At 42.1% G+C, this 71593-nt stretch overlaps 3 protein-coding genes across 5 annotated transcripts in view; 1 reads left to right on the top strand and 2 right to left on the bottom strand.

Annotated features, from left to right (window-relative positions):
* The window catches only part of smim22 (small integral membrane protein 22), a 13910-nt gene extending 2391 nt beyond the window's left edge, over positions 1-11519 (bottom strand). The window contains exons 1-3 of one of the 2 annotated variants that reach the window (XM_021325035.2): positions 11369-11519; positions 7565-7705; positions 1-25 (exon numbers count right to left, since the gene is read on the bottom strand). The exon at positions 1-25 is cut by the window's left edge and continues 46 nt beyond it. In XM_021325035.2, the coding sequence (XP_021180710.2) occupies positions 1-25; positions 7565-7694 (155 nt within the window). In that variant the 5' untranslated portion in view covers positions 7695-7705; positions 11369-11519. The remainder of the gene's footprint in view (positions 26-7564; positions 7706-11368) is intronic. The other variant, XM_012879544.3, reaches the window with a different exon arrangement.
* A 7693-nt stretch (positions 11520-19212) lies between these two features.
* On the top strand, positions 19213-33187 carry cog1 (component of oligomeric golgi complex 1). 2 transcript variants are annotated; one of them, XM_012879533.3, is made up of 16 exons: positions 19213-19591; positions 19765-20018; positions 20596-20777; positions 23985-24161; positions 24873-25029; positions 26767-26977; positions 27108-27480; positions 28146-28579; positions 28702-28848; positions 28935-29096; positions 30003-30127; positions 30520-30628; positions 30744-30853; positions 31964-32045; positions 32184-32205; positions 32976-33053. In XM_012879533.3, exons 1-15 carry the CDS (start codon positions 19283-19285, stop codon positions 32190-32192), a joined length of 2841 nt encoding a protein of 946 aa, XP_012734987.2. In that variant the 5' UTR covers positions 19213-19282; the 3' UTR covers positions 32193-32205; positions 32976-33053. The 2 variants fall into 2 exon arrangements, with proteins under 2 accessions (XP_012734987.2, XP_012734986.2); XM_012879532.3 differs by lacking the exon at positions 32184-32205 and having other exon boundaries at positions 32976-33187.
* Positions 33188-36531: 3344 nt separating this feature from the next.
* Positions 36532-69865, bottom strand: rgs9a (regulator of G protein signaling 9a). The gene is made up of 17 exons (XM_012879538.3): positions 69685-69865; positions 65771-65867; positions 63459-63509; positions 62814-62920; positions 61354-61405; positions 59566-59624; positions 59031-59107; positions 57807-57888; positions 54396-54458; positions 52521-52550; positions 52291-52352; positions 50141-50254; positions 49697-49812; positions 48651-48738; positions 45258-45396; positions 38754-38836; positions 36532-36726 (listed from the first exon to the last, which is right to left on the bottom strand). Exons 1-17 carry the CDS (start codon positions 69751-69753, stop codon positions 36570-36572), a joined length of 1446 nt encoding a protein of 481 aa, XP_012734992.2. The 5' UTR covers positions 69754-69865; the 3' UTR covers positions 36532-36569.
* Between the last annotated feature and the right edge of the window lie 1728 nt (positions 69866-71593).

Here is a 71593-nt window from a genome sequence, read left to right as displayed (position 1 = left end):
AGGATGACGAGAGTGAGAACCACACCTGAGAAGAAGCAGAAAAGATTTTGGTTATTGGTGTTGGTGGGCAGAATCTGCAGGCTGAGACCACAATAAATTCTAATGTGCTTAGCACCTAAAAGCTATAGGAAGAAAATAAGTCCAAAGCTGACAGGTTGACTATCAAAGAGTGAGGAGTCAATTTAGGTATGGATGGATCAAGGTTAGACAAATATTTAGAATTTCTCTTCAGTAAAAAAATGAATATGAAACTTGAATATGGAGTCAAATTTCTGCCAAAACGGAATATGCACAATAAATACTCATTCAAGCATTTTTATTTAATTCACACCTACATAAATTATCCTCCATAAGCATTTTAAACATTTAGGCGTGCAGATTCAGTGCCACAAGAAAGTAATATAACACATGGATGAGTGCATGCTCCTTCTCTGTGTGCTCGTAGCCTCTTTCATGCTCATGTGTGACCACACACTGTTCCTGCTTGCCTGCCAAACAGATCACAGTGAGCGGAGCGGGCAGTGAGCGGGCGGAGCGGGCAGTGAGCGGGCGGAGCGGGCAGTGAGCGGGCGGAGCGGGCAGTGAGCAGAGGTATAATCGCACAGTACAGTTTCCAGAGGCGGGATTTCTTGAAAAGTTACCAATCAAAGGCGGTTTAGTTTCTCCATTGGGTAGCACACTCAAACTGACAAAAGTTCACACGAGCGAGTAAAACAGTAGTTGAACAGACTGTTATCTGGGGTCTGTTTGCTATGATCCTAAAGCAGAAAGTCATTAACACTTTAATTTGTCCTGCGTTCATTCTAAGCTATATAATTATCGCAACATTTACTAATATTGTGCAGCCCTATTCAACGGTTGTCCAAAGCAAAGACAGCGCAGAGCACTGCTGCACCAGAGAATCAGCATAGCTTTCCCCAGAGTGCCTGGAGCCAAAACAAGCACCTTTCCTCAGCTACGGCCAAAAGCAGCCTTCATTGGCTTGATCCAAGGTGTGAGCGTCTCTGTCCAGGTTTGCTAAGTTCCCTGAAATCGCTCATCCAAGCACCACCAAAAACTCAATGCCACTGGATGTCACCCTGTGACCAAATCTCACAGTAGAGACATTATGTTTGGCAGAGAAAACAGGGATAATGTTAGTTTGGATGAAACAGTTTGGGTATTCTTTATCTCTAATGTGTTTCCATCGTGTTCTAAAGGGAAGCTGACACCAACAGGTCACACATCTAGTGACCTAAGCTACCAGCTAGTGATCTGTGTGTTTTGGATTGTTGTGAAGGTTGTGACAAACTTTATTTCAATGAGGGTTCTAAATACTGAAATGTTGTGCCAGAAGGTTCAGCTATGCACAGGGAGTGAAATGAATGTATAATATATATATCAAAAAAATACAGGGAACACTTAAACAGCACAATTTAGCTCCAAGTCAATCCCACTTCTGTGAAATCAAACTGTCCACATTCTGCAGGTGGAGACCACAGACCACTCCTCAGTTCCTCTGCTTTCCGGCTGAGGTTTCGCTTACTTTTGAATGTTAGTGGTCCTTCCACTCTGGTGGTAGCATGAGACAGAGTCTACGACCAACACAAGTGGCTCAGGTAGTGCAGCTCAACCAGGATGGTACATCAATGTAAGCTGTGGCAAGAAGGTTTGCTGTGTCTGTCAGCGTAGAGTCCAAAGCATGGAAGCGCTACCAGGAGACAGGCCAGTACATCAGGAGATGTGGAGGAGGCCGTAGGAGGGCAAAAATCCTGCAGCAGGACCGCTACCTCTGCCTTTGTGCAAGGAGGAACAGGCGGAGCACTGCCAGAGCCCTGCAGAATGACCTCCAGCAGGCCACAAATGTGCATGTGTCTGCTCAAATGATCAGAAACAGGTGGTATCAGGGCCCAACGTCCACAGGTGGAGCTTATGCTTCCAGCCCAACAACATGCAGATTCACCACTGGCACCCTGTGCTCTTCACAGATGAAAGCAGGTTCACACTGAGCACATGTGACAGTCTGGAGACGCCGTGGCGAACATTCTGCTGCCTGCAACATTCTCCAGCATGACCAGGTTGGCAGTGGGTCAGTAATGGTGTGGTGGGGCATTTCTTTGAGGGGCCGCAGAGCCCCCCCCCCCCCCCCCCCCCATGTGCTCACCAGAGGTAGCCTGACTGCTATTAGGTACAGAGATGAGATCCTCAGATCCATTGAGAGACCATATGCTGGTGCAGTTGGCTCTGGGTTCCTCCTACTTCAAGACAACGTTAGACCTCATGAGGCTGGAGTGTGTCAGCAGTTCCTGCAAGACGAAGGCATTGATGCTATGGACCGACCTGTTCCCCAGACCTGAATCCAACTGAGCACATCGGGGACATCATGTCTCGCTCCAATACCACATTGCACCAGAGACTGTCCAGGAGGTGGCAGACGCGTAAGTCCAGGTTTGGGAGGAGATCCCTCAGGAGACCATCAACCACCTCATCAGGAGAATGCCCAGGCATTGTAGGGAGGTCATATAGGCACTTGGAGGCCACACATGCTACTGAGCCTCCTTTTGACTTATTTTTTAAGGACATTACATTGTTATGCCATTGTGCCATGGCTAAATTCAGAGTGAATTTTGAACAACTTGTGACGTGAGGAAGGAATCAAAATGGATTGTGACCAAGGAATTACACCACCCATGAGCCGAGACCACTCCCCACAGACAACAGGTCAGATCACTTCTGGCCAGACCCTCAGTCTTCACTTCTTCTTCCTGGGTCCGCTCTAGAGGACAGGACCCGCGCTGGCAGAGACAGGCCCAGCCATGCATGGAGCCACATGGGCCTCGAATGCTCACAAGCCGGACAGAACAGGTCTCCTGTGAAACTCATTTCCCCGTGCTTCAATGGAGTGACAAAAGGTGGTGGGGGTGGGTGGGGGGGGGGGATTATCGTCCTCGGTGGAGCACCCGATTAAGTTTGGAGATTCACCGACCAGAATCAGAAGCCAAGTTGCGGTCTAACTTCTGTGCAACCAGCCGCTGAAGTAAAGAATGCCGAAACAGCTTTGTTATCTTCCCAAGGGTTTCATACATTGATGGAATATTAATGTTTATGTTATCGGGTCCACTCATTATGACAAAAATAAAGCCGAAGCTCTTGAAGTTAGCGCCGAAAATCCGCTAGCCAAAATGATATTTAGCCTCTGGTAACTTCTGGTTCTGGATATTCAAAAATGGCTTGTTTCAAACATAAAGCTTGCTTGTTTCGCTCCTCCTTCATTCGATAGTGCTATGAGCATTATTACCGCATTAATATGGAATATTAATGTCAATTTAAAGCCGTTTTGTTTAACTTTAGGATTAGCCAATTTTAGCGACCAATCGCTACAACGACCCCAGCTCCCGGAGGAATAATCGCATTAATAAAATCGAGCGTTCCTAAAGTAAATGATTTTACTTAGCAAATCATTCTTTAAAATGTTATTTCCTCAAATAATGTTTTGTGTAACTCATTGTGAATGGGTTGAAACACATACCAAATGTTGTTCTGAATTAGTAAGGCTAATTTGAGCTCATTCCATGTTCCTTACGGTGAACTTTGGTTCTTTAACTCAAACAAAATGTTATTTCATCAAATAATGTTTTGTTTAACTCAGGATTTGCATTGTGAATGGGTTTACACCCATGCCAAATGTCTTAAATTAGTTAAGCTACTATAACTAATTTAAGCTAACTCCATTCTATGTTCTTTAAATCAGATCTGCAGTGAACCAGGATTCACTGAATTATTCTGATGATCACCACTTTTATGTTGTCTTTTGTATTTTTGCATGTACATAGTTCCTTAGCTTAGCTTCTTTTTATCTTAATTTTGCTAAGTAGTTTTAGTTGTCACTCCTTTATTCTATGTGTGTGGTCAGAGTTTGCTGTTCAAAGATCGCCAGTGCTCGAATCATCCCTTTCAATATTGTCCTGATATCAGCTGATATCCACTGGACAATACCTAAACAATAAATAACTTTTAAACAGTGTATAATTGCACAACAACATTAAAATTGGATCCACCTGTAGTGTTTTTTCACTTTAATTTTGAGTGTGGCTCCAAATCCAGACCTCCATGGGTTAATACATTTGATTTCCTTTTATCTTTGTTGTGTGATTTTTATTGTCAGTACATTCAACTATGTAACGAATAGAGTTACAAGAATTTTTCATTCATTCAGATCAACGATGTGTTATTTTAGTGTTCCTTTTTTTCTTGAGCAGTGTATAGAAAATTTTAACAGAGCTTTCCCTTTGGTACCAATAGATACACAGTAAAGACCTTGTTTCATGATCATAATGGTTACCTTCACACACCTCTAACCTGGGTGCAACCTTCTAATCATACAAATCAGGTTTCAGTCCAAAATAAAATACAGTTTTAATGGAAAAATATGTTTAACACTGCATGGACTTCATCAGCTGTTTGCAACACGAAATTAATCAGTAGGCACGGCTCCAACCTGCACACACCAAATCTACTTCCTGCATGTGAGGACATTTGGAGCCCGTAAAAGCCCTTAAAAGGTCCAAGTGGAATTTCCAAAAGTCCAGGGGAATGTGTGTATGTGTGTAAGGGAACAGCAAGTGCAAAGTGGTGTAGATGGAACCTTTGTTGCAGCTGGCCTACCACACTGTGCTGTGCAGCAAGGGAAAAAGTCAATTGGTTCGTCTGAGGGATTGGCTCGCTATCAATAACTGATCCATAAGGGGAACAAGAGGACAGCGCAGGAGCATAAAATGGTGTTTTCTCTAAGCCCTGACTCTTTACAGCTTTTTTCTGTGAACCTGTGTCTCTTTTTTCCTGCTAGTGAGTTCAGAACTTATGCTGCAGCAGAAAGGAAGAGGGAGGCCTACACTCGCTCAGATGGAGATGGTGGGTGGGACAATGCATTGTTTTACAGCGGCTCATTGGCTAAGAGCGGTGAAGCAGTCTTACAAAAGAGTTAACCCGTTGTTATGTACCATAAACCACATATAACAGACAGGTTTTTCACATTTTGGAGAATTTATTGCAGATATTAAAACCATGTTTAATTGTGGGATGCTCACCACTCCACTTAGACGGTATGCACATCCCTGTTAGGGGCGACATGGCACAGAGGTAAGGGAGTTCGTCTTGCAGTTGGCAGGTTGCCAGTTCGATCCCCTGCACTGACTGTCTCTGTTGTTGTGTCCTTGGGCAAGACTCTTCACCCGCATTGCCTGCTGGCGGTGGTCAGAGGGCCTGGTGGCGTCAGTGTATGGCAGCCTCACCTCTGTCAGTCTGCCCCAGGCAGCTGTAGCTACTAACATAGCTCACCACCATCAGGGTGTGAATGTGTGTGTGAATGACTAAAACTGTAGTGTGAAACGCTTTGGAGGTCGTCAAGACTAGTTAAAGCGCTATACAAGTATTTACCATGGGTACCTTTTACATTTGAACCAATACGGTATGGATGCCTGGGAGTCGATGCTGTACTTAACGGGATCTTTTTTCGGTACTTTTGTGTGTTTATGTAGTGATAAATGTTAGTTTAACAAAATCTCAATTTTTTTCAATTTAACATATGTAAACTTGTTTGGACATAGAATGGAACATTATTAAATAATTTATGAATTTTAATACAATCCCTGAATCCACAGCAGATAAAATATATTTTTACCAAAACAACAATTGCACAGAGTGAACGAGGTGAATAAGGGACTGAAGATCTGTGTGAATAAAATTCAGAGACTTGTTTTAGTGCAGCAGTTTCAGAGAAGAAAATGAAACTATATTAAAATATTATGTTTTATCCAGCTTTGTAAATCATTGGGATACATTTGCATTGAGGGAATAAGAGGCTCTCCTCTCTACCTTTGCTCTGACTGCAGCCGTGTTTCAAGACAAGGCCTCAGCAGCTGTCTGTCTGTGAGACAGGGCTCAGAGAAGTTAGGACTGGGATCACAGCAGCACTCGCCGCTCTCTTAAAACAATAAACTCCAGAACGGTTGATGCTTTCGCGAGAAATGAACAGAACAGAAGAAAGTCACTAGATTAAAAAAAAAAAAAAAAAAAAGTGTTGCTGGATAGGTCTGAAAAGTTATTAAATATAGTGAAAATTTAGCTAAATTTGCAGCAGTGACCAGGTTCTTCCTCAGATTAGTATTCCTGCCGCTTGCCTTGTACTTCACATCACAAATATTGCAGCGGGTGTTATCTGCAGCGCATTTTGAAAAGTGGAGACATACTTACGACCGTTTTCTATCTATGCCTGCTCGTTTGATTGTATGCAAATCCGCACCCGGAAGTACCAAAGGGATTTGGTCGGTGCCTATAAAAGTACCAAATTCGGTACCCATTCCTAGTCCCTGTTCATACCAGTGGCTAAATTGTTGCATAGAACTTGTAATAGCTTCGTTTAGGCTATTAATACTGCATTAACAACATACAGTAGGGGATTACCAAATTTAGAGCACTGCAACCCTTCTGGTCGCCGATGTGATCTTTGAGATCGACGAAGGACATTCATTTTCTCTGTTTGTCTGGCTCTGTCAGTAGGATAGTCACAATCAGTAGGATTGTCTCGTTCGGTTTCAATACAGGTTGAAAACTGTATTTGCACACTTTTAGTACTAGGCACAGCTAGAGTTGGCTGCTTTTCAGATGGTTTAGCAAAGTTGAAATAGGACACTGGTAACCAGGTATATATTGGCAAATACTTTGACCCTGAGTAATAGTCACCCTCATGAACAACAGTCTTGCCTTTCATTTATTCTGTGGTTTTTGGGAGCTCTTTTGAGTTCGATCTATGGTAGGTATGAAATTACAAGCGAGGAGCAAGTCTCGGTGTAATGTTTGAACTGGTATATTCCTTCCAATGCAACTTGTCATTGTCACTCAGAGTACCAAGCATTTTCTTTCATGAGCACCAGATCTCTAAAAACCGGACATTCTGATATTTTACTTCATCTGTTGTTCACAAGCACTGTTAATCCACCTTCTTTGCTTTTGTTGCTCTTTTTAAAGTCTGTTGAGTTGTATAATAACCAAGCTCGTCAGAGATGTTCTTGTGACCACGTCATAGTAAAACACATAATACCACATCCTCTAAAATACATAATACTGCATTACTGATAGTCTAGCTGAGTCCTTCTTAGGGCTAGGAGTTCCTCGAATGTGTTTGCCAAAGATCTCACATTTTCCATTATAATTGATGGAAGAGATGGTTGAGCTTCCTCGTTTTCTCTTTACTCATGCCCTGCATCCACCACACCTCCCTTTCAGCTTATCTGGGTTTTGAGGCTGTAGTTGAGATTTTATTTGAGCTTTTGAGATGTTAATCAGCTGCTCCCAATTGTTAAAAGGAGATGTTGTGGCTATGGATACACATCCTGACAACTGCCAAAAAGTAAAATATTATCATCAAAAATCCTTCCAGTATCACCTCATCATAAACCAGAGGGCATAATCATCCAAAGATATAATGTCTCAGCTAAAAAAGAAGCAATTTAAGCTTTTAATAAATCAGAATTAAAGTAACAGAGCTACTTCAATATGCTGCCCCCTTGAGCAACGCACTTCTTACCAATGAAAATGAAGAAGACAGCAAAAGAAGCAATGTCCCAGTCAGACTGGAACAACTGCTTGGACTGCAGTCTGGAGACCACGTCATTGACCTGGTCGTTGAAATCTTGCTGGAGGTCTCGCTGCTCCATCTTCCAATCTGCTGTCAGAAAAAACCCAGATGTTACGCACTTTAGAGCAAAATCTGCTTATTGTAGTTGGATCAACTATTTAGAACTAGGCATGGACTTGCTTGAGATTCTGACTAATAACCTTGAGCAAAAACTACCAGGGTAAGATGTACCAAATACAAACAAAAATTTTTACATGTTCTAATTGTTTCTATTTAAAAAGAGAAAAATAAAGTATTGCATTTAATCATAATTGTAAAATACAATTTAATTATTTGAAATATATATATTTTTTTACATTTTATAACATTTTATGAGAGATAAGATGTGATAAAGACTTTTTATTTCGTAATTTATTGTATTGTCTACACCTTTTTCCTACAATTTGGACAGTGGCATCGCCCCAGCCATGGCGCCAAACTCTCGACTGCAGCATTGTGGCATTGCGCTTGAGTGAATTGGGTCTGTCTGGCATGAGTTTGTCGGTCACCCTTGCAGAATCTTTTTCTTCTTCAGTCCCCCTTATGTGTGGAGTTCCCCAGGGATCTACTCTGGGGCCAACTGCATTTCTAAGGGGCAGTGACAGACTTCAAAGTTTGACTTCCCACCATATTATTAGAGCTCCTAAAGAGAAAGTTACAGAAAGATATAATATCCTGTGATTTAGCTACATCTGCTCCCCAATAAGTCTATGGGAAAATGCTGGTATCACCCTGAGAACAGGAAGTCTAGTGTTTTACTTTGGAAGATCAGTATTTGAACCCCTTGACCTAATCAACATTAATCAACATCACTGTGTCCAGTCAAACTAGATAAGCTGTTGTACCTTGGTTTCCAGTACTGAGACTTTTGACCAGAGTGTGAGACTTTGGTGGCATGGCAAAGTCCAGTGTGGTTCGTACTGAACCTGGCATGGCAGTCCTGGGCCAGCAGGCCTAGGGGGAGCCGGTGCTGAGGAAGATGACGTTGGAAGTGTTTTTGCCAATCCAATCAGACTGGGGTCTATCTGTGTGGAAATCCAGCAGCCAGTTACACAGGGGGTGTTGGTTCCAAGGGGCCAGTGTGCTGGGGGATGACTGTTTAGAATGCTGAGCTGATGTCAGGAAACAGCATATGCATGTGGGTGTTGTTCTTCTTCAGGACTTCCGGGCTCAGATGGAGCGCACAGGAGATGGCGTCCTCTGTGAAGCAGTTGAAGTGGAAAGCAAACTAGACCAGATCAAAGGGTGTGGGGGGAGTTCGGAGACAAGGTAGTGCTTCACCAGCCTCTCGAAGCCCTTCATGATCAGAGTATGACAGGACGTTAATCATTCAGTGATGAAACTTTGGGGGTTTTTGGGTACTTGTGTGATGGTTCCAGTCTTGAAACAGGATGGGACAACAGTATGGGTCAGTGACGTATTAAATGTCCATAGGGACTTGTCAGCACAGTTTTTGAGCATCCGTATGTTGTCAGTATGAGTGCCTGTTCATCTGGGTGAGGTGTGGATTTCCTCACAGTAGTCTTTATATGCACATCTATGTCTAAATACAATAGTCTGTACTGTATGCAAGCTAAAAACCTTGAAAAAGAATGGTCTTGCACAGCTTTTTTCTAGTGTTGCCACTCTGCAGCTTTAGTGTGTCCAGTTTTGCAACATGGTGCAGCCTTGGTTTATAGAAGGCAGATACAAGTAGTGAAATCATCCTCAATACATTTCCATGCAGCACAGGAATGAGGCATCTTCTCTGATCCACGTTCAGAACAGAACTTAACTTTTTTCTGCCACATACAATATGGCGGTGACGTTGACGTGCGAACCTGCGGCCAATGACGCGTCTACGTATATGATGTCTATGCTGTTTACTGGGACCTAGTTAATAAGTAACGTGTGTGGGCATCTTCTCGGTATCCAACTTTTATGAGTCTGACCACTTAATGACCTCTTGACTCATGCGCTATAGTCACTTCCTTTAAAAAACCATTAAGACAAAGAAGACAAGATTTAAACCAAGACCTAGGATGACCTGAATTTTTACAAGAACCCACCGATTCCCAGCGTAGTAAGTTATATTATTTTTATTATCAATAGTTGCACATTTGCTATGTCAAAAACATTTTACACTGAAATCAAATATTAGTAACTTTAAAGGGGGAAGTCCGGTCAACAAGGAAAAATCAGGGCATCGTTAGCTATACCTAAAACTACTACGTTCGTGGTCATTTAATGAATTTAGCATTAATCAATAAGAAAAAAAAACACATCAATTGTCATCTGGATCACTGTGTATGGGGGCGGTCATTACTGCCCAAATATGGGCAGTAATGGCCGCCTGACATCGCATCCAGTGACGTGGTTAAGTGGAGAGCTAACGGCATTTAGCCACGCATTAGCAGCTGTAGGACACAGCTACGACACAGCCCATAAAGACTTGACGGATGAACTTGATTTGAAAAAAGTAGCCATAGACTTTGCCAGCAAGAATGACCGTCGCCTCAGGTTTTTTGGCAAATTTGACTAACCAGGTCGTCATGTTAACAATGTTGATATTGCTGTTTGCTGTAGTTCAGTATTAACCATTTTGCCGACCATTTATCTGTACTCCAGTTTTTATGTCACAAAACATTAAAGGTTTCTTCAATGCTGCTGATAATTTTGCCTTTCTGCTCATTTTTACATTTTATGCACAACCTTAAGTTTAATGACCTGTGGTTGCCTATGCCTCTTGGGGTAGTTCTTTGTTTGGTAAATACCTCCTAAATGTTGAGAAGATAATGATGTGCCTCGAAAAAATAATTTTTAAGCCTACAGTGCTGATATAGATGTAGATGTACTGATTGCTTCTTTAATCAGCATGCTCATTAAACATGTTAAATAGGGGTGCATTTCACTTTTCCTTGCCTATGGACCTAAAAGATTTTTTGGTTCGCTCCGCTCGCCATTTGGCTATAATACCTTATCTATCTTATTTCCCCCCCCCCCCCCCCACACACACACACACACACACACACATTTTAAAACCTTCCTACGCCCCTGAACAGTGGACCAGATTTTTATCGCTGGGGAATTGCTGAGAAGGACAAATGAATGTCTGTCTGCTCCACCTGTTTGTAATGAAATGTTGGTGGTTCTGATTCATCTACTATTGTAACACAATAGCATTGATTTGGAAACAATAGGTCACATGACCTGGAAGCTATTAAAGAAAATTTTTATTTTTTTTATGGACAATTTCTAGAAATGCCATACAAATACTAATTTATAAAATTAGTATTATCTATAAAACATGTAAAAAGATCACTTTGTCTCATTAATCTAGAACAGAATTCAGCATTGATTTGGAGTCACAGGAAGGGAAAATTATTGTTGTTTTTTGGGTCTACGTTTTTCAACCGACAGGAAATTTGTGGACGGTCCCTATAATCGTACCCTGCGGGTCCATGGAGTCTCGCTGAGCGTCGAGTTCACGGTATGAAAAGCCGCCTCTGCCTGGACAGAACCACGGAGAAAACTTCTGTCGGTAACCCTCACCGCGGTCCAGAACCACCACGGTCCAGAACCACCGCGGTCCAGAACCACCACGGTCCAGAACCGACCTTTATCATTAATCTGCATGCTGCCCGCGAAGAAGAACGGGTCTATCTCTAGTAAATACAAAGTGTACCTTACAAACTACACCATTATTAAAGTAATTAAAGTCAGAGTCAAACCTACCTGTAGATCGAGTCGCTTTTATATTTTCGTGTTTTCTTCCGGGTACAAAGAGCTTCTCTTTTTTTACAGCAACCTTTATAGGACAGTAACCTGAACAGCAGGAACACACCTGACACCTGCGCTCAGGTTTCCAGGCGGGGCTACATGATGCCAACAACTGCAGAGACAGATAGCCAGGTTTAACAGCTGTTTGGTTAGTCACAAATAGATTGGGTATATTGTTCCTCGTCCTTTCAAGGAAATATGTCAAATATGACGTTTTATTGATACATTTTTCATTGGTGATTGAAAAATATAGCTAAAAGAATAAGTAGTTTTTTTTAAATGTTGTTTTGTTTGGTATACTGAAAAAAAACAAAATAATGAGCCAGTCCTTTTTCTTTAACCCTCCTCTTATCTTCAAATATTGCTAACACATTTGGGTCAGTCTGAGGCCAGGCCTATCTGCCTCAAGAAAATGATTCACTGAAGTTTTTTTGAGTGAGGCACTTTTTCTTTTTCTTTTTGAATACATAAATAATATCCCCTTGATAATGAAAGCTTGACCTATCCTCTAGCGCCATCGTCAGGCTAAGCTTTTAAATTTGAATTAAATTATCTTGAAATGTTTTCATCTAAACCTTCTCAGATGCTGACAACATTAATGACCACAAAACCCTTTTCGGTTTGGTGGTGATTTGACATTTCCTGCATCCAACCCTTCTGCACTGATTTTTCTGGTGCTCCACCAGGAGATTTGCTTATGTAAACCTGTATATTCCAGGCAAAACTGAACTGTGTAACACCAGTTGCCCATAATCCGATGCCATAAATGAGAGTTTGTTTGGTATATATTAAGGGTTGTCCCACACAACCCCTAATTCCGCAAGTTTGTCACGTTCACGTTGTCCCGGTCCTGTTTGTTACATTTATGCCTATGGTACAGGAAAGTTGTTATGAGAAGAATATGGTTTCCTCTCCCCCATCATGCCATGCACTGACTCAAAGGTATATGCTGGTGTGAGGATATAAGGTCACACATGGGTCCTAAACAGACAGACAAGTTTCACACAAATAAAACAGCTTTGGGGTCAAATTGATCCCAGAGAAATACCAAAGTGTGCAATAAGTTTACAGCACACAGAAAAAAATTCCTCATGATAATTTTATGCTTAAATAATTGTACCCCTTCAAATTAGGAAAAGTCAAGAAATATGGAGCAAAAAAGTCAACAATAACTTTTTGAACAATAAACATTGAATGGGGTCAAACGGACCCCAAGGATAGTAGGAGGGTTAAACAGATAAATGGTAATACTCTGGGAGCCAGAGTTCACTCCTGTGCAGCTGTAACTGACAAGGCGCTCTGACTGAAAGCACTTTTCACAGAGGAACAATACAGTGTTCTCCGGGGGCCCATCTGGTTGGTCAATATGTGTTTTTATGCAGATGGTGCAGATGACAGACCTGTAACCATTTTGTACATCAGACCGATGTTTGAAAATCTGATAACATTCTCCCGATAGGTTATGATTTTGTAAAAGCTTATTTATTTATTTTCTTTATCAAGTCTCTATGGGTTTTAGTGCTGTTTTATCTGCCTCTGACCAGGTTGGACTTGTTACACAGCAGGTTATATGCGATATAGGACCATAGCGTGCAGAAACATTTTAGCTGCCTGTGCTGATAAGTGTGATCTTATGAACCAGAAATTTAAAGCATTAAATTTGATTGCTAAATAATAATAAATTATTTTTTTAAACCCAAACTTTTTAGTCTACTATAAAGTCAAGATATTTCATGTGGGCTGAACCTCTTTGAATTTGAATCTTACAAGACTAGAAAATTATCTAACCAAATATTAACATTTCAATCAGGGGAGGAGGCCTCGAGGCTGTTTTTTGTTTTTGGTTTTTTTTGTCATTTATATATAAAGATAATAGCAACTGCTCCAGAATCCATGTGAAACACCTGTTGATAGAGGGAGGGGAGGAGACATGTAGTTATTGTTTCTGACTATGATAGATTTGATACATATATGATTTTATACAGTTTATTGTATCTGAAGAAAAGTTGAATTTGTTCAGTTTGGTTAACAGTATTTTATAGCTGAGAAAATCAAAAGCTTTTTCAGGTCAAGAAACAGCTAAATCTACACCATAAATACACCATATACATTTTCTATGAAAAAACAATGAGCAGTCTCTGTATAGCGCTGAGCACTGAAACCTAATTGCATTGGGTGAAGTGAAAAAAAATGGTGTTCAGACATGTAATTATTTGTTGAGCAATTAGTTTCTTGGCTAATTTGGTGACTGTAGCTATAATACTGATTGGTCTGTTATTACTAATACATAACATAGCTCAATTTTATAGACTAATGGCAGCAGACTTACATACTTCAGGAAATACTTCCTCAGAAATTGATGGATTTTCAAAAGTTTGGTCATTGGAGTTGGTAGTGTGAAACTGAGTTCTTTCAACATAAATCTATATTCTAAAATTTACTACGTGTTACGCCCCCCTGTCTAGGGGTTCAGAGGAGGTAAGAAAACTGTGTCCAGAGAAGCAGAGTGCATTGTGAAAGGGTTTATTTACAGAGGAAGGGTTTTACAATAACCAAAAACACAATACTCTTAACTCAATTAATAGAACCAAAGAAAAGGGCGAATGATTTTAGGGACGTTGAATACAAAAGAAAATACATTAGGTTCAGCGGGTCAGGTTAAAGATAACTCAAACCACCCAAGAGGACTAATAGAGAAAATAAAAGTACACACAAAGGGAGCCTCAAAACCTCCCAAACAGGAGCTATGAGCCACTACAAGGTCAAGCTTCAACCACGACAAAACAGCTTAACAACTAAAGCAAGCACAAGTGGTTTAAACCACCCAATGCAACCAAACAGCAACGGCGGGGAAAAGACAACTTCACAAGTAGCTTCCTACTAGCCGTCTTCCCCCTGAAGGAATGAGTCCAAGAGTCTTTTATATGGTGGAGGTGGGTCTCATCAGCAGCCTGATTGGCATGGCAGTCCTCTGCTGGTCCAATGCGGTCGCAGCTCCTTGGCAGCCAATCAGGAAGGTGTTCTCCCACAGCGGAATCTGCATAATTAATAGAAGCCTGCACAGTCTCAAGAGGCCAGGGGCCATAACACTACGCTATACAAAATGTTGGCTCTAAATAGGACACATATTTAGATGGTTAAATGGGAAGCCTAGGATAATAGTAGATAAAGATTCAATGATGAAATTATTAAAAGCATCTGAAACTTCACTGTTGGGATGGTGTTCTCAGGCTGGCGAGCTCATGCCATTCTCCTCCAAATATAGCAATGGTCATTACCTATCTCCAGCAGTCTTTAGGCGAGAGATGGGGTACATCCCTGACAGGTCACCGTTCCATTGCAAGGCAACACAGAGACACAAGACACAACCGTGCATACACACACTCGTCATACCTAAGAGGCATTTAAAATAGTCAAAGGATCATGTCAAGTTTTTGGACTGTGTGAGCTAAACACGCATGCACAGAGAGAAGATTCAAACTTCCTACAGAAACAGTAAACAGGCTGAAATCGGAGGCAACTGGACTTATACTCAGTTCTTTCTGAAAACTTTTCGACACATAGCAGGAGTCTTTGTCAATTCTGGTGGCTCACACTTGAGCCTACAGAAACATCATGCAGCCCTGAGGTAGGAGGAGACATGTCACTCTGAGGTGCTTGTCCAGGAGTGCATTTACAAAGTTTACTGTGGCTTCTTTGTTGCTTTTAAAATATTGGTTTCATCCTCTCTGAATGAAATTTAAGCCCATGTAAATACAGGACTCATTTCCCTGTGGATTCTGACCCTCCCTTACCAGCTTCAGCCAGCATCGTCACCTGGTATGTAAATTTTGTTTGTCTCTGTGACGATCTCCTTCCTGGGTGATGGGAAGGCTGTCTATTTCTGCCGTCTGTTAAATTGTATTACATTTTTCTCTCAATAAATAAAATCATCATTTGAAAATCTGCTTTGTAAATTTACTCAGGTTATTTTTTCATGTTAACATTTGTTTGAAGATCTGAAACATTTATGTGTGACAAAAAGCAAACATCTCCAAGGAAGCTGAGCTGCAGGGCAATTTTATTATTATATATTTCGATTAAATTAAATTGTATTTATATAACGCCAATTCATGATACATGTCATCTCAAGGCACTTTACAAAGTTAAATTCAATCAGATTATACAGATCGGTCAAAACGTTCCCTATCTAAGGAAACCCAGTAGATTGAATCAAGTCTTGACAAGCAGCATTCACTCCTCATGAAAGCGTAGAGCCACAGGGGCAAGTCCTATGCATTGTCCATGGCTTTGCAGCAATCCCTCATACTGAGCAAGCATGAAGCAACAGTGGAGAGGAAAAACCTCCAGCACAACCAGAACCAGGCTCAATATGAACGGTCATCTGCCTCGACCGACTGGGGGTTAGAGAACACAGAGCAGAGACACAACAAGACAGACAAAAAAGCACAGAAGCACACATTCATCCAGTAATCTGTTCCACATTAGATGGTAATAGCGGGTGCGCCGTCTTCCCTCGATGAGGTCACAATTAACAGAATGTCAGACCAGGTGTACCTACTATGAAGAGAAAAATTACAGAGAACAAAAAGGTAAAAGATGAAAGAACAACTAGCAATGCAAACTGGAGAACAGGAGGACAACTCAGCAGAGTGAGAGAAATAGTCTCTGATGTCCTCCAGCAGCCTAAGCCTATAGCTGCATAACTATAGAGGTAGCTCAGGGTAACATGAGCCACTCTAACTATAAGCTTTGTCAGAAAGGAAAGTTTTAAGATTAGTCTTAAAAGTAGACAGGGTGTCTGCCTCACGGACCAAAACTGGGAGTTGGTTCCACAGGAGAGGAGCCTGATAGCTAAAGGATCTGCCTCCCATTCTACTTTTAGAGACTCTAGGAACCACCAGTAGACCTGCAGTCTGAGAGCGAAGTGCTCTGTTAGGAACATACGGGGTAATCAGAGCTCTGATATATGGTGGAGCTTGATTATTAAGGGCTTTATACGTGAGAAGGAGAATTTTAAATTCTATTTTTGATTTAACAGGAAGCCAATGAAGGGAAGCTAAAATTGGAGAAATTTGATCCCTCCTGTTGATTTTCATCAGAACTCTTGCTGCAGCATTTTAGATCAGCTGAAGACCTTGAACTGCATTTTGTGGACATCCTGATAGCAAAGAATTACAATAGTCCAGCCTTGAAGTAACAAATGTATGGAGTAGTTTTTCAGCATTTTGGAAATACTCCAGAGGTGCAAAAAGAAAACCCAGGAAACCTGTTTAATATGGGATTTAAATGACAAGTCTTGGTCAAAAATAACAGCAAGATTTTTTTTACTTTATTTCCAGAGGCCAATTTAATGCCACCCAGATTAAATGATTGATTAAGAAGTTTATTTTTTGTGGATTCTGGTCCAAAGATTACAACTTCTGTCTTGTCAGAATTTAAATGCAGGAAATTTAAAGTCATCGAGGCTTTGATGTTATCAAGACATGCCTGTAGTTGAAGTTATTGATTGCATTAATCAGGATTTATGGAAAAGTGTCATCAGCATAACAGTGGAAATTAATCCCAAACTGTCTGATAATTTTGCCAACTGGAAGTATATATATATATATATATATATATATATATATATATATATATATATATATATATATATATATATATATATATATATATATATATATATATATATATATATATAGTAAAGAGAATTGGCCCAAGGACTGAACCCCGTGGTACTCCACAAGTGACCCTAGAGTTGGAAGAACATTTATTATTAACATGAACAAACTGGAATCTGTCAGACAAATACGATTTAAACCAGCCTAATGCTTTCCCCTTAATCCCTACAGTATGTTCAAGTCTTTCTAGGAGAATATTGTGATCAACTGTATCAAATGCAGCACTGAGATCTAACAGGACAAGTACAGACACAAGCTCGTTCCATGAGGCCATGAGGCCATGAGAATATCATTAGTGACTTTCACCAGAGCTGTTTCAGTGCTATGATGAGCTCTGAAGCCTGACTAAAACTCTTGAAATAGGTCATTGCCTTGTAAGTGTTCACATTCTCAAGAATTTTAGATAAGACAAGAAGATTAGATATAGGTCTATAATTTATTAAGTCATCTTGATCAAGAGACGGTTTCTTAAGTAAAGGTTTAATAACAGCTACTTTAAAAGCCTGTGTTACATATCCATTTACTAAGGATAGATTAATCATTTCTAAAATAGGGGCATCAATCAAAGGGAATACCTCCTTAAATAACCTGGTTGGGATTGGGTCTAACATACTAACTGAAGGTTTAGATGAAGCTAAAATTTTAGATAGCTCAGAAAGCTCTACTGCATCTAAAAAGTTCAAACACTGATCAGGTTCTAAAGATTCCTCCAATGCTGCTTCACTTACTGAGGACGAAGTAATCATGTTTAGGAGGATGCCAATTATTTTATTTTTAATGGAATCAATTTTATTTATGAAGAATCACATAAAGTCATTACTGCTAAGAGCTAAGGGAATGGATGGATCAACAAAGCTATAACTCTGAGTGAGTTTGGCAACTGTACTGAGGAGAAATCTAGGATTATTGTTATTCTCCTCAATTAATGATGAAAAATATGCTGCTCTAACTCTGCGGAGGGTCTTTTTATACCACAGTAGACTGTTTTTCCAGATTAGGTAGGATTCCTCATGGTGTGTAGAGCGCTATTTTCTCTCCAATTTCCTAACATTGTGCTTCAAAGAACACAGCTCTAAATTAAACCAGGGAGCCAACTTCCTGTGATTATTCACTTTCTTTTTCCAGGGGGCTACATTGTCTAATGCAAAACGCAAAGAGGAATTGACACCGAAAACGAAGTCGTAAATTTGTGAATTGGAAGAAACAGCATTGCTGCCATCTGCTGGGTATTTCTGATACTGAGGACATTAAAGGGGGGGCAGACTCTTTAAAGTTTGATACAGCATTATCTGATACAGATCTACTGTAATGAAACCTTTTTTTGGGGGTGGAGAACTCAGTTAAATTGAACCCAAAGGTTATTAAAAAATGGTCAGATAGGACAGAGTTCTGAGGAAATACTGTTAATTCTTCACAATCAATGCCACATGTCAGCACAAGGTCTAAAGTATGGAGCCAAGAGTGCGTTGGTTTATGCACATTTTGAGCAAAACCATTGGAATCCAGGATAGTATTAAAGGCTATACTAAGGCATGAATGTTAAAATCCCCCACTATAATAATCTTGCCAGTTTTTAACACCAAATGAAATAAGAAGTCTGAGAACTGTTGTAAAAACTGAGAGTAAGGGCCTGGTGGACGATACAAAACAACAAACAGAAGAAGTTTTATTTATCATTATTTATTTATTTTAAGACGTGATTTTGGAACAGTTCCTCCAGTTCTATCGGTGCAAATTAATGAACCACCCATCAGCTCAGGTGTGCTGGAGCGAAACATCTAAAGCGCTCAGGACATCAACCGGAATTGAAGAGAACTGTGTAACTTTATTTTGTAGAATTTTACTCTGACTGTTAATGATATAAAACATAGTAGAGAACTCGAATCTATGGGGCTGAACTTCTTGAGGCGTTTTTTTTTTTTTTCTCTCTCCTTGGAGGAACCGGTCTTGACTCCATCCCTACTGGACAGTCAGAGTCGTCTTTATGGTTTTATTTACACGGAGCTCAGAACCACATCGCTTCAAAGCTTACAAACGTACACATTAAAACGTAACTTACGTGCTTTGCTGACCAATGAAAACACAGCACGCCGGACACGTCACTGACGTTTGCTACGTGGAAGCAGGAAGTGAAGCCCCGCTGTTTCCGGGTTGACTTTTCTACATCAGCTGAACTCGGTCCGGGGGAATGATGGCCGGGGACCCTGTGCTGTCTCTCCGGGTCTCGGACATCAAGGACCCGACGGCTCTCTTCGAGCGTTACAGCACCGAGGAGATCCGCCGGATCGAACGGAAGGTCCGCGGAGAGATCGAGCAGAAGAAGGAGGAGCTGAGGCAGATGGTCGGGGAGCGGTACCGGGACCTGATCGACGCCGCCGACACCATCGGGGAGATGCGCCAGCGCTCCGAGAGCGTGGTGGAGTCCATCCAGGACATGCAGCAGTACTGCCACACGCTGAAGCAGGGCAGGAACGGCATGGGGGGAACCAGGCAGGAGGTACCGATCCATCTGCTGCACACCTGATCCAAACTAATTCTGCTTTAATCAACTGTACAAGACTACAAATCAGACCCCGGTTCCCTAAACCGGTCATTTAGCAACAAATGCCCTCAGTTTGGAGATCTCATGCTTGCACCATCTCCTGTTTGTCTGTCCGGGTCCTGCTGCAGAACCAGAACCAGGGGCAGTGGCAGGAGAAGTTCTATACCATGGCTTCCCAGATCAAGCTCCTCCTGGAAATCCCAGAGCGCATCTGGAGCGCTATGGAGGCCTCCCAGTACCTCCAAGCCACCCAGCTGTACCTGCTGTGCTGCCACCTGCACGGTCAGCTGCAGCTGGAGGCAGCAGCCGGGGGGCTCTACAGCCCCGTCCTCGCCCGCTTCCCCATCCTGGTCCGGCAGGTCGCCACCACCGGACACTTCAGGTAACGGAGGGGTCAAAAGGTCACCCTGCATTGCTCAGATTGGTTTTTCCCCGGATGCAGCCGATGGGAAAGTAGAAATGCACTGATGACAGTGTTGTGCTAACCAAAGATTACACGAGGAACAGAGGCATCAAAGCAAAGACGTTGCTATTGTAACTGTTTCTAGCCCTTTATATTACCTCTAGTGCTACTAAGTTTACACAGCAGTCTATGTATAATTCCCAGAGAATGTAGATCCTCACATCTCAGATGTCCAAACATCTGCCAGTATTTCCGGCTTCTTCCATCGCTGTAGTTCCTCTGACTTTATCATTTAAAACCTCACTGAAGCTAACTTTGACACGTTGTCTCTCAGTAACAGCTTCCTCACTGAGGAAGGTTTATGGTTAGCACTTACATGATGATGCTTAGTTTTGCCGTGCTTGCTGACTAGAAGAAAAAAAAATCAGGTTTCTGAGTTTCCTATTGGCCAATGACTGGTCAGGGCACGTCAAGCTGAATATGGCCAGATTCCAGCTATCAGCAGATTTCTCAGTCCATCTCTGATCCGCTGTGATTAAACGCCGTCTTCCTACAGGTCGACCATTCTCCTGGACAGTAGGTCTCTGCTGCGTGGACGGGCCGTGTCTGACCAAGCTATCGCTGAGGCCCTGGTGTCCACCATGCTGCTAGAGGACAGCTCGCCACGCCAGGCCCTGGCTGACTTCCTGTTGGCAAGGAAAGCCTCCATCCATCAGCTGCTGAACCAGCCTCAACATGGTACTGTTCCTTTGGTGCACCGTAGACGTGTTGTTAGGCTCTTGAAACATTGCGGGCCTAATCCACACAAGAAATGGTCACGTTTTCTATTTTTTGACTTTTCTAGTTTATATTTTCCATTGTTAATATAAAGAATAATTTGTTTTGCGTATGACCCAGCAGAACAAGAGGTTTTGGGCGGGTTGTTGCAATAGCACTGGATGGGTCGTCTTTGAGCTTGTTCATAGACAGTAAGAGTTGTTAATAGTTTGCCATAATGGACAGACAAGAGCATTCCCTCTAATCTGTTTATTGACAGATGGAGTATGGAGAGACATTTGTTCCAACATAATTGCAAGCGAAGACCATTTTTCAGAAATTGAACTTTGTAAAACTTCTTCATAAAAAAAAAAATAGTTTACAGTGCTTATGCAAACGTCGGTCCTACATTTTTGTGGTTTGCTGCTTTTCAGACTTAATTTTTACAAATCTATTTTTTGAAACACAAATTTTCCTAATTCCTTTAATTTCAAAATGCTTCTTGAAAAGAAACATGGAGAATGTAATCAGTAAAAAGCGATTTGGGGAAAAAAGGCAATTCTTAGAACTTGGAATTTACAAACATTTTTTTTTTTAATTCTGAAAAATAAATTCTGAAATGTAAATTACTCTTTAAACCGTTGTATGACTAATACCTTTTTTGAAGTTCCATCTTTGAAACACCCTCTTTGCTTCCAATGGAGTACTTCGTTTGCTGTAACACGTGAAGACTATTTTGTTCCTAAAGAACTGCATTAAACCCTAGTTGAGACTCTGTGGCGTAAAGTCAGGATCAGAGGCTGGACACCTTAATCATATTATCTCCTTTTTTTGCAGTTTTTAATCATTGACTACTTTTAACCACACTTTTGAAGAGGCTGTATGTGCCAGGCTTCTCACAAATAGTATTTTATTACAGGAAGATATTTATGACCTGCTTCATAAATCTAATTTTCGTCTCTACTTGTTTGCTCAGTATTTTCTCTGCTATACAATGGACTCTATGCCTGTTCTAGATAGCGATGCACGGATCCAATACCATATCATATTAGTGAATATCAGCTCCAATATTGACTAATTACCTAGATCAAATGAACGACACCGATCCGATCATTTATTTTTTTTATTATCATACACAGCAATACAGCTATAGCGATTTAGTCACTTCAATTCTATGTTTTCAACCCTGGTTATGTCTTTATGCAAAGCAGCTAGTGATGAGCGAACACAGAGCTACATGGAGCAACCGCCGGACCGAGCCAAATCTATATGGAAACGTTTCAAACTTGATACGCCAATAAGTCCAACTGCATCATTTGCAACGCAAAAATTGCAAGGGGTGGTGATAAAAGTTGGTAAATTCATCAGCATGAACTTAAATAAACACCTCCAAAAGCACCATGCTAAAACGCATGCAGAGATTTTATTTTAAACAATGTTTATGTCAAGCCTGATGCCTTCACTCACATGGTAAGGTATATGGCTCATTCCTTCAGCAGTAGTATTGGTATGGGGGATATCAGCTGATACGCTCAGCCCAGGTATCCGACTGGACGGTGCATCTCTACTTCTAGATCCTTCATCTGTCCTCTAAAAATTATGAAGTTTAGGGATTTAACTTTTTTAATCTAGCAGTTCCCTGTAAACTAACTGTTTTGGCTGCATCCCATATTGAACAGGGTTTTACTTCAGCATTGTGATATCCTGTAGGGATTCTCTCTTCCTAAAAGTGGATTTACGTAGTAGGCCAACATTTATCTGCCACAGTGTTTCTCTACGGTTCAACTCGATACCGGAATGATCTGGATCATCCCTCTGGCCTGTTCTGCAGCCCTTTACCATACACCTGTCTCTGGGGGTACTCATGAGAAAATTGCCTGATCTTTAATGAATCCTATGCATTGATGAATTCCATTCAATTTTATTTATATAACGTCAATTCATGAAGCCTGTCATCTCAAGGCACTTTCCAAAGTCAAATTCTATCAGATTATACAGATTGGTCAAAAATGTCCTATATAAGGAAACCCAGTAGATTACATCAAAGTCCCGACAAGCAGCATTTACTCCTGGAGAAGCGTAGAGCCACAGGGAGAGTCGTCTGCATTGTCCATGGCTTTGCAGCAATCCCTCATACTGAGCAAGCATGAAGCGACAGTGGAGAGGAAAACTCCCCTTTAACAGGGAGGAAAACCTCCAGCAGAACCGGGCTCAGTATGAACGGTCATCTGCCTCGACCGACTGGGGTTACAGAAGACAGAGCAGAGACACAACAAGAGAGACAAAAAAGCACAGAAGCACACATTGATCCAGTAATCTGTTCTACGTTAGATGGTAATAGCGGGTGAGCCGTCTTCCCTGGATGATGTCACAGATGTCTCCAACAGTAGAGTGAGAAAAATAGACCCTGATGTCCTCCAGTAGCCTAAGCCTATAGCAGCATAACTATAGAGGTAGCTCATGGTAACATGAGCCACTCTAACTATAAGCTTTGTCAAAAAGGAACGTTTTAAGATTAGTAGAGTCTGCCTCACGGACCAAAACTGGGAGTTGGTTCCACAGGAGAGGAGCCTGATAGCTAAATAAATAAAACATGTACCCTGGGTTTAGACTGCCTGGCCCGCCAGACATCCATCAAACCTAAATCTTTAAAAGCACCGTTTCCTCTTAGCGTATTACTTTTGTGTCGAGCATGTAGCTGTTTTTGGGCCTTCAGGGTTTTTTTTTTTTTTGAAGAATTTAATTTAAACAGGAACTTTTTACTTGCAGTTTTCTCACTCTCTGCACTTCATTTCAATTATAGCCCCATAAATATAAATGCATTTAATAATGCATCATATATTTACACAACATTCGAAATAAGTTTCATCAAAACACAAGTTGCATAAAGAAATTGTATCACTAAACTGCACACAGTAATGGCATTTACTTATATTTTTAAAATGTATTGACATTTATTGATGCCCTTAAAAAACCACCAGTGGAGAAACTAGCTAAATATAACAGTCCTGCAAATAGTAACATTTTTGGAGGTTTTCAGACAGTACTAATTGGAAGTTTCCAGCCCTACTTAGAATTTCATGTTTTTAGTTATCATCCTTCCTGAGATCTGAGGCTTTTCCGTCCCAGAAGGCCAGTTTTATGGGTGCTAATGGTTATTTTCATAAACCAAGTGTTTTTATTATCCAGGTGCAGGGATCAAGGCTCAGGTGTGTAGCCTGGTGGAGCTGCTGGTCACTACGCTCTTCCAGGCCTATGCAGTCTTCTACATGCCTCCTGAGGGGGTGCCCAGACCGGGAGAGGGAGTCCTGAGCTGTGGGATGCTCTTCTCCACCCTGGAGAACGTAACGTCTTCTACTGCTACTGGTAAACCAAAAAACAAAAACAAAAAAACATTATTAGTGGGATCTACCTGTGTGCAACTTTTAAGGCATCAATTGGCACTCTAAAACTGTTTTTAATTCACACTGCATGATACTGGGAATGTATGTAATGTGTGACAGTATTGGTGAATGTCATTATAAATGATATGAATAGTGATAAATATGTAAAATTGAGCTGAAGCATGTAGAGTCTTTCCAGCTTATGAATAACACTAAATTCATTCTTTCCACCTCAACAAGGTTTTAGCAGCTTCTGGTCAGCATCTGCTGTGTAAAATGAAACGACCTAGTTGTGGCTCCTTACTGACTCTACCACCTCTTTACCTTCTGTAACTTTTTATGCTCCATTAAACAACTGGCTTCACCAGATAGACCTGCAAAGGGTCTGAATGCTACTGAAATAATCTGCTGACCTTTATTGCGGTGCAAGCAGCTCATCCTGATATTTATATTGTGTACAGTTGTATTACAACAACACTAAATGTGTGATATATTGTGCTACCCTCGTTTTTTCTAGGGTTTTACAATACAACACTATCACAGGCTGCTGTCCCAATCCACCTGATTAAACTCTGTCCTGTAAATCTACCTTTCTATGAATCATTCAGAATGCACATGAGTTGCTGGTCACTGTAAAAGCGTGTGTCATGCCATCAGAGGTTTTGTCCCCAGCATTGTTCTCCTCTGCTGTCAGGTAAAGGCAGGAAGGTGCTGCAGGAGGAGTGGAGTACAGGCAGCTGGTTCAGGCACCTGCCTCCGTCCATCAGTGAGTTTCAGCCCACCCTTCGCACCCTGGCTCAGCCCATCCAGACGGAGCAGCTCCGGGACACCCTGCAGCAGTGGATCAACACGTGAGAACTCTCCACATCCTTCTTACTGCCTCAATGCCACGCAGTTTCTAAATGTCTCTTTACAATCACATTCCTGGGATTTTATGTGACAGAACAAGACAAGGAAGCGCAGAATTGTGAAGGCGTTGCAAAGCTCAATACACAATAGAGGAAACCAACACTAGCAAGAAAAAGAATAATAATAATAGCTGTCACAATTGTAATTATAGTGGTATCAATAATAGCCGCAGAGTAATAATAACAATAAAGATATTAGGAGTTGCAGAAGTTGTAATAGTTGTAGCAATAATATAATAGTTGTAGTAGTAATAGTAACAGCACGGATGAAAGCTTATAATAGCACATAAATCTGATTGTTGTTGTAGCGTCTAAGGGATAAATGAGTGTCTGAAGCGCTCAGTCTGGCTCTGTGGCAGTATGAGCCGCTGGCTGAAAGAGCTGCCCACCCTCTTCTTCATAGAGAGGGTGGGACGGGTTAACCAGGATAGCTCTTATTTTATCCACCATCCTCTTCTCACACTGACTCTAAACTGTTGCATTCCAGACCCACCACAGAGCTGACTTTCCTCAGCAGCTTATTTAGTTTGTTGTCTAGTCTCTATCCCACATCATTAGCACACCACAACAAAAACCAGGTCCCTGGCTACCACAGACTGGTAGGAAATCTTCAGTGGTCCGTTACACACCCTGAAAGACCTCGATCTCCTCAGAAACAAGAGTCGGCTTTGTCATTTCCTGAAGAGGGCGTCGCTGTTTGCCAGCCAGTCCACCTTGTTGTTGAGGTGCACCCCCGGGTACATTTAACTGTTTACCCACTACCTCCTCACCATGAATAAAAACGGGACCAGGAGGTCTTCTGTTCCTCTGAAAGTCCTCAGACGTCTTGCTTCAGCTAGTTTCTGCTGCACCATTCCACAAAGTCTTCAACTTCTCGGTCTTCCTGGTGAAGACAGACGTGGTCTGGTCATGGACCATAATGCGTTCCACATCTCCTTGATGTTGTTTTGGCTCAATCCTGTTGCTGTAGATGTTCTTTGCTTCCCTTTTCTTCTTCTTCTTGAGCTCTTTTTGAACAGTCTGGAGCTTCTCTCTCTTCTGTGTGAGAGAGGAGGAGACATGGTTGAAAACCCTGCAAATCATAACCATGGTACATGAGGCTATTGAGCCAGAAGTCCTGGGATAATGTAATACCGTCAAATGCTCTCCTTGCTGCAGTGGATAGAGGCACATCAACAGTCCCAATGATGACCACCAGGAGCTCAATGTCAGATATGCAGACGTGTTCCTTCTCTATAATGCCAGGATGACACTATTTGGAGCTCTGATCTTACCACTTAATTCCCCTCTGTCCACTAGAGCGAGTGAAAAACCATTCAGTTCAGTCCCACTGTCCAGTATGCCACGAAGCCCCATGTCAGCGATGCAGCTCAAGCTACAACTCCCTGTAAGCACATTGGCTGTTAGTCAGAGCTGCCAGAGACCTCACATTCCCCATAATGACTGTGGGAAGAAACAGTTTAAACTTTTTAGGCCTGTCCGTCCTCTCCTTAACTCTAACTCCAGCTCTTTTCCCATGGTGAGTGCTCCTCCATTTGTCTGGTGGAGCCTACACTGAGGGAACACCAGCACCATGCTTGTATAACCTCCTCTTGAGATTCAGGGATTATGTCGATGACTGTCGTCCCAACTGTCACATATTTATTGGGTAATCAATTTTTTTCCCTTATGTGTTTTCAGCTGCAAACAGGACATCTGTCACGGTGTTGGCACTCTTCTGGTCTACGTGAAGAGCCTGAAGGGTCTGGGGGCCATTAGAGATGCAGTGTGGGACCTTTTATCCACAGACTCCATCAGTCAGCACTGGGGTAACGTGTGTCAGCAGCTCCTGGGGCGCCCCCTGGCGGTGTGGGAGGACTTCTTGCAACAGCTCTTCCTTCAGCGCCTGCAGGTGGGTTTTCCTTTAACTTCATGAATATGGAAGCATTTGTTCATTATTTGGACTATGTGCATCATGCTTACACTGCAGAATAGGCCTGTTGATGTAATGCCAAATTTTACATGTGCTTCCATTTCCCAAGACCATTACCAAAGAGGAAACAGAAGCCATCGCAGCAATCTCAGTGCAGCTCCTAACCTCAGCTGTGAGGGACATGGAGGACCAAACCATCCAGTCCTCCTCGGGTAGCAACCCCGTCCCCAGTCGTGTCGCTCAGTATGAGGTAGACGTGGCCTCGTTTCTGTGGTCCGAGTCCCCAGCGGACCTGCCGAGTGATGCAGCCTGGATCAATGTGGCCCAGCGGGGCCAGCAGCAGCAGCAGCAGCAGAGGAGTGGCCTGGCCATGAAGACGCAGGCACTGACGCCCTGTGTTCAGAACTTCTGCTCCTCTTTGGATGCAAAGCTTAAAGCCAGGCTGGATGACCTCCAGCACTATCTTCCCTCTGAAGACACAGGTATTATTTATGTTGCATAAATCCAGGAGTTTTAAACGCTGATTATTTCACTACTGTGATTAGATCTGCAGGATATATAAAATGACAAAAATCATAGCAATATTACAGACGAATTGGCGGGGCACTAACAAACAGCCAGAGCTACAATGGAATGGATTAGATCAAATTTCATATTCATGTGTAGAGATGGCCCAGTCCAAGTCCAGACCTAAATCAAACTAAGAATCTGTGTTCACACATGTTCTCCATGCATTCTGACTGAGCTCGCAGTGTTTTGTTAAGAACAGGCAGAAGTGTCAGGCTGTAGACGTTGAAAGCAGGAAGAGACGATTCTTAGAAGACCTGCGGCTGAAGGTGGTTCTACAGAGTCCTGACTCAGGGGTGGAGGGGCCAAAGAGCAGAAAACAGGCCTTTTAGGGGGAAAGAGTTCAAATTTATCGTGTCTCGTTTTCTGCTCTCCTTTGTGTTGGACTCTCTAATAAATTCCCAGTAAAATACATTAGAGTTGGTGGTTGTAGCATGAAACAGTGTGAAATGTTTAAAAGGTGTGAATACTTTCCACCCTAACTTTGAGCTCTGTAAACAGCAGAATGGCTGTTATAGACTGTTGGATGTGTCCAGTTAGTTAGACTGAAGAAGTCCATCTCTCGTTCTGTGCTTGGCAGGATCCCGCCCCATCTCAGCCACGCCGTCTTCCTCAGGACCTCCTGACTCTTCCTCTTCGTTTCATCGTTACACGGACGCCCCAGCGGTGGAGGAAGCTCTGCGTGACGGCTGTGTGAGCTGTGTTCGCCACATCCTGTCCTCCATCCGCTCCCAGCTGGACTCTGCTCCCACCTGCCTCAGCGCTGTCCTCTTCATGGCCAGGTTGTGCCAGTCCGTGGGCGAGCTCTGCCCCAGCCTGAAGCACTGCATCCTGGGAAGGCAGAGCACAGGGGACGCCGCGGCGAAGGGGACCCCCAGGCAGGGCAAGAAGCTGGGCAAATCCAAGGCTGCCGCAGAGGTCAGCCCAGAGCAGGCCAAGTGGGCGGGGCTGAAGGAGGAGCTTCTTGGCTGCAGCATGGAAGCTTACCGCATCTGGAGCTCCGCCCTTGCCAAAGTCAGAACCTGTAGACCAGAGTCTGATTATTCAGCCATACCTGGACTGAACTCTATTGTTTTCTGTCACCGCAGCCTTAATGACAGTCTACTGTGTTGCTTACTGAAGCTGTGCTTTGGCAGGGGCTGGTGGCAACGTTTGGCGCGGCTTTGCTGGCAGAGTCTGCTGGTGCAGTCCTGACGACCGCAACAAGCTGGGAGGATCTGGAGATCCAAGAAGAGTCTGAATCAGGGAACAGCGTCACATCTAAAATCCGTCTTCCAGTTCAGGTCAGATGTCCAACACCGCCAGGAATTCAGGCTTTGTGGTTACTTATGTTACATTTGACGCACTCTGACTCCATTCTCCTGTGCAGCCATCTTGGTTCGTGCAGTCTCTGCTGTTCCAGCTTTGCGTGGAGGTGAACAGGGTGGGGGGCCATGCCCTTCCCCGGCCCACCTTGCAGGAACTTCTTCAGGCCTGTCTTGTCCAAGCTCTGCATCACTACGACATGCTCACAGAACAAACACGGGACAGGGTGAGTGGCGCACAAACACAATGTGCTAAATATACTCTATGTTCACATTGTAAACCATCTGGGATTTAAAACTGGACTTTGACTAGGCCATGATTAAGCTTTGAACTAAATCCCATAACATCTCCGGCTGTGTGTTTTGGGTCATTGTGCAACTGGAAGGTGAACCTCCAGCCCAGTCTCAGGTCGTCTGCAGCTTCTAACAGGTTTTCTTCCAGGATTGTCCTGGATTTAGATCCATCCATCTTCCTACTGACCAGCACCAGAAATGGATCAGCTGCATTTAAATTACACACAGCTGGAGTCTGTTTCCTGATCAAGTGACTTCTGAAGGCACTTGTTTGAAGCAGAATTGTATTGAGGCTAAACAGAAATGAATACAAATGCTTGCCGCTTTTTTACATTGCTTTCTTGGTTTTTCTTGGGGGTTTTTTGTAGCACTAGTGGCTAATTTTTTACAAAGTAGGGTGACAGGAAAAGGGGTTTGAGAGACGGTGGAGGACATGCAGGAAAGGACACAGGCCAGAACGAACCCGGGTCAGCCGAGTCGAGCACTAAGGCCTGCGTAAATGGGTCTTGCTCACTACCTCTGCCCCATCGGAGCATGCTCTCATGCCGCTTGTTTCACCCTTTTTTGTTTTTATAAAGCAGTGTAACATTTATGAAAGTCATGCATCATTCACCTCACACTTATGCACTATTTTATGTTCATCTGTCACATAAAAACCCAATAAAATGCTTTGGCATTAATGTGACGTAATGTGGAAAATGTTGGGAGAGGAGGAGGACTTTAGTAAGGTTCTGTGAGAAAGGAATCTTAGTAGTGGTAGCAACGCTGAGAAGACAGAGGGCTGGCAAAAGATAGAAATGTGGTAATTCCTCTGGATTTCTCTCTTGTCCCTTTACTAGGAGGGCGTCCTCCCTATTACTCAGAACCGAGCCTTGCAGTTGTTGTTTGACCTTCGTTACCTCAATACCACACTGAGTGGCAGACTGGAGGAGGGCAAGACATCTAGATCCCAGCAAGATCCAAGGTAGGAACACCCCCCCCCCCCCTTCTCTGTCTGTATGCCATGCTTCCAGGTCATCTGATGCAATCAGAAGAGGAAGTAGTCTAATAACATGTTTACTTAGGGATTCTCTGATAAGAGCAGCAAATTCCATAAGCACACAGTACATGCTGGCAGTCAAGCGTCCCAGTCCTTCCAGCTGACCACATGGGGTCTCTCAAGGATGTGTGCTCAGCCCTTTGCTCTTTCCCTTAATTGTTTAATTTGGCTAATTGGTGACAAGGATGAAATTAAATCCAATCATGGATAAAAATGCTAGGTCAATGATCCAGCAGTTGACAGTACAGCCCCCTTGGTGTAGGTAATTCAGGAGTTTGGGTTAACATTTTTAAACTCTATACTGTTTTATTTTACAGATTCCATAAGATCTGTGATTGGCTGGAAAGCTTCATTGACCCCTTTGACCTGGATGTGTTTACACCTCCACTGAACGCCAATCTCAACCGGCTGTCCCAGAGGACCTCGGTACGAAACCAGCTGAAGCAATCAGAACCTGACATAGAACCACATGAGGGTACAGCAACCATAAGAAGTGGCTGCTGTTCAGATGAGCTTGAGTGGTTGCGATGATGTGTTGCAGGTGCTGCTTGGCCTGCTGACTGGTTCAGAGAAGCAGTTTGCCCCACGGAGCAGCACTGGGAGCTCCCAGGAACCGTACAACATTCTGCCACTGGCCAGCAGTCAGATCAGGTCAGCACTAACCACGAGTATACAGTAGTTTAGGTGTTTTAATCTGTCCTAAATTAGAAATGCACAGATGACTGTCTGATGGAGATGTTCGGTTTTCTTTAAGGCTTGATCTGGTGATCCTAATTGTGACTGATTTCAAAGTTTGTTGTTGGAAAAACTGTTGCACAGAAAAAGCTAAATATTTGCTGTAGTTTAAATTCTTCAGAAACTAAAGAATTTATAATATTATTTGCATTCATACATCCCTAAGCCAGGGCAAGTATACTGGTATAGAAGAGATTTGAGTTTTTTTTTTTTTTCTCACTCACAGTTTGGTTTTGGTTTAGTGACTTACAATCACACGACAACTCATCTGACTGCGTTATCTAGCATCTAGATCCTTTTAGCTCTGGAATTTAAACTTGATCCAGGGCACTTGAGCGGGATTTATTTGAAATTCCCTTTTTTATATATATTTTTTTAATTTTTTGTATAAAATGATTGTGCCACAAACTGGAAATGAAAGTTAGCAAAATCTGAGCTGTAGCATCCAAGAGTAAATACTTCTAAGTGAAATAAACTTGATTTGCTCTGTTTGTCTGGATCCAGAGAAGTGGGTGGAGATTGAATGATATGCACACATTACAACAATATTTGAATAATTCAAAATATTACAACACATAAAAACCAACCAGGCCTGCTTTTCTTATCACATGTCCAGGATTGTATGAAAACTGATGTGGAACATTGTGTGGGAAAAGCTGAACTTATGAGATGGAAAGTTTGTAGTAACCCTCCTAACCTTTGTCTGACTTTAATTGAGCTTAAATCAAAATAGCATGTTGGTGATAACCTGTTAATGGACTGAAAATGGGCCCTGTGTCTTGGTTTTGATGAATTTAATGAAAAGTCTGATGTTTTTATTAAAACATTTTTCTGTATGTGACCTGCTGATTGGGGCCAATGTTCCATTACTTGGGTATCATTATGATCAGTGCCTGATGAACGGTGTTTGTCATTCCTGTGGTTCTTGGATGTCTTTAGTATTCAGGAGATGGGAGGAGGGGTACGTCTCATCAGTAGATATTGTTGGACTGAAACACCCGCCATGACTGCTCTTGTCTTTTTCAGGTTCGGGTTATTGCCTCTCAGCATGTCAAATGCTCGGAAATCCAAGTCCTCCTCCAGGGGCTCAGAAGTTTCTCCAAACCTGGTAAGTTCAGTGACTGTGGGGACCTGGGTGGCTCAGTGTGTTCTGAGAGGACATTTTAATTTGCTGACAGCAACACTGTGATGGTTGTTGTCTGCTCCACCGGGGTAAAGCATTGTCTGTCACACTCTCTCCTCCCAGAGATTCTGAGTGAAGCCTTCAGGCAAGTCCATCAGAGTGGTTTTTCTGTCTGGGTGTGTTCTGGTTGTGCTTTGGTTTACTTGGTGCGATGGCAGTGTGTGTGTGTGTGTGTGTGTGTGTGCGCATTTCATGAATTCTGGTTTTCATCCTGGCTTATGTTGGAGACAGCAGGAGGGTTGTTGACCTTGGAATCAGCAGTGTCCCACATTCTGCTGTGGCAGATACGGTCCCGCCCGTGTGACTGGCCCGGCAGAAACGTCCCACTGCTATAACTGGACCGGCAGATACAAACATTCCTGGATTAAGTTAGAAATCATCCCAACCTGATCAGTCACATGATCTGATATATTAATCATTCTGCCTAGGTAAGCCAAAATGTTCTGACCACCTACTTTTGAGGTATCGATCCTTCATGCCGTACCAAACAACTCCACGACTGAAGAGCACTAAGTTCCAACCTGGTTTTATACAAGCAGGACTTAAATCCTGATTAAATGTGAGTGGTCATAATATTTTGGCTCATCTGCATGTACTGTTCTCTGGCTTCTGTTACATGGTTCTGCTCTTTGAGCAATGAAAGGGCCACCTTGTTCCGAATCCTTTGGTCGTTGCTCTGCGTTATGAAGAGAAGGTTTTAAACCCATCGTGGTGGGTGGAAGGTGAAGGAATGGACTCTCTCATCAGATGAAATCACCTAAAACTACTAAGTCCCTGAACATGTCTCTAACACTACCAGGATTCAGAAGACACTAACCAGCAAAGATGATGATTCTTATCTCCTTCCTTTGCCAGGCCCCTCAGTCCTCTGCAGCAGGAAGTGATGACACGTTCCGGCCGGGCAGTCTCTTCAGACAGCTCGCTGATCAGGAGGATGACACAACATCGCCTTCCCTCTTCAAGCTCAGCTGGCTGTCCGGCATGGCCAAATAACCCTTTATTGCTTTTTATGTTAGTGTTTGGGATTTGTAATGAAAACAAACTGTACAGTAAATCATCCTCTGACATCGGCCTCCTGTGTGATTTCATACACTTTACTCAAACAAATCAAGTCTTCAGGGTTTGAAACTGCAGACATGTGCCGGCACCAAACTGTTTTTTCCTTAAATCCATGTGAATAGTTTCAGTCATTGGCTGAAATGATATTACTTTACGGTGCTTCCTGAAAGTATTCACACCCGACAGTGTACTACCAAGGGAAAGAAAGTACACTCTATTTCACTTCATGGGTTGTACCTATCAGAACCTTTTTATATAAATGGTCTGATCTTTATCACAATCTAAAGTTATTTAAATCTAAGAGTAGGATAGAGGGAGCCAAAATGGAAAAGCTTTGAGGAAAAACAAAGTACAAATGATTGATTCTTACTGGTACTGACCATCGGTGTGAGAAGATCACTAAGTGCAAGAGTTTGAGCTGTTGGCTGCCCCAGAGCATACAGGCGTGTGTTAACATGACGTAGGGCTGGACGATAATTCAATATCAATATATATCGATCGATAGACTTATGTCGATGACAGAAATAAAAGGGTCAATAAAAAGTTCAATAGAACAGCTTTCTTCCTTTTCTATTCTAGCCTATCATGTAGGTTAATATTATAGTCGTTACATCCTCTCAACCAATCACAATGTAAACCCAGGAACCAAGCTCCGCCCCCTTCACAGAGTTCATAGAGCACATGTTCTTTTTTTTTTTAAAAACATGCACTTTTGGTAAAAACATTGGTTGAATAAAGGGTTGAGTTTGAATTCAGTGTTTGTGTGTTCTTTATCTAAAAATAGGTTGCTAAGCAACAGCAAAAAATGACCAGGGCTGCACTTAAAAGTATATGTTTTGAATTTGTTGATAATTATCAATATCGATCAATATAACTTTTTTTTTCTGTATCGTCCAGCCTTAACATGAAGCCAAGGCAGGAACACCTGAGAGAAGCAGTTTGTTTCTTCTCATCAGTCTAGAAAGGGTCAGGCCATTTTCAAACTATCTGAAGTCCAGTGTTCTACAAGGAGATCATCCCAAGAAGAAAACATTTCAGACAGCCACCAATCTTCCCAGGAGGAAACGCCCCAGAATATTCGGCCCAAGGTCCGAGCTTGTGATACAGAGAGGTGATCAAATCCCTAAGACCTGCGTCCAAGACTCCAGGCCTCAGCATGATAAAGGTAATGGTGCCGTTAGAAAACGGCTCGTTTGGAGGGGCTGGCAGGAGAATGGCTCTGTCTGAGAACCAAGGTGGGAGCAAAGTTGGGCTGGATTCAACAAGGATTTTGCAGACAAGTGTAGAAAACTTTAACAAAAAAAACAAAAAAAGATAATCATCACATAAACATCTCATACTAGCTGTCAAACAGTACAGTAGAGGGTTGATGATTTGGGCTTGTTTAGCAGCATCAGGACCGGGGCACTGTTGGCAACTGAAGCTGAGCCCTAACTGGATCAACAGCAGGACAACTACACCAGAATGACCAGGCCTTAACATGATCGCCATGATTAGTGTACTCTAAATGGTTTTAGAGCTTCATCAGCCAAAATAAAAACAAAACTAAAACACTCTGGTGTTTACAGCTGCTTAGACATTCATCATGTTGGTGCCTCTTCTTTTTATATAGTTTCAGGAATTTTCTAGTTTATTTACAATCAATAATAAACAGGAAAGCTTTCTTAAATGTAAATGCACTAATACACTTTTATACATGTTAGTTATGCAGTACAGCAGTACAATGACGTAGTGAGTACACAAGAGTTTAAATTCTAAAAGCTAATTTTTCACAGTTTTATTTGCAGATTGAATGATATGCACATATTACAACAATATTTGAATAATCCTGTGAGTTATTGTATTCTGAAAGCCATTCAGCTTCAACATTGATTAGATCACCTCATGGTAAAATCAGACACCGGCTTATGGTGAATAATTCATATATTAGATAAAACTGTGAGCAGTATTATACATTTATGACCTGAAATGTCTTTGCTTTCTCAGTTAATAGTGGCTTGCAAAAGTATTTCATAACCAAGAACTTTTCTGTGTTTTATCTATTTACAGCCTTAAACTTCAAAGTGTGTTAAATAGATTTTATGTCACAGGTCAGCAAAATGTAGAGTGGGAGCAGGAAGGAAAATTGGGGTTTTCTTTTCCATCCCACTTTACTCTGATACCCCTAAACATCATCACTAAACCAACCATCTTCAGAAGTCACCTAGTCATGAAGCAGAGCCCAGCTGTGGGTTAGATTTATTTGTTGCGTTCTGTTTCTGGCTTCTGGTGTTTGTGAGAGAACATTAGTGAACGACCAGCATCATGAAGGCCAAGGAACCCAGCAGACATGTCAGAGAGAACGTTGTGGTTCAGTTTAAATCAAGGTTAGGTTCTACAACAATCTCCCAAGCTTTGAACATTTCCCAGAACTCTGTTCAATTGATCATCTGGACATGGAGAGAGGATGGACCGGCTGCAGACCCACCAGGACATGGGACCTTGGTCCACTTCAAAGACTTGGCAGGTGGCTGTTCAAGCTGACATGGTTCTGCTAGATGTGTATTCCTGTGAAAAGGGACTTATTCCTTTCCGCTGTCACCGCGTGCTTGCTCAGAAGCAAGGATTGCTGCAAAGTCAATGACTTGTTGCAATTATCTAGGCTTCCATACATGGACAAACTTTTTACAAATTGGCACTACAAGCTGAATTTGACTGCATTGAATAATAATGGTATAGTAGCCAATTAAAATGGAGGTAATTTAACTATAACTATTCATTATACTGATTTGATTGTGTAATTTTGCATGTGGGGTCTGCTTTAACTGTAAAATGCATTTAGATAACATTTGCTGTTGATTGGAGCTGTGTAAAATGAATTGAAAAGAGTATTCAAGTGTTAAAAAAGGCCTTGTCTTAAATCTAATAGAGAATCTGATAAAGTTGTTCACAGATGTTCTCCACCAGGCTGACAGGCGTTGCGCTGTTATGTGAAGACTCCCCCACCCTCCCCCCATTTCATAATCATGTTTTGCTCTAAGACATCAAATACAGCGAAGCTTGTGGTTGTGATGTAACATTTTTTTTTATTTTACAGTATGCTGCTGGAAAAAGCTAAAGAATAAATGATCGCTCTGAACAGATTCGACAAATGGCCTCTTGGCACAAACGGTCACTTCACTGCTCACACCTTCAATCTGCCCTGTTCTCTATACCTTAGGCTCAACAAACATTTTTTCATTGTCAATATGATTATGTTCAACAATTGCTAAACCATTACTGTTGAACCAAGCCAAGCCCTTTATACACACACACACACACACACACACACACACACACACACACACACACACACACACACACACGCTTTACACCTAGTTTAACATCAAAGTCAAAAATCCCCACACACTTCTATTTCTTTCTGTCTATTTTGCTCATCACAGCCTTGACATCAACTGGAGCAGCGGCAGTGGCAGCCTTGGCCTTCTCCTCCTCCTCCTGCTGCCACAGGATGATAGGATGAATGCCTGGGCTCCGGTTCCGAGCATTTTCCTCTAGCTGTGCTGGGCTGAGGTAAAGAAAAAGAAAACATGGTCAATGAAACTGTAAAAGCGATCTGACCTGAGGTTAGTGGGCAGTCAGGTAAGATCTTAATAGTTGTTTTCAAAAGGGTTCTGATAACAGCTCTCCAAATTTGAAATGCCTTTCATTTGTTCTCCACCAGGCTGACAGGTGTCATATATTTTTCTGTTCTGTCTCTCTCCGAGGTCCGTCGGTTTTTCTTCAGCTCTCCAGACCTCCTTATCTGGTTTTAACCTGCCCCCTCTCTCCTGCTATTTGCTTCGTTTTGTGTCTTTTGTGCCATTTCTTCATAGCAACCGAAAGCTCTAAGCAAATTATGGATCTCGTCAGCTGGTCTCTCAACGCTATTGATCTAATTTTTTCAACTGGAAAGCAAAGGACCGGGGAGCGTGCCTGTCCCGACGGAACTTTTTTTTGCGGGATACATCTTGGACCCGTGGGAGAAATGGTCCACAGTGTGCCTCTCAATTCTTTCTGTTGAGGACGTAGAAGATGTCTACTTATTCGGATTTACGATAGTTGGATTCCTCTTTTTTTGTCTGGGAGGATATTTAATGTATCAACACCTTTAGAAGCTGCTGGCGGTCAACATGGCCTTGATGAGACTGCCGGCGGCAGTCGACGTGATCACTAAGGTGTTGAATGAACAAAACTGTAAGCTTGATAAGCTGACCGCGGTTGTGGTACACAGAGGTGAGATGGGATAAAACCTGGAAGTGTGAACGTTAACTAGCCCATCGATTGGAATATTGGATCCTGGAGCCAGCGAGGAAAAGACTCTAAAGCTGAAGAAAAAGTTGGTTTCAGCTTGTTCTCACAACAAATTCTGTTTTTAATGAGACTTCCCACTATCTAAAATTCTCCCCTGAGTTGTTATGGCGAGACCCCAGAACCCCCCCCCCCCCCACCCCCCCCCCCACCATCCCCGCTGACATCTGTGGAGGTTTCTCTGAACTGTTGGGCGGCTGATAACATCAAGGACAAATGGCCTCTGGAGAGCTTCCACGGAAATATAAACACTTCTCCCAAGCAGACACACATAACTGATGCTCACAAATACAGATGAACAAAGCGTCCACTCTCAAATGTTTACCTTTCTGCATGTGTCTTGTAGTTATTTGTGCTTCTCGTGCAATGAGGTTTTTTGTCGGATGCTCCACAGTATATGTGGAAACATAAATTGTGAAGCACCTGTCTTTTTTATCTCCCTCCACTTCCCCCATTTAAAATCTTTCTTCTACAGATTTCAAGGGCAGCGCCTGTGGACTCCGTGTAAGGCGGGGTCCGGGGCTGTTTGGAGGAACGCACCTAAACGGCTGCGCTGAAATAGCAGCGGCCGACTGGCTGCGTTCCTAGGCAATGCAAGGCCTCAGTCAGTCGTTCCCCCAAAATGTTTGTTAAGTGTATGTGATGGACGGTTGTACTGGAACTGAATTTTCGATTGCAATGCAAATTGTAGTTGACAATAAAATTGATTGATTGATTTGGACTTTGGTACAGTTTTGTTTTTGTTTTGTTTTTTATAAATTCCATTTCTTGTACAGTTGTACAGCTGTCAATATCCTGTATGCATCGCTGTCCACACGTATTGCTCCCTCTGGTAAGGATGTGTAAAAATGTCAGTAAAAGCTTCAAATAAAATTCAATAATAACAAAATAACATAATCTTTTATTGCTGTAACTCAGGTTATAAAAAGACTAACTTATTCAGTAGGGATAAAAACAGGAACTATAGTCATGCTGACAATGAACAAGCACCTTGGCAAAGAATGAACTTTAAATCAGATTTTTAGGGACTTTTTTTTACCAGCAGTCTGTCACAACAATATAGATTATTCCTGGGAAGTAGCAAAAACAACAGTCATACAGACAGAAAACAACATTTTTGCACCAATATTTGATACCCAAAGAGCTACTGAATGAGCCCAAAGTGTTAAACTTTATGTATAAACCTGTGAGATCTGCTAATAATGTTAGGATTTGGCTTTAATAGCCTACTGAAATCATACAAACCTGAAGTTATGGGCTTCAGGGTTCAATGCCTTCTTCTGGATCTCCTTGTAAGTCGGGGACTTGAGGTAACGGAAAAATGTGTCCTGTACAATTAAAAAAAAATCTTTTGTCAAGCACAACCTGCATGTCAGCCCCTTTGATTATATATAAATATATATATATATTAGGGCTGGGCAACGATTAAAATTTTTAATCGCGATTAATCGCATAATTTGCCCGATTAATCATGATTAATCGCATTGTATGCGCAAACTCCAAGAATGAATTCAAAAGTAGTGTAAAAAGCACTTTTATTTTAATGTTCTGCTGCCATATGAACAAAAGTGTTGTAACATTTGTAGCACTTATTTTATACTGGATATTTTCAACCCATCTATTGAATTTTGTGCACTAGTTGATCTTTTCTTCATAAGAGAACAGCAAGCACTGCAGCCACAATATGGCCTTTTTTGACCTGCTGTATATTAGCCAGTCCCTAAGCTTGATGTATCATGAAACTGTTGACCTTTTGGGTTTTGTGGTTTTTATTTTATTATTAAAATTTAATAATAATAATAATAATAATAATAACAATAATGTTATGTTCAGTGTTTTTTCGCTAATCCACCTCTTATATATTTCAATCCTTATGTAATTTTGTCTGTGTTGTGTGCACCTGCCTGTTGCTTTAATCCTATACATTTCCCCGTCGTGGGATAAAAAAAGGATTAGCTAATGTTATCTTATCTTAAATTACACTTTTTAATATATGTACTGGGTTCTTTCAAGGTGTTAATTACATTTTCTGTGTGGGCTCCAGTAACATACGATAGATAATATCTACTTTGAAAGTTAACATGAACTGCTGCTGAAGATGACAACTGATCTACCTGGATGTTCCCTGGAGGACTGAAACGCCTCAGTCAGTGACGTCAGTGGGTCTGTCGGAGCAATGACAGAAGTTTCGTCTCCTCTCTCCGTTTCTGTGGCTCGACGTTTTCATGTTTTTTTCACGTGCTTAGATAAATTTGTTGTGTTTCCACTGAAATGAACCGGCTTTTTACAAAACATACAGCTTGATTTCATTTACGGTATTAAAATAAAGCCAAACGGTGCTACTTCCCCTGTTCATGTTTTTCCGCTGCTGCGGTCTCTCTCAGCTGTTTGTGTGTTAAGTTTGTGTGAGAGCTGAGTGGGCGGGCCAGGCTGAGCCTGCGTGCTGATTGGCTGGCGCCGCTGAGCCATGTACGAGAGGGGAGGGGAGCACCAGAGTGCTGCTGTGACAGCGCTGACGTGCTGACTGACACTGACTGAAAGCATGTGAGCAACATGCGTTAATGCGCGATAAAATAAATATCGCCGTTAATTGTCTAATGAATTAGAAGGATGCAAGTACCCGGTTCGATCCCAACTGCCTGCACTCTGGGTCCCTGAGCAAGACCCTTAACCCCCAGTTGCTCCCCAGGTGCCGCACAGTGGCAGCCCACTGCTCTCCAAGGGGATGGGTTAAGATGCAGAAGTGAATTTCTCCATTGTGAGATCAATAAAGTTCAATTATAATTATTATTATTTATCCCTCCAATGTCATTTCCATCAACTTAGTATTAATATTATTGTCTTTGTATTGGTCAAAGATGCCTGATAGGTAACACCTAAATTGTAATGTTCTGGTTTTATTTTTGAGTCATATTCCTCTCCTGCTTTAGGTTCTCTGCTTGCTTTGAGTTTGTGTCCTGTCTGGGGTTTTATTTACTGTTTAGTTTATCTTGTTTTGTCATCTGTCTTAGTCTTAGCTTTATTTTCTGTTTTAGGTTTTTACTTTAGAGTGATTTTGTTTCTCAGTAAGTTTGGTGTGGTTTCTGTCCACTTGTCCTGTTAGCTTTGGTTTCTGGTTTTTTTTCTTGTTTTGATCTTCTGCACTGATGTCTGGTCTAATTACCCACTCTGCACACCTGCATTACTCCACCCCTGTTGCAATCATCTCTGACTGGTTCCACCTGCTTCCTCCTCCATATAAACAGTTGAGACCAGACATCAGTGCCAGGTCGTCTTGTTGAGTTTATGGGTGAGTCGTCTCCTGCAACATTCTTTGTATGTTTTGCTTTTGGATTTTTGACCCTGTTTTCTCCAGTAACCTGAGCCATCCTGTTCTGCCTGTCCGTCCATATTTTTACCTGTCCTGCTGGAAGGTTTGTTTTTCTGCCATCTTTTGGGTTTGACGGTGTTTGTTTGGCTTTTTCCCTGTTTTTGATTTTTGTTAATAAAAATACTCATCTGAACCTCTGCTGGTCTGGTGGAATTCTGGGTCCCCTAATTCTGATCATTACATTACGACCTGGCCAAGATTTAGGATCCATCGCCAGACCAGCACGTTTCTCTTTTTGCTTTTTCCCCATTTTTTATTTTTTATTTTTTTTTTCAAGATGAGTCAACTACAATCCCGGAGCTCTGTCCCCTGCAGAGCTGAAATCCAGGGGGCATCTTTTGAGGGTTCCAGACTGGTGGTCTGCCCTCCCGGGTTTGGTCCCAGACGCCACCTCCAGGGCAGCAGCGCTTTTTTGCTGTCGCCTCGCCGCCGCAAATGCCGGCGAGCAGTGGGTCAGGTTGAGACCTCGGTCAATGTCCCTGCTTCTGCTGGTCCGGCTTCCTCTTCCTGTTCGGCAGACCGAAGCTCTCTCCTTCCTGGAGTTGGGTCGCCCACAGCTTTCCCTGGTGGTGCCTCAGACGAAGATTACGCTTCTTTGGAGGACAAGATAAGAACTTTTGCCCCCATAATCAAGCGTCTCAGGGAGGCCTTATTCGCCAAGTATTCAGAGGAGCTGGAGCAGAAATTAAAGGAGGTGGAGGGGCATTACAGGTCAGCCCTCGAAGCATTCTACAGCCGACCGAAATCTGCTCCTGAAGGTCCGGCCGACGCCTCGGCCCCTGAATCTGTCCCCGAGGGTCCGGCCGACTCCTCGGCCCCTGAATCTGTCCCCGAGGGTCCGGCCGACGCCTCGGCCCCTGAATCTGTCCCCGAGGGTCCGGCCGACTCCTCGGCCCCTGAATCTGTCCCCGAGGGTCCGGCCGACGCCTCGGCCCCTGAATCGGTCCCCGAGGGTCCGGCCGACGCCTCGGCCCCTGAATCGGTCCCCGAGGGTCCGGCCGACGCCTCGGCCCCTGAATCGGTCCCCGAGGGTCCGGCCGACGCCTCGGCCCCTGAATCTGTCCCCGAGGGTCCGGCCGACGCCTCGGCCCCTGAATCTGTCCCCGAGGGTCCGGCCGACGCCTCGGCCCCTGAATCTGTCCCCGAGGGTCCGGCCGACGCCTCGGCCCCTGAATCTGTCCCCGAGGGTCCGGCCGACGCCTCGGCCCCTGAATCGGTCCCCGAGGGTCCGGCCGACGCCTCGGCCCCTGAATCGGTCCCCGAGGGTCCGGCCGACGCCTCGGCCCCTGTCAAGCCCAACGAGGGGGTCCAGGAGGACCTGCCTCTGCTCAAGCCCAACGAGGGGGTCCAGGAGGACCTGCCTCTGCTCAAACCCCAAGAAGGGGTCCTGGAGACTTGCGACGTTGGAACCCAGGAGGGTCCGTCGCCAACTTGCGACGTTGGAAGCCAGGAGGGTCCGTCGCCAACTTGCGACGTTGGAACCCAGGTGGGTCCGTCGCCAACTTGCGACGTTGGAACCCAGGTGGGTCCGTCGCCAACTTGCGACGTTGGAACCCAGGTGGGTCCGTCGCCAACTTGCGACGTTGGAACCCAGGAGGGTCCGTCGCCAACTTGCGACGTTGGAACCCAGGAGGGTCCGTCGCCAACTTGCGACGTTGGAACCCAGGAGGGTCCGTCGCCATCCTGCGACGTTGGAACCCAGGAGGGTCCGTCGCCGAACTGTGAAGTGGGAACCCAGGGGGGGTTACCACTGGTCCAGGAGGTGGAAACCCAGCTGGACGCTTCGTCCTTCGGGTACCCCGGGCCTCGGGAGAGGGCCCAACACCCGGGGCCCCCTAGAGATTTTGATCCTCTCAACGCCTTTCTGAAGCCTCAGTCCCTGGTTGCTCTGGTTGACAGCCAGCTCTGCGAGAGGCGTTACTGGCTGTCACTCCCGGACCCTCTCCAAAGACTAATCACAAGACTCTTTTTGTTCAAGGGACTGACAGCAGCCTGCAGCCAGGCCTCATCAGCAGCCTGCAGCCAGGCCTCATCAGCAGCCTGCAGCCAGGCCTCATCAGCAGCCTGCAGCCAGGCCTCATCAGCAGCCTGCAGCCAGGCTTCCCCTTCAGCCGCCTGCAGCCAGGCTTCCCCTTCAGCCGCCTGTAGCCAGGCTTCCCCTTCAGTCGCCTGTAGCCAGGCTTCCCCTTCAGTCGCCTGTAGCCAGGCTTCCCCTTCAGTCGCCTGTAGCCAGGCTTCCCCTTCAGTCGCCTGTAGCCAGGCTTCCCCTTCAGTCGCCTGTAGCCAGGCTTCCCCTTCAGTCGCCTGTAGCCAGGCTTCCCCTTCAGTCGCCTGTAGCCAGGCTTCCCCTTCAGTCGCCTGTAGCCAGGCTTCCCCTTCAGTCGCCTGTAGCCAGGCTTCCCCTTCAGTCGCCTGTAGCCAGGCTTCCCCTTCAGTCGCCTGTAGCCAGGTTTCCCCTTCAGTCGCCTGTAGCCAGGTTTCCCCTTCAGTCGCCTGTAGCCAGGTTTCCCCTTCAGTCGCCTGTAGCCAGGCTCCCTCTTCAGTCGCCTGTAACCATGCGCCGCAGCCTGTAGCCGTTAACCATGCGCCGCAGCCTGTAGCCGTTAACCAGGTGCCGCCGCCTTTAGCCTGTAGTCTGGCGCCCTCCTCAGCCTGTAGTCTGGCGCCCTCCTCAGCCTGTAGTCTGGCGCCCTCCTCAGCCTGTAGTCTGGCGCCCTCCTCAGCCTGTAGTCTGGCGCCCTCCTCAGCCTGTAGTCTGGCGCCTTCTGTACCCTGTAGTCTGGCGCCTTCCATACCCTGTAGTCCGGCGCCAGGTTCTATTTTCTCTCTCTCCAGGTCGCGCCGATGGGCCCTGAGGTTCCTGCTCCGCCGACGGCCTCCTGGCCGCCCGCCGGAGAGCCTGTCACGCCGGGGCCGCCCGCCGGAGAGCCTGTCACGCCGGGGCCGCCCGCCGGAGAGCCTGTCACGCCGGGGCCGCCCGCCGGAGAGCCTGTCACGCCGGGGCCGCCCGCCGGAGAGGCCTGTCACGCCCGGGGCCGCCCGCCGGAGAGCCTGTCACGCCGGGGCCGCCCGCCGGAGAGCCTGTCACGCCGGGGCCGCCCGCCGGAGAGCCTGTCACGCCGGGGCCGCCCGCCGGAGAGCCTGTCACGCCGGGGCCGCCCGCCGGAGAGCCTGTCACGCCGGGGCCGCCCGCCGGAGATCCTGTCACGCCGGGGCCGCCCGCCGGAGATCCTGTCACGCCGGGGCCGCCCGCCGGAGATCCTGTCACGCCGGGGCCGCCCGCCGGAGAGCCTGTCACGCCGGGGCCGCCCGCCGGAGAGCCTGTCACGCCGGGGCCGCCCGCCGGAGATCCTGTCACGCCGGGGACGACCGCCGGAGATCCTGTCTCGCCTGGGCCGTCCTCCGGGACGCCCACCAGACTTTTGTTTCTTTGGACTGTTTTCAAAATGTTTTCTGTTTGTTTTTTGGATTCGCCCTTAGAGGGTTGTTTTCTGTTTTAGGACTTGTGTTGGATATTATTATTTACTTTTTCTTCAGACTCTGGCCCTCCAGCCTTTAGCCCCCTCCACCCACCCGGTTTGACTTAGGGTTTTGGTTTTCTTTGGACTCCCGTAGACGTTGGAGGGCGTCTAGAATCCGCCCTTGAGGGGGGGGCTCTGTAATGTTCTGGTTTTATTTTTGAGTCATATTCCTCTCCTGCTTTAGGTTCTCTGCTTGCTTTGAGTTTGTGTCCTGTCTGGGGTTTTATTTACTGTTTAGTTTATCTTGTTTTGTCATCTGTCTTAGTCTTAGCTTTATTTTCTGTTTTAGGTTTTTACTTTAGAGTGATTTTGTTTCTCAGTAAGTTTGGTGTGGTTTCTGTCCACTTGTCCTGTTAGCTTTGGTTTCTGGTTTTTTTTCTTGTTTTGATCTTCTGCACTGATGTCTGGTCTAATTACCCACTCTGCACACCTGCATTACTCCACCCCTGTTGCAATCATCTCTGACTGGTTCCACCTGCTTCCTCCTCCATATAAACAGTTGAGACCAGACATCAGTGCCAGGTCGTCTTGTTGAGTTTATGGGTGAGTCGTCTCCTGCAACATTCTTTGTATGTTTAGCTTTTGGATTTTTGACCCTGTTTTCTCCAGTAACCTGAGCCATCCTGTTCTGCCTGTCCGTCCATATTTTTACCTGTCCTGCTGGAAGGTTTGTTTTTCTGCCATCTTTTGGGTTTGACGGTGTTTGTTTGGCTTTTTCCCTGTTTTTGATTTTTGTTAATAAAAATACTCATCTGAACCTCTGCTGGTCTGGTGGAATTCTGGGTCCCCTAATTCTGATCATTACATAAATGGCTGAATTTCAGTTTAGGCCAGTAAGAGATCTTAAAAAAGAATCACCTTTTTCATGAGCATAAAGACGTGTGTCTGAGCTGCCTCCAGGACATAGCGGTGAGGATGATCCAGGCCTTTCACTGTCAGGCCCATTGTCCTACCATCAATGTTGATCCAGCGGGGGGCTCCTGGAGCCAGAAAGGTCCTGGTGGCATGAGCACATGATGCATGATGACAATGGTTCAAATTCAAGAGACCTAGTCTATAAAATGCTTAGAGTTATAACAAATCTTAAAAAAACAGGGCATGTTTTTGTTTTGTAGTCTGTCTTACAGTGGATCTGGAGAGAACCAGATCCACTGTAAGTGGAACCAACTCTCGGTTTTAGTTTGTGAGGCAGACACCCCGTCTACTTTTAAGACCAGGCTTAAAACTTTCCTTTCTGACAAAGCTTATAGTTAGAGTGGCTCATGTTACCCTGAGCTACCTCTATAGTTATGCTGCTGTAGGCTTAGGCTACTGGAGGACATCAGGGTCTATTTTTCTCTCTTTGCTGAGTTCTCGTACTGTTCTGCAATTTTGCATTAGTTGTTTTCATTTTAACTTTAACTTTTTGTTCTCTGTAATTTTTCTCTTCATAGTAGGTACACCTGGTCTGGCGTTCTGTTAGCTTTGACATCATCCAGGGAAGACAGATCACCCGCTACTACCATCTAATGTAGAACAGATTACTGGATCAATGTGTGCTTCTGTGCTTTTTTGTCTCTCTTGTTGTGTCTCTGTTCTGTCTTCTGTAACCCCCAGTCGGTCGAGGCAGATGACCGTTCATACTGAGCCCGGTTCTGCCGGAGGTTTTCCTTCCCGTTAATGTGGAGTTTTTCTTTCCACTGTGGCTTCATGCTTGCTCAGTATGAGGGATTGCTGCAAAGCCATGGACAATGCAGACGACTCTCCCTGTGGCTCTACGCTTCTTCAGGAGTGAATGCTGCTTGTCGGGACTTGATGCAATCTTCTGGGTTTCCTTAGATAGGAAACGTTTGGACCAATCTGAATGATTTGACTGAATTTGACTTTGTAAAGTGCCTTGAGATGATATGTGTTGTGAATTGTCTATATAAATAAAATTTAATTGAATTGAGAGGCCTCTGATTGAAGACACTCTGTTGTTTCACAACTGTCTGATGAGGATGGTGCTTGGTGTTTTTCATTTCACAAACTGGGGTCTGTTTGTCAGGTAGCTGATTGTTGAGGCCTCCACCTGAATGTTCTGGAGTTTCTGACGAAGCAAATCAGGTTGAATTGTGTTAAATGCACCAGAGAAATCAAAGAATATGATCCTCACAGTGCTGTCTGCATGCTTTGTCAAAATTACAGTGGGTTTCCTGAAGCAGGTGTAAGATGGAATCTTCAACTCCAACTTCACAACGTTCAGGGGGTCCTGATAGTTGCTTGTTTGCATTCTCAGGTGGACCAACATGAGTCTCTGTAGGACCTTCATGATGTGGGATACCAGGGCAACAGGTCTATGATCACTGAGGTCTAATGGATGAGTTTCCCTTCACCTGACTTCTAGAGACAGAATAGCAAGAGGAGGAGATGAAGGGAGCATCACCATCTCTTGATTTGGTTGAATATAAACATGAAGAAGCAAAAGGTCCATGGCCGAGGTGGAAGATAGAACATTGGAGGTTACACAAATGCTATGGGCCAAAGGCAGGTGAGATGTTTGTTTTGCTAGAGGCAGGAGTGGAGGATGCCAAGTCTGTTCCTGAACTGAACCAATTCATTCACCCTCCTTCTGCTTGAAGCCCGTGATCGCCTTCACCTCTGATGTCGCTCCGCTAGAGCTTATTCTCCAGCTAATTTCGGTACACCTCCTTGTTGTCCCTCATCTTGACTTTAATTCGCTCTGTATATTTATAAATAATTCCCCGTCTCCCTTCCCCAAGGCTCTTCCATTCTTGTTTAGCAGTTCCATCAGGTCACTGGTGATCCGGGGTTTGTTTCTGGACAAACACTGGACTGTTCTGGTGGGGATGGTGTAATTTGACAGTCACACTTTGTCATAGCACTGACATTCTTCCATGTGGCCGGCACAGTGTATTCCTGTCTGTAGCTTCAAAACAACCCTGCAGAGCTTCTTCAATTTTCTGTCACCATCTTCATTCCGTGTTGTTTTTGAACTAGGAGTTTACATACATAGATGTAAAAAAACAAGATCAGGATCTCATTTGACCAGAGGAGGTCTTGTTTTGGAGTTGCATTAATCCTTGACATTTGTTTTCTGCGGTAAAGCAGCTGTCAAACTAGCACACCACAAATCAGAAAGGTTGTCTCCTGGGGTCTCTTGGAACACCAACCCGCATAAGATGGGAATCAGCTGCTCAAGATTCAGCATTAATCTCGAGTGAGTGTGCACACCTCTGGCCTCCTCTCCAAAATCTGCGGAGCTATCAAGCGAGATAGGGAGGCCACTGAGAATAGCCTTGCACAAACTTAACTAAATGATATGAGTGATAACTTACTGCTAACAGTTCAATATCTGGATAGCAGAGATGATACTACAGTAAGATATCCTGGATGACACCATGTGTTGTTCACAAGCACTGCTAATCCACCTCATTTGCTTTTGCTGCTCCTTTTTAAATCTCTGTCTGCTTGTGTGGTCACAAAGCTAAAACTGTTGCATGACTTCCATTTTGGTTTTATATTTCCGTTGCAGCTATTTCCGTTATGGCTTTTGTTTTTGTGTTGCGGCTTTTGTATTTGTGTTGCGGCTTTTGTATTTGTGTTGACACCTCTGGGCCACCGTAGAAAGCCCAGCAGAGAGATGCATGGAGTTGGGGACATGATCCTGCAGCCACGTCTCAGTGCAACACATAATAATGCATTCTTAATACTCCGGCTGGGATAATGTCCTCCTTCTGTCTCTCCACTTTTTTTCTGCTCTGCCCCACGGTGCCTCCTTTGTAACTCACGCGGGACATGGGGCTGTAGTTGTGGGATTATTTGATCTTTTGAAGTGTTAATCAGCAGCTTCCTCCCTCCATCAACACCATGTTGCTGTGGTTACACATCAAAACAAATGCCCAAAAGTCCCCCCAAAAAATAGAAAATAAAATCCTTCTAGCTGCAAGGGCTCCAAAACCATGAGGTATTATTGTCAATCATAGCAATGCCTCAACAATTAAAAGGAGAAGATAGGTTTACAAAACAGTAAATGGGAATTAATTTGACAGAGCTACTAGGACCTGCTGCCTCCTTGAGCAGAGCAATTCTAGAATTCTTAGTATTGGTCTGACTTTCCTACTTTGCAGCGTAGGATAAATTCAAGATGCTGGAGAGATTTTATGACAAAGGCAAACTAATTACTTGCCTTCTCTGTTGAGATTAAAACATATACAATTTAAATCAGATGTATAACCACTAGACATGAATATAGTCTGTTCTTGGGCCTACTTGAAGATGGTCTCAGCCTTTGATGACATGGAAGAGGCGGTGCCCCACTTTAGTTCCTCGGCTGCTTCCCAGAAGGCCAGGTTCTCACCTGCCGTACAGAACAAATGCATGATCAGGATCTACATCTGTGCCACCATATGGGATCTTTCTTAGGGATTAAAGGTCTCAGTTGTGACTGTAGTTAGGCTTTAAATACCTAGGTCAGGTGTTGTTGGATTTAATCAGCTCATAAGATTGTGATTTATCTAAACCTTCTAAGCGCCATTAGAAATCTGTGAAGCATGGACCACCATCGTGGAAATATCCTTAACTAACCAGAGTGTAGCAGGAGTTACAGCAAACATTTTCCACTAATGCTGCACCTGTGCACAGGTTCACATGCCATACTGCACCTTGCTAAAGGATTCATCCCATGAAACCTTTCTCTCATTGGTAGGGTTTGTATGATAGGTCAAGACAAACAGTAGCCTATAACTGTCCACTATAATGCATGGTGTTCTTTTTGTTCAATACTAATCTGAAAAGTGTGCCAAACATTTGCGTTCCTCGTTTCTCTGATACCCCTAAATGAAACCCTGTGCAACCACTTGCCCTCAGCATTGACCCGATTAGTAAATACATTCCATCTTTATATAATTTCATCTCAGTATTAACACAGGTGCTTTGTCACAACGTCAGAGACTAAATCTAAAGTGAACACAAAACAGTTTGTGATGAAGGCTAAAGCTGCACATCACTCTGGACACATCATCTGCACGGTTCGACATGATCTGGTGGAAGCATCGTCCTATGGGTATACTCTTCTTCAGCTGGAGCAGAGAAGCTGGTTAGTCAACTTGTTTGATACTCGCTATAAGAAGTTGATGACATGCTCACGGCAGCTAAGACTGTTTTGGGCTGTTAATTTAGTTTAAGGCATTTTGCTGCAGATTTTCTGAGTTTCTGAGCATTCTTACGTCTTAGTAATAACAGCAAAGCACAAAGAAAGGTGGCTAGGATAAAATGAATACACAGGCAAATGTTCCCTGAAAGCTGTGGCAACGTACCACTGAACTCTTTCTTCAGGAAGATCTTAAAATCATCTCGGCCTCGCAGGTCAGTCAGCAGCTCAAAAAAGCTGAAGGACCAGCGCTCCACCCGCATCTTAGTGGGAACTTCCACCCTGGGAACAAACAGCATAGACATGCTTTGGAGTACGGGAAGTAGGGTGCATAAAATTTGGAAGCGTTTTATGTGGACAATTACGTAATGTTAACCAAGAGGATGATGCAATAAAACATTTCACTTCTGCAAAAACGCCATGATGTTACTGATTATTAGAATTAGGACATCATTAATCGGAACCAAGAAGCATACCAGAGCTGTCTAACATGTTTTATAAAAGCTTTGACCCCTTTGTGTAGCTGCGGCTAAATATAAATAGGTGTCTTTATAGAGATAGGCCATCTAAAAAATGTTTTGAAGAGACAGCAAGAAGGTGTTGTGTTCACCTTCTCATGTTAAGAGTCCAGTAAGCATCGTGGTCTGATTGCCAGGGATTGCTTGGTAGACAAGGAGCCAGGAAAGGATCGTGGTTTTTGTAGGATGTGATGTACTTGACCAGCCTGCAGAAATGGTAGAACTGTTAGGCCTTTTCAACCTCAGAAGCCAGAGCCCTTTTAATTTGCTACAGAAATCCATAAATTCCCGGCAGAATCTGGTTTTTAAAGCAAAGAAGAAGCATTTAACGGACATTTGGTGCCTCAACAAATCATTTTGTGGTATTTATTGAATTGTGTCAATTCAGCAACATAGTTGTATCAATAGAAATGTTACACTTTGATGCTGTACAGATGGGAAGATTTTCTTTTTTATTATTATTTTACAAGAAGAAACATCGGATAAACGTGCATGTCTCATTAAAACGACAGGAATAACTGCATTGTCTGCAGCAAAGCCGTTAGCTCCCTGTCATGTCTTCCTTTGTGAGGATCCACTCTCTGCTGACCAATCACACGTCTTTAAACTAGTCTAACAATCTTTCTGCCATTTTAGTGCTCAGTTGTTGCAATTATTTTAATAAAGCAAAGTCAAAGCTGAATAACGATGCAGTAAAGCATCAATCTACAAAGATAGCTTATAGGTAATAGTGTACTGTTGACTGAGAAAGTAAAAAGAGATTTGTGTACGCAACGTAAATATTTGATAAATACATTTTACTCTATTAATATTCATTAACAGTTATCTTTTTTTTTACTATGTAACATTTAATTTCACAATCTGGAAATCTGCAAAAGGCTGATTTATAATTTTTGAAAATGTGTCAAATATTAGTATATTTACCCCTTAATCCTCTTTTTTTACATCTTCATGACCAAGTTAGCACCTTTTTATCCCTGTCTTCATATCGTCCACTCCTTCATTATATATTGCAGTAAACATGGTTTCAAGGGTTTTTTTTGTCCTCTGTGAGTTGGAAGTTTTTTTCCAAAATATTTTGGAACTACTTTCTAAATCCATACTGAAAACCTTTGTTCTCAATTCTGTATGACAAAGATGTTAAAACTGAAATAAGTTAGAACATAATGAATGAGAAAACGTGTAGTAAGTAAATAAATGAGCGTGGAACTTCTAAATAAATGGAACAGGAATGCTTTTATTTTTATATTTTCAACCAGAAGCGTCTGTGTAATGTTGCGGCTGGAACAGCAGCCAGAGAGTATGGGAGATCATTTATGTTTATTTTGTTCTAAAATGATCCAAAGTCTTTTAATACAACATCAAGTGCTCTACACACTTCCAGCCTCTGACTGGAAATGTGTAGAGAGAGTGATGAGGACAGCAGAGCGAAGATCAGGACAGTGCTTCCCTCCATCCATGACACTGTCCACAGACGCTGCCTGACCAGGGCTCAGACAACCATGAAAGACTCCTCCCACCCCCATGATGGACTGTTCAACCTGCTGCCCTCTGGCAAGGGACTGGCCAGCTTCATTCCGCATGTCATCTATAACTGCTAATCTCCCTATACCCATATATACATCACTACATCACTAGTCACTTTACATAGATGCTGTGAACTCTATTGCACCAGTGACTAACCGACCTATCTGCACCGTCATGTTGTTCATTGTTGCGATGCATCCCACTGCTACATACTTGCACTATTCATATTGTTTTATACATAACTTTTCTGTACATAAAAATGTTTTTTTTTTTTGGTTTGCTGCTACATGCCTGACAAATTTCAAATACTTAAATTTATAATGTTTCTCTTTTGTATTCTATTTTTTACTCGGAGCCTTGCAACAAAATTGCGCACAGACATACATTGTGAATGTGCAGTTGAATGACAATAAAAATCCGCCTATGCCTAAGTCTAATTTCTGTTAATCACTATGATTTTCTGCTTTTAGCTAATGAAAAGACGACAATTAAAATTAGAATATTACACCAGAAAAATAAAAAGACATTTTAATGCACAATATGGGCTTGATATAAATATGTTTAACACCTGCTTAAAGGTTATTATTTTCAAAAGGTACCTTTAATCTGACAAACAAGCCTCGTTAGAACTGGATTTGTTTGTTGTAAAACACCGATTTGTTTTTGTTCAAAGTTTACACATAAAAGAAAAAAAAACAGAACAAGAAGAACTTACGCTCCGAGTGAAACACTGGATTTGACTTTTGATCTCATGATTGCTTGCTGGTAGAAAATGTTCTAAAAATAAATATGAGCATAAAATGTTATTATTTCTATACACAAGTGAAATAATCCTGCTGTCAGTGTTAGGTCACCAGCCACTACTTAAGAAAACAGTTCAGTGATTTCTTATGCCATATTATTAATTAACCTAAAGAATCAATGTGTTAAAAATCTGTAACTTACAACCCGTCTGTATTGGTCAAAGGTGATTTTCTGTGAGGCAAGAAGAGAAAGATCATTATGGAACATTTTGAAACACAGTGCTCTACAAAAGTATTCAAACCCCTCTGCTTTTCACTGTTGTCATTTTGCAAACTCCAGCTTCAGAACACTTTATTGGTATTTATGTGACAGACCAAATGGTGTTGAATTGTAACACGAATGCAACAAAACTAAAATATGGTTTGGAAAATATTTTACATACCAAAATCTCTAAAGGGTGTTGTGGGCTGTATTCTGCCCCCTTTATTATAACACCCCTATATACAATTCTTGAGAAACAAATTCTGGAGAAGTCTTCTCATATTGAGACAGAAATTATGTTTAATTTAAACTGAGTCTAACTGCAGTTGTTCTGTTTCTGGTCTCAGAGGTTTATTAGAGATCATAGGAGAACAAGCAGCATCACGAAGACCAAGGAATCCAGCAGACAGGTCAGGGAGAACTTTGTGGTTCAGTTTAAAGGAGGGTTGAAAACAATCTCCCAAGCCTTGAATATCTCCCAGAGCTCTGATCAATCCATCAGCTCAAAACAGAAATAGTTGCTCAGGTTGGAGAATCTGTCCACAGGGCCTTAATTGAATATTAGGGAAATAAAACCTTGGCCAGGACTTTTGCAGTTTCTTACACATCATATAGAGGACACAGTAAACATGTGGATCAAGGTTTTCCGAACAGATTGGACCAGAATGGGAAGATAAATGGAGCTAAAGACAGACACTGGGGTGGAGGTCCACCTTCCAACAGGGCAACGACCAATCAGCTACAGCCTACAGCAAGGATTAGTGTGAGATGGTTTAGTAGCTGGAACTTCAGCAAAAAGTGGTTCTGCAAAGTATTTACTTAGGGGGCTGAATACGTACAAATGCACACCACACTTTTCAGACTTTTATTTATTTAAAAAAAATAGAGATGTAATTTTTCCAATATTTATCCTCCACTTTGTCTATCATATATAATAAACCAATGAAAAGCTTGGAGGTTAGTAGTTGCAGTGTGACAAAATGTAGAAGGGAAGGATGTGTGACAGTAAAGCACAAACAGAGAACACTAAAACTAAGAACATCAAATAATAATCAACGTGACAGTACTGCTGGATGATAGCAGGAGGTTACCTATAGAAAACCTCCTGAAACTATTGTCTTTCTAATGCTAACTAAATCGTGATTATACCATATAGGTATGAAAGTGCCAAAAGTGTGTATCAAGTTACTGATAAAAGTTTTACAGTTTTAACATTTGCAGGAGTTAAATAAAACATCACACACCACAGCATCACAGACCCACGTCACGCACACAGTGACATCCCAAAGTCTCCAATTTATATTGGTTTCAAACACAGCTTCGTGTGTTTCAGTCCATGTGAAAAATTTGGATTTAAAGTGATGTTTCAGTTTAGGATGTCTTGACAATTGTTTTCAATTCCTCTGCCACTGACTGATTTCTGACAGTTATGATCTGAAATACGCATGTCTGAAGCACTTTGTGATGAGATGTTAATGAATGCACTGTGAGACCTTTGGATAACACTGTGTGAATACAGTAAACATTTACGCTTTCATCTCATCATATTAAGATGATCTGTTTGAAAGAGAGAAGGACAAGAAAAATTAAATGTCAGTCCAAATGTTCATAGATAGATAGATAGATAGATAGATAGATAGATAGATAGATAGATAGATAGATAGATAGATAGATAGATAGATAGATAGATAGATAGATAGATAGATAGATAGATAGATAGATAGATAGATAGATAGATAGATAGATAGATAGATAGATAGATAGATAGATAGATAGATAGATACGTGTGAGTGTTTGTGCGTACTGACCTGTTACCTCCTCTATGTTAGGATTAATAAGTCGTTCTGGCACAGAGTCCAAAGCACTGTGAGTACGGAGCTGGACATGCAAAGGACATGATTACAGTAAATATACAGGGCATATAATAATTCCTGCCAAGATTACATTGTCCAATAAACTGTAACATTCTGACCGCTGACAGGTGGAGTAAATAAAACAACAAGCAGTGGATGGACATCACACTGTGTGCAAACCTGGGCTCTGCAGCACTTTAGATGGACTAAGTGAAAAAGCTGATGGTGAGTGCGCTGTGTTGTGTATGAGGTTGTGTAGCTGCAGACCAATCTGAACCTTCATGCAGACTCATGCCCACCAATAAAAGCAAGGATGCTTTGTGGCCATTACCAAGTCCATGGGTTCACTGGTACCGGGCCACACAGAAAGAATAAATAACTTACATTTTATCAGTTTATTTATTTCCTGATTCTGAACGATGTTTTAGTTTGAAAACTGCCCAGATTCTTCCTGTTACATCCATCTATAGCCCCCTTTTCATTAAAAGCCCCGGGATTTAAAGCCCCAGGCTTTGGTTTTCCAGGGTAAACCAACGTCGGTGGCTTTTTGGGTTTTCGTGTTTCCATCTGCTAGGGGCCATTTATGTAAAACAGCCCCAATGACGTTTGGCACATTGTGAGGAAAAACTGCAGACCCACTCCGGTCCAGCGGGCAGCAGCAAGAAGACAGCGGCCAAACAGACAAAGGCAGAAAAGTTGTATCCATATCCTGTCACTCATGTTGCCACCCATCCGGACTCCGGAGAAACAGCAGAACAACGCACAGCTGATGGCGTTAAGGCTCCCACATGTTCGGGAGTACTGTACGCATACTGTGAACTGCACAGACTCACTCCATGCTGACTCACCATGGACGTTTTACCCTTCATAGCTGAGCATACCTATTGCCTACAGGTATTCTCTACTGAGTAAACGCTTTATAGTGACTTTTCAGCCATGACGACCAGATCCAGTTTGTAGGACATCACAGACGGTCTGGCCATCAACATGCTGCAGCAGCAGGGGTTAACACTGCAGCCTCCCTGGTGGTGAGGCCAGTCTGTCAGCGGGTCAGCCACTCCTGACATGTCAGAGCAGAATTAAAATTGGCTCATCATGCTGATGAACTGACTGCACAGATGGAGTTTGGAGGTGTACTTTCTCACCTAAAACATCTTAAAACAACTTTTTGTGATTAATTAGGGTTATAAAATTGATAGGTTTGTACACTTCTGATCTCCTCACTGTTCCTTACTCCACCGTTGTAGTGGACAGTTTTTCTTGCTGTATGCAACCCCGCCCCCTCAACAAGCCCCAGGAAAGCAGAGAAGTACTGGGTTGCTTGAAGGGCCAAAGCCCCTGGAAAGTAGACCCCCAGGAAAGGGAAAGTTGCAGGGTAAATGTGTATGGAAATTCTACCTGAGTTTTGAAAAGCTCCAGGCTTTTGAATGGCAATGGAAAAGGGGCTCATGTTCCCCTCTTTACGCACAGTATGTCTAGAAACATGTTTCAGCGTTACCTCTAAAATTAAACTCACAAGCTAGCAAAATGAGTAAAATACAAACATTTTTCCTTCCTCTACTTTCTCCACGGCTACTTTTCCTGCTGCCAGGGAAGTAGAGAGCCTGCCTTGTCTCACACAAACAGTGGATCGATCAGGGGCCATGCACTAGTTTAGAGTGTATAAAATGAGAGAAAATCTAACCTAATCCCTGGATATCATTTAGTTTATTACGTAAATACAGCGTGCCTGTCTGGGTCAAGAAAGCTCAAAAGTCTTTTATCTTTTCTTTTGTTTTCCTTCAGATGTGTTTATGTTTTGTTAATAAGAAAAGAGTTCACAGTCTACCAGCTTAGGTTTACATGAAAAGTCGGTTTTCTGTGTGCGAGGAAAATGAAAAGAGCTCCATTTGATCATAATACAGTCTTACAGAACTGTGGTGAAAAAGTTCACAATTAATAAACATAAAATACATAAAATTTCCAGGGAAGATTTTCACATTTGATGTATGGTACTCGCAGATATTCAAACTTAGTAAATGCTTTATATTCACTTTTCAGCCTCAACAAACGGATACAATCTGCAGGAAATCACAGACAGCCTGGCTGGTTAAATGCTGCTGTAATGGGCTTTTCCAACTACAGCTCCCCGGTTAGTTTGGCAGTGATGAGCTGACTGATTAGGTAAAGTTTGGAGGTATTCTTTCTCACTTATAAACATCTTAAAATTACTTTTTGTGACAAATTAAGGGTTAAAAATGGATAGAGTTGTAAACTCACCTCCTTACTGCTCCTTACTCCTCAAAGTGGTGGACTGTTTTGGCTTGCTGCACTCAACCCGCACCAAGGGGCTTTTAAACAAAGACCCGCGCTTTTGAAAAGTTCTATCCTCAGACCAAGACCTTTTCCCATGAAACTAAAGTCCCAGGACTAAATTCCCAGTGTAAATTTCTGTAAAAAACGCATGCTATAATGGAACGCATGCATGTAATGGAAAAAGGCCTACTGTGTCATGCACAGGGAAATCTTGGGAAGCAAAAATAAAATAAAAAATAGCACTGAAACCTATTTATTTATTTATTGATGTTGATAAAGAATTTTGTGGAGAAATGGATGATGAATACAGACTCCTTCTCTTTTATATAGAAATAAGATGCTAATCCAGAGGGAGAGCGCTGCCATGGTGTTTGAATTAGGGGTGGACTGCATTTGAACAACTAGTTCCAAATCCTATGGAGTGAAAACTCAGCTTGACAGTTTTAAACTGAACAGAAATTCTTTAAAAAACAATTTGTTTTTTCTTTTTTTTTACCTTTATGCTGTTTATAAAAAGAATGTATCTTGTGATATTTTAGGAGTGGCACCAGCTTAGACTGAGAAAATGTGTTTAAATAGACAAGTCAAAACTTGAAGAGAATTAATCTGCAGTCATTTTAGATGCCTTAAAGCTATAGGCCAAGATTTTTATTAGGTATAGGTAAAAGTCAAACTCCCTTTGGATATAGTTTATCATCTGGATAACTTTCCATGATGAATGTTTGTTTTGTTATTTTGTTGTGAGTTATTATTTCATTACGATAAAGTTTACAGATATGAAAACACATTTATAAAGATTTATTCTGATTACATTGCTATATCCATCTCTCCCTTTATCTAGATATATTAATGATTAAAAAAAGACTTGGTTCTTAATGTTTTTTAGAAGTTATTTAGTACATTTTAGTTTTGGCTTGGTTGTCAGGAGGCTGGGGTGCATTGGGTTGTGTGTGGGGTTGCAGTAGGAGGGGCTCACACATGGTGCTGTTATACATGAACCATAACTGAGTGACTGTAATGTTATAGCTAATTAGTGTTTTTCTATGCCTACTGTATATACAGAGAGAGACGCACTAACCGGAGGCCTGTTCACAATCCAGTAAGCCCTCTCCTGGCAGTCAAAGACCACTCTGTCAGCCTTGTTCCTGTCTCTACCAGCCCTGGAAAGTAGCACAGAAGCAAAAAAGACACAGAAGATTTCCAGGAAATGAGAGACCACAAAAGAAGACCATGAGGAGCATACATGTCTATCTATTTTGAATAGTTAGCTGTGTTTAGTTTAAAAAGTTTTCATCTCTCTGATTTACTTTATAAGGGCCAAGAAATCAGGTATCATATGTCTGAAATTCTAATAATTATAGAATAAAAATGTGTATCTTGCATTTTTCGTTAGCAACTTATGAGGCAGTGTACCACTTAGTTCAATCCCAATACCCAACAAAGATTTAAGAAACAAGCAGACCAGCTCATGTTGTCGTTCCGACTACTATTCGGGTTCTCCTTTGTCCAATTGTTTTCAGTGGACCACAGATCTGGATTTATGTCTATAACCCAGGTTAACATGTAAATAAGTCATTTATAGTGTATAACAGTGAGTTGCAAAGGTATCTATGCTTATTGAACCTTTCCATATTTTGCCATGCTATCACTGCAAAGTTTTATATGATAGACCAACATAAAGAAGCAACTAGGCCTACTGTCGAAAAGGAATGAAAAAAGTTTCGTATTCAGTGTTTTTTACAAATGAAAATTAAAACCCTTTCCTTTCCACGTGACAATGATGGACCACTTTTTTAGGGCAGGGTATGAAATCCCAATAAAAGATATTGAAGTTTGCTGTTCCTTCTCAAGGCACTGTATGTGCACTGAGGAGGGGTCAAGTCCCTGAAATAAGCAATAGTGGCTCTGCATCACTTATCTTTAAAGGGACAGAGTTGTAAAATAAAAACTTTCCCCCAGAACTTTCTTAGTTCTGTTTAATGAAATGGCTACAAGCAAGTTGTTCACCCCCATTGCTATACAGCATCCTTAGACTTTGTTTGTGCACTTTTCCCTATTCAAACACACCTTTCCCAGTTGTTAGTTCAATGGTTTGTCATGCCCAACCATTCTAACATGCATGTAGATAAGTGCATTAAACAACAGTTAGAGTTGTGATTAGCAGCAGAAACGTGACAGTGCATGCCAAAGGTCTGAAGACCCACATCTGTTTAGAACTAGTTAAGTTGTATTTGTACGTGTGACTTCTTTTTTAAAGCAAACACTAATGAAAAAGCTCTGTTTTGATACCCAGGTCACTTACTTGTACTGCTCTGTAGCTTGCATCACAATGAAGTCCCATTTGTGGTTCAGCCATTCATGCAGGTGGTTGTAATGTGCCTGTTTAAAACACAAACGTAGTGACGGTATTGGCCAACATGAGTCTGTAAAATCAGTCTGCTTATTTATATAAAAAGAGGATTCTTCAACCTCCTGAAAACATTAGCAGCAAAGTTCCTGTAAATCAGCACCACTTTGAGACACCAGGTCATTGTTGAAAGGAGAATGGAGTTTGGGAAGTAGTGATGTTTTCCTTTTACCTAACAAATCACTTGATCTAACCATAACCTACCTGTTCTAAATTACCTTTTTCCTACCAGAACACAATAATCCTGCCAAGATTAAAGCAGCAAAACATAAAGTGATGTTTTGAACAGTTCACATTAGTGATGTAAAGTAGACATGAGCTTCAGGATGCTAATGGCTGGTACACACATTTTATTCATCACTAACATGTTCCCTAAAGCTTCTAGATGTACTTGTAATAACCAGCATTGTCTGACCTACACCACAGGTACCTGCTCATAGGGTTCAAGCATGCCTTTCTTGCGGATGTTCCTCTTTGCCAGGTAAATGGCTGGAAAAAAAGGAAAACATAAGATGGGTAACTATTTTGATACACTGTAAAAAAAAGGAAGCATTTGTCACTCTTACAGAAACAGGATTTATTTCTTGTACGTGGAAATACCGCAAATTTAGTGCAAATGCATGCACCCTTTAAAAAACTTAATGGTACAGAGGTTTGAAAGTTTCTTTTGTTAAACTGTTTAAGGACTTAATATCTTAGCTTGAGCGGATAACTCTCCTCTTCCCCACATCTTCATTTCAAATAAATCCAAGTCATTTGCATTGTTCCAAGCTGGTCCAAGCCCCAAACAGATTTTTACCACCTTAGAACAATGGCAATCAGAAATATTACCAAAGCAGTTCATGCAAATGGTTTCATATGAACCTTTATACCGTCACTGTGTTTGCAGTGAACAGTTGTGTTATGATGTGATTTATATGAAAATGGAAGTAGAGGCAGTGCACTGACTTTAATTGTCCTAGGTGAAACGGATACTTTGCATGTCTATCTAAAGCCCTTCTGCTGAGAGTCATGGTTGGATACAATGGCAAAATTAAGGTGTGTTCAGTAGTAATAGTGTTCATTTGGACGACATTTGCTTTTTACTCCCCTTTACTAAAGGGGAGTGATAGCTAAACTAGTTAGAGCAGTGAGCTTGCATTCAGAGAAGGCTGCAGGTACTCAGTTTCAGACTCCCACTATAGCAAGACCCAGGCACTGTAAAAAAATCACTGCTCCCTGAGGGAAGGGTTAAATGCAGAAGACACATTTCGTTGGAATGTACAATTGCATAGACCAATAACGATTATTTTGTCTTATTTTTATAGCAACCAGTTGTTCTGACTAGAAATGTTTTATACACACGTTGTATATTGTATGTATAGTATGGAGTTGAAATAATAGGTGGATGTTTAGTCTTTGACCACCTTAGACTAACATTGAGCTGCACTGAACAATAAATCTGGATTTACACTAAATGAAGACACCCAGACTGTCATGATATGAGACTTGGGACAGGACCCAAACACTGAACCTCACAGGTAAACATACGAGGAAACATACGACACGGAAATTGGAGGAGTGCAACAGAAGAATCTAGAGGGCAACAATGAAGACCAGGGAGCTTAGATAAAGAGATGTAAAATGGTAAATTGGCTTGTACTTGTATAGTGCTTTATTAACCCCAAAGCGCATTACACTACAATCAGTCACTCATGTGATCAATGGCAAGGGAGCGTTTAATCAAGGAAATGAACAGATGTGAGAGTACTGAGCTGAAGAACTGAGGGAAAGAGACCAATTAACACAAGCGTAGCTGAACATAGGCACAAAAGGATCTACAAATGAAAAAGGGGACATGCCTACCATTCACATATGAAAATAAACCAACATGCACAGAGGGGTGAACTCAAGAAATAAGAGAGAAAAAAACACAAAGGAATTAACTATATGGTAAGAATAATGAACACAGGGAAATGATCTGCATATGGCAAAATGGCAGGTATAAATCCAGAAATACTAGAAAACAAACGAAAGAAAAGAAAAGATCGTCTTTATTTGTCCTCTCTATATTGCCCTTAGGAGTGAATGTGTGTGCATGGCTTTTTGTCCTGTGTGTCTCTATGTTGTCCTGTGATGAACTGGCGACCTGTCCAGGATGTACACCTCCCATCCAATGACTGCTGGAGATAGAACAGTTCTAGGCCATGACACGTTGGAAATAAAATACTGCACCTACCATAATCAGAGTCCTCTGGAACCCATTGTTGTGTCGGCCAGAAGTAGGGAGTCTGTAAAAGTTAGGCAGTAACTCTGGTATTAATGCTTTTGCATGTCCAGTAGTAGCATTCATCCACCTGCTAGCATGTATTTAAGGCGTGATGAGGTGTTCTCCTCCAAACTATGATTTTATAATGTGTTGGAATATATCAGTTAAACAATTTTTTTTCCTGTTTCTCCCTGACTTGTTAAAAGGCACAGGACTGCAGGTCCAGGAAATTTCATGTAAGAGTAGAAATTGTAGCAACATTTATCGTTTATCGACATTTTTTTGCTACAAAATTTAAACGCAATAAATAATTCTTCCTTAGGGATGTGTCTGGATTTCCCTCTAAATCATCACCTGGCTGTTGTATAACAGCAAACTCCTTTATGAAAAGGGATCATATAAAATGTACAACAACACCTCAATATATTAAAACAACATATTTTGTTTCTCTAGAAATAAATGTGTTAAGCTTCACTACCTACACACAGTATATTTAGGTTAAACTTCTGCACTTTCACTCACAGTCTCAAAATCTATGGGGGGCTGAGCAGGATTAGTGAAATTAGGGGCAAGGATTTATTTCATGCGCTTAAAAGACACGGTTAAACATTTTAGAAGTGAGGTTCTGTTTAAAGACTATTAGCAACTGATATCTTACCCACAGGATCTACAGTAGCTCTGTAGGCATCCTTGTTTAGCAGAAATGTAGATAAGTTGGTCTTTGAGGCTGAAACTAACAGCTAGTCTAACCAAAACCAAAGCGAGCTTCTCTCGTCAATCTATAAAACATCATAGTGGTTTATGCAGAAACTGTTTTTTGGAAACCTTATGCTCTTGTCATATTTGCATTGGGTAATTATGTACACAGAAGCTCATGACTAATTACCCAGGAAGTGGGGTTAGGAGGCCGTGCATCACCCGTAACCTTCCTGTGAGGAACACTGACTTAGGACTTATTGGAGTAACTGTCTGATCCAAAAGTAAAGCACAGTGAGAAACCATAAATACGCTTGTGATTAAAGCAAACCCCTTATTGATTTAACATTACGGTAATTAAGCCATGAATGTTTTACTGTTTCTTGTCTTTCTAAATGTTTCACTGAGGAAGCTCTTGGACACCTACTCCCATTAACCCTGTTATTGTGGGCCTTGAGAGCACTTGAGGGTTCATAAAGGAGCTCTCGTATAAACCACAATGTTTGAGATAGGAGGTTTGGTCTCGGCCCCTCTAGTCGTTAGCTTCAGCATCTGGGAACAACTAATCTGAATTTCTACTAAATTAAGATTCCAACAGAGGTATCTACTGCAGGTCAGATATTAAGTGCTTATAACCTTTTACCAGAGCCTGGTGTTAAATCATTCTAGTGATAAAAGCAGCTCAGCTCTTGCTGGCATGAGTAGGTAGAAAAAAAGCAGTGATATAGTTGTACCTGGAAGCGGTAAAGGCTGCTGTCATTACACATCACCAGCTTCTTGTGGTTCTGCAGGGGGTAGATGTAGCCATACGCCACTAACATGGTGCCAAAGGCCTGAGCTTCTGCAACGTCCAAGGAGGGAAGCACAGAAGATGGCAATTCTTCAATATCATAGTAGCTGCTTTCTTATTCAGTCACTGAAATACAATAAGCTGTCATGTTTTACTATTGCCTGTTTGATCCATATCTTATGACCATAAGTGAGGGTCAAAATGTAGACAAACTAGTAAATCAAGAGCTTTGCTTTTTTTTTTTTGCTCAGCTCATTCTTCACCACCTTCCTCTGCTGGAAAGCTTCATTTTACATGTAGCTCTTTTCATATTGATTCATTTTGTGTGTAAGTCTAATGTCTTGTGTCTACATGTTTTTACCACTGACTCACCTGAATTCTCCCACTGTGGGACAATAAAGTTATTTCTATTCTAAAAGCTCTTATCACTGAACATAGTTTTGGTAGATCTGAAAATCCATCTTATAACCAAACACGCAGATACAAATAATGCTTGTCTTTAGTCTAGAATCACATTATCCTTCTTTGGATAAGAATAATTTGTGCAAAAGTGAGAAAGGAACCAAAGTTTGACATTCTCAGCTACTACCTTCTGTTGTGGTCTTCATCTTGTTGCCAATCCAAGCAATTATGTTGCTACCTGTTTGGAAACACAGAAGATGTCTTAAACATTAAAGAAAATGTGAGCGCAAATAATTAAGCTTATCAGTCATGTCTTGTCGGGGCTTTTGTGTTTGTGCCAAATTGCCTGCTTTGCTTTAAACTGTGATACAGTATATTAGAGTGTTGAACACCACTTACTTTTACATATCTAGGTATTATATTATGCTAGGTTCAACTTTCTCAATCAAACTGATTTGCTACATGATACTGAGCCAACAAGGTGAAAAGTTTGGTTGGACATGAACATAATTGAAAGCAATACATATTTCTATGTTTGCTTCACAGCTTCCCCTCGTGACTTGTATGCATGTGTGGCTGGAGGAGCTCAGGTGAAATTATCATGGAGGCTTCTGCATTGTTTGCACTGGTTGAAAAATGCACATTGACCAATGTGATTCGTGTTTAGGAAAAGATGAAGAGCAACCCAATCTCAAAACAGAATATCTGATATCATCTGACACATTTTATTCCCGGCAGCAGGTTTATGTGCATGCAGGCGTGACTTAATCTTAGACTTGGCTGGAAAGCCACTTTGACTTGCAAAGCACTCTTCAAATCTCATCCACTTACGAGTGGCTTTATTTAGCCTGTGTTAGCAGCTTAAGCATTGAGACAGCCCATTGGTGTCTGTTAGGCAAGGCAAGGCAAGTTTATTAATAAAGCACTTTTCAGTAACAAGACGATTATGGATTAGCTTTTCCAGATCCTGCTGAGACATCAGTCCATTAATCCTGGAAATATTCTTCAGGTGATAGAAAGCCAACCTTGTAATTGTCTTTAGATGCTTTTGCAGCTTCAGGTCTGAGTCCATCACTACACCCAGGTTTCGGGCCTGATTAGTGGTTTCTAGCTGAAGCAGCTGAAGCTGTGTGCTTACTTTTGATCTCTCCTCTATTGGTCCAAAGATTATTATTTCAGTTTTGTTTTTATTGACTTGAAGAAAACTTCCATGCATTGATTTCTTCTATTCATTTACTCAGCACTTAATTGACCCCATAGTTGCCTGTTTATTTTTATGATCTGAGCTAGAGGGAGCATGTAGATTTGAGAGGAGAGAGATTACAGAAAGAATACAGTAGCACTGATCCAGGAAAACTTTCTATGTTAAAGAAAAGGTGGCAGTTATAGCTACTTTAGCTCCATTTTGCACTATTATCCATATTGCATATTATTGTATCATGTGTGTTGTGTAAATAGGCAAGAGTCTTTTCCATTGTTAAATTTGAATATTTTATCTTATTTTACAGCACTGTTGCCTTACAGCAAGAAGGTCCTGGGTTCGAGTCCAACCCTGAGTCTTTCTACATAAAATTTCTGTGTTGCCCTGTGACAGACTAGCGACCTGTCCAGGGTGTCTATCTCCAGCTGTCAATGGGCGCCTCTCGCCCAGTGAACGCTGGAGATAGGCACCAGCACCCCTCACGACCCCATAAGGGATAGACGTGTTAGAAAATGGATGGATGAATCTTATTTTACTTGACTAGGCCATATCAGTAATTGTGCAATAATTACTCAGGTATTTACATTTTATCTTCTATTCTTGGTGTTTCTTTACAGCTAATTTTAGATTAGACTAGTTTGTTCTTTTCTTCCTGTTCTTTTCATTGCTAGTAAAGGTGTAGCTGTCTGTGTCTTTGCCACTGTCACACCAAATTTTCCCATTGTGGGACAATAAAATAATTCTTATCTTATCTTTTGTGGCTTCATTTAGGAGAGAAACAAAACTGAACACATAAACTCTAAACTAGAAGTATAATCTGTGGGACCAAAGCTAGTACATACAGTTAAAGCTTCCACATTTGCTTTGTCTAGAGACAAACAGAGGCAGATTTAACCACTGACAGACAGGCCCAAGTGTATCATATATAGATTGAGAACAAGAAGATGTTGCCAGCAGTAGCTCAGCCCACACCTCCTTCAGAAAGGTGTCACAGATAAACACAACACCTAGCTAGATGTAGCCACTCTAAAGATATATATATATATATATATATATATTATATATATATATATGTATATATATATATATATACATATATATATATATATATATTATATATATAATATATATATATATATATATATATATATATATATATATATGTATATATATATATATACATATATATATATATATATATATATATATATATATATATATATGTGTGTGTGTGTGTGTGTGTGTGTGTGTGTGTGTGTGTGTGTGTGTGTGTGTGTGTGTGTGTGTCTCAGTCTCACCAGTGATGGCATGTGGAATAGTTGTAACGTTGAGTTTCTGCTCTGAGCCTTTAACTCCATTTTTTGGGTCTTGCATCTCCACCACAATGGCATCTAGCTGGAAGAAAGAAACATTCATACGTGCAACTTCACTGATAAATGCATTTGCAACCATAAACATACTCTTTCAAGTAAATATTAAGGAAGATCTTTTAGATGATGAATCCAGTTATTCACATGACACAGTGGAGTCCCAAACTTGATATTTCTACTTATAAACAAACCCTATTAGTACTGCATCCTTCTAGTCTGGTAGGAAAATACACTTCCTAAAAGAACAACAGCTGCTCAAAAAAGTATTATAATAAATAGGTGAGATGTGTGTGATGAGATGATTGGGTCTTTTTACCTTTGACCAAACAATATCAAAATGTTATATAACATCTCTGAAATTTTAAGGTTTCACACGTGACAGTTCTGAGCAATAATGGCTAATCTGGGAACATACTTCATGCTTAGGAGACTAAATTTAAAATGGTTCTCATTTAAAGTTTGCCACAAGTCATGGAAGGACACATGTGGAAGAAGGTGCTCTGGTCAAATGAAACCAAAGTTGAAGTTTTTAGCCTTAGTACAAAAGGCATCACCCTGAACACACCATCTCCAGACACATGGTAGTGGCAGCATCATGCTGTGGGGATGCTTCGCTTCAGCAGAGACAGGGAAGCTTGTCAGAGTTGATGTGAACATGGATGGCGTTAAATCCCAGAAAATCCTGAAAAAAACTTTTAGAAGCTGCAGAAGACTTGAGACTAGGGTGTAAGTTCACCTTCCAGCAGGAGAATCATCCTTAAACATTCAGTCAGAGATACTATGGGTAAAACTTCAGTCTTCTAGGCAGGTACTATGCAGCTTTGTTTTGGTCCTCCTGAACCTGCCAGGTCCAGGAGGGAAAACCAGGTATTCATGTCTACAGGCCATAGGAGAAGGTCAGAAGGTACATGGAATGATAAATTCATTCCACCTTTTTTTGGTCAGGAAGCATGGCTTCTGATCTAGAGGAGCTGACTCTCATCCCAGTACTCAGCTCCGGTGAATGCTGAACATCCTGATCTGAAGAAGCCAACAGAGTCAAATCATCTGCAAAAAGCGAAGATGATATCCGGAGGTTCCCAAACCACCATCTCTCCATGACTACACCTTGAGATCATGTCCATGAACACCACAAACGGGATCAGTGACAAGGAGCAGCCCTCACAGAGTCTAACATGTAGTGGGAACAGGCTTGATTTTGTGCCAGGAATGTAGACACAGCTCTTGTTTCGGACAATCAAGAACGGGAATGTCAGCCCGATACCCCATACTCCCTCACTGTAAAACCTAAAGGCCTTCTATTTCAGCCAGAGGCCTTCCATGAATGCTGGTATCCACCAGTTGGCATTGTGGTTGCCACCTCAACAGGTACAGATAACTTTTGGGCCACAGCTCCAAGAAGCCACATCTGCAAGGTCCTGAACATGGCTTACTCTGATTCCATGTCCTCAACCTCCCTCAAGACCTGAGAGAAATTTTCCTGGGAGTGTAAGTTGAATAATACTCAGTTGCTTCCTATGCATTGGCACAAGTATGTCACAAGTATGTCACGATCCCCAGGGATCTGCTCCATGTTTTGGTGCTGTGTGTCCTGCCTTCCTTGTTCTTTTTTGTTTTGTAAGTTACTTCCCTCTTCATTAAATTATCGTTTCCACTATGTGGCCCCCAAACTCCTGTCTGCACCACTGTCCTACAAACAACCTCCGAACCATGAAAAGTTATGCATCTAAAGGTTGCAGGGCATCATCCCCAGAGGGCTAGATTTTGAAGCCTCTGGTTAAGATCAAATTCAAGATTCAAATTCAAATTTTTTGCAAGACCCGAATACCAGTGTTCTCAGATGCTCTCCATCCAATCTGACTGAGCTTGAGATGTTTCGCAAAGAAGAATGAACAAATACTGAAAACTGGTAGACTCAGAGCTGTAATTGTTCAAGAAGCTTTGATTAAGGGGAATGGAATACAAATGTACACCACGCATGCTTTTCCACAGCTGTTAAAAGCATTAATCATTTTCCTTCCAATTCACAAAAATGCAACTATCACCTGCACTGCCAACAAAATACACATGTGTAACATCAGAAAATATCAAAATGTGCTATCCCATATATCATGTCAGTCCCTCCTATCCCTGTATTTCTGTCCTGTTGAAAAGTATTAGTATGAATTGGTAAAAAATAACTGCAAGTTGATTTTTCACTTGGAAGAGCAAGGTCCTGGCTATACACAGTCACCAGGGGTCAGTTCTTGGCCCCATCCTCTTCATCATTCATATCCTCCCCCTCAGCCACGTCATCAGCCGCCACTGAGTTTCATTTCACTTTTATATTGATGACACACAACTGTACATGAAATCAGAATCACATGCCACTTCAACTTCACCAACAGCATCATCATCTTCAATACTCTCCACCTGTCTGAGGGAGATAATAAAGGTGTGGATGAAAAACAATTTGCTCCAGCTGAACATCTCCAAAAAGGAGCCAATTCTATCTATTCATTATCCTCCCCACAGCAGTCACCCATCTTGGTGTGAAATTTGATCCACAACAATACACATTCAAAGCCCATGTCAAAAACCTTTGCAAGATCCCATTCTATCATCTCAGAAATGTTGCAAAACTCCGTTCTACACTCACCTTAGCTGATGCCAAAAAACTGTTCCACGCCTTAGTCTCCTCCAGACTGGATTAATGTATTGCACTTCTCATCGGGATCCCTAACAAGAGGCTGCAGAAACTATTGTATGTTCAGAGCAGTACTGCAAGGATCCTGATGAGAGGGTGAAAATATGAACACATCACACCTCTCAACTCACTTTACTGGCTTCCTGTTTCTGCAGGGATTGAAGGTCCCAATTATCACCCACCAGTGCATGTATGAAAATACGTCCCCATACCTGAAGGAGCTACTCCCCCCACTCACTACACAACAATCCCTCCACTCAAAACACTCAAACCTCCTCCTACTCCCCAGAACTAAGCTGAGCACCATGGTGCCTTCTGCTCGGCCGCTCCTGGGGCTTTGAATGCCTTCCCTGACCATCTAAGAGAACCACAGACTATTGAGACTTTTAATAAACGACTAAAAACATTTATTTTTAGAAGAACTGATGAGTTTTTGTCTTGCACAATAATATCGCTGCACTATTTTTTTTACACTGTTTTATCTTATTTTAATGATTTTACCTGTAGCACTTTGACGTTTGTCTTAAATGTGAAGTGCATTACAAATAATCTTTTTTATTATTACTTCTTCTTTTAAAAAGAGTAACACAATATTACCAAAATTCTCAACTTATTCACTAAACAGTTTATTCCTGTTTTTTTGTGGTGTGATGTAAATGCACAGTGTTATATTAAATATGTAACATCTTTTAGTCCCATCAAAGTTATAATTCAGGATATTTTACCTGTAGAGCAGCTCAAGTCAGTTTATTCTGACATGAGCAAAGCAAAATACTTTCTTTGGCAGTGAACTCTGACTGCAGAGCAACAAAGCTAATTGGCTTTAAAGTGGAATTAGAGGTTATCTTTAGCAAGCCTCTGCTCTTCTGCTGGCTTACCTATAAACCTTATAGAAATACACATGCGTTCGGATGCCCACAAAAGACAGCAAAAACCATCTGACTTCCTGGTAAGAATAGCTTCCTGCTGATAAACTGTACATTTTAGAATATTAGCAAGCAACAGAGGGTGTAATCTGTAGTTAAATCTGAGGTATAAATTAGTTCTGTTGTTTTAAACAAATACTTTACAGCCAGGGTTTTAATGTATTTAAAACATATTAATACAGTCAATGATCATGCTTAAAATTGAGTGAAGTAATAATGCTTTCACCAACCTTTTTCAGGCAGTGCGTACGAGGCCGGAAATGATGGCCCCGGTTAGGACGAGCTGTTCTGATCGTCATACTTGCACCCTGGTTACAACCAAATCAGATTAAATGAAATAAAATATAGGTGTGAAGTTTCCCAGGTGTAATGGTTGTAGCTGAAGAGAGAGGAGTGTGTGCATATAACGGATCTGAACATACTCCCACTGAGCAGGGATTACAGGAAAGAAGGAGGGAAGTTCAACCACCAATCAGCAGTCAGAATTCCCCCGGTGATTCCAGTGAAAAGCCAGACGGTGTTTTTAATTGGAGAGAAGGTGAGCTGAGATGCCAGGTTTGTGGGATTAGCTTCAGGTATAATGCGATGCTGGTTTTCTTGCTTGATCATGAATGAAGAGAATAATTCTTTATAAGTTGTGAAATGATTACATCTTTTTTTTTTCATTACAAACAAAAATACAGTAACTTGCCATTTTCTACAGACAACCTCAGGCACTGTCAGAGTGAACGGAGAGTCTTTGCACAGATTCTCCATTGGCTTTAAGTCTGAACTTTGACAGGACCGGTCTAATACCTGACAGGTGTGTCTTCCTTCTGGTTCTCCAAAATGCTGACAACTGAAGAGAACAGAAGAAAACAGTGTCAAAAGTCCTCTGCTCTGCCCTGCCTCTGTTCTAACTAGGAGACTGAAAGTGTTTTTCAGGTGGGAAGTTGCACAGCAATTATAAAACAATAAAACAAGAAAAGCAAAAGGCCCGTAAATCTTCATTTTGGTTCCAATGAATGGGCTTTTTGAACTTCTCCACCAAACTGACACTAGGGATTTAACCCTAGCAGCTATGAACCTATGAACTTCAGGGAGGACCTCATGCCTATGCATCTGCATCTGGCAGATTATGATCTCTACAGAAATACTTCTAAGGCTTTAACGAGGTACACATAAAGGGCCTCTATCATAAATCTAACCTTGTACCAAGCAGAGGAAGAGTGGATACTATTTTGAGTTTATAGAAAATAAAGAAGTTACTTTTAAATATTTCTACCACACAACCCAATGTCCAGACCAGGAAGCAGAGCTGTAGTTCATTACGCCTTTCTGCAGTTTCTCTATGGTTACCCACCCATTATTCCATTGAGACAGTGTCTTGCCGATGACCAAAGCTAAATAGATTAAAAACTGATCTAAAAGGAGCAAATCATAAAAATCTTGTAAAGATTAATATGACTCCAACTTAAAAGAAAATTAAAACAATTGAATGTGATTTATTCAAAGAGATTGTTAGTTAATGAACTAATGTCTGATAATCAGATTGATTTAATGTGTCTCATAGAAACCTTACTGGAAGAGGACGTTAGTATAAGTAAGTCAACTCCCTCTAATTATTTACATTTTCTCAATTCCAGAACTACGGGAAGAGGAGGAGTAGCAACCATCTTTTAGTCTGATTTATTCATTAGTCGCAGGCCAATTAATAACTTTTGAACATTTAACCTTTAGTTTCCCTCATCCAAACTGCAAAGCAATAAAACCTCTTCTGTTTGTTGTTTTGTATCGTCCACCAGACCCTTACTCTCACTTTTTAGATCAGTTCTCAGACTTCTTATCATTTAGTATTAAACACTGACAAGGTTATTGTATATACATATAGTAAGTTATATGTATTTATAACATACATAGGTTCTAGGATTGTTCCGCTCAGGGTGGCTGCATGTTGGAGTAGGTCTGTTGTTTTTATTCTGCAATTCTTTTTAAAGAACCTCAATTCCTTCTTTTTGTGGATCGAGATTGTTTTTTTTTTAATGCTTTTTCTCCACTGGTGTTGGATGTTGCGCTGCTTGAAGGATTTTTATTGTTTTGTCTTTTCTTTAAATCTTTGTGACATTTGATATGATGCATAACCACAGAAACCAGTTTGCT

This window comes from Fundulus heteroclitus, chromosome 16 (genome assembly GCF_011125445.2).
Source record: "Fundulus heteroclitus isolate FHET01 chromosome 16, MU-UCD_Fhet_4.1, whole genome shotgun sequence".
NCBI lineage: Eukaryota > Metazoa > Chordata > Actinopteri > Cyprinodontiformes > Fundulidae > Fundulus > Fundulus heteroclitus.
The sequence above is the reverse complement of the archived record's forward strand: the minus strand, read 5'-3'. Positions and strand labels throughout refer to the sequence as shown.

Bases quoted from the DNA above. Each gene is read 5' to 3' on its own strand.
- cog1 (XM_012879532.3), top strand. From the start codon at position 19,283: ATGATGGCCGGGGACCCTGTGCTGTCTCTCCGGGTCTCGGACATCAAG. The intron at 19,592-19,764 runs GTACCGATCCAT...GTCCTGCTGCAG, and splicing joins TGGGGGGAACCAGGCAGGAG to AACCAGAACCAGGGGCAGTG. The intron at 32,046-32,975 runs GTAAGTTCAGTG...TTCCTTTGCCAG, and splicing joins CAGAAGTTTCTCCAAACCTG to GCCCCTCAGTCCTCTGCAGC.
- rgs9a (XM_012879538.3), bottom strand. From the start codon at position 69,753: ATGACGATCAGAACAGCTCGTCCTAACCGGGGCCATCATTTCCGGCCT. The intron at 59,625-61,353 runs GTAGGTGCAGTA...CTTTTTTTCCAG, and splicing joins TCCAGAGGACTCTGATTATG to CCATTTACCTGGCAAAGAGG. The intron at 52,353-52,520 runs GTAAGTTACAGA...ATTTATTTTTAG, and splicing joins TTGACCAATACAGACGGGTT to AACATTTTCTACCAGCAAGC.